Source organism: Anastrepha ludens, chromosome 2, assembly GCF_028408465.1.
Source record: "Anastrepha ludens isolate Willacy chromosome 2, idAnaLude1.1, whole genome shotgun sequence".
Classification (NCBI taxonomy): domain Eukaryota; kingdom Metazoa; phylum Arthropoda; class Insecta; order Diptera; family Tephritidae; genus Anastrepha; species Anastrepha ludens.
Genome location: NC_071498.1, coordinates 11,382,764 through 11,454,852, shown reverse-complemented (window position 1 = coordinate 11,454,852; position 72,089 = coordinate 11,382,764). Strand labels below are relative to the sequence as shown.

Here is a 72,089-nt window from a genome sequence, read left to right as displayed (position 1 = left end):
TAACAAAAATGCATGACAAAAAAGAACTCGGACATTTATTACGGCATATACCTATGAAATGAGACTTCCAGTGATTAGTCCATAGATGTCGCTAGGAGTATTTTTAAACCTTCCCAAATGTCTTGTTTGTTTCGTCAGTCATCTGTCAACAATATTCAGTTCATTGTTTGGTACGTTTCATACAACAATGCATTTTTGTCGCTCTTAAAAATGTCGAATTTCGTGCCTTCAAACTACGATTTGCGGACATCGTGAAACCACTTGTGAAATGCTGCTCTCCCGGTTCAAAAGGAAGTCTTTTTTGCATCGAACCGTTACGGGTTATGAAAAATGGGTGTATTTCTCCAATCTCAAGCGTAAATGATCGTATGGTCCGCCCGGCCACAAGCCAAAAATAACGGCCAAACCAAATCGTGTGTTTTCTGGGATCAGCGTGGTATGATTTGGTACGAGTTATTAAAACCAGGTGAAACAGTTGACGGTGCATGCTTGGCGCCTTCCGATTATCATTTGTTTGCATCGATGGGCCACGCACTTTCCGAGCAGCGCTTCAATTCTCACGAAGAAGCCAAAAAATGGCTCGATGATTGGTTTGCGGCCAAATACGGCCAATTATTTTGGCGCGGCATCCACAAATTGCCTGAGAGAGAGAAAAATGTGTTGCTAGCGATGGCTATTATTTTGAAGATTAAATTTGTAATCATTTTTTGTTATTTTTGTTAATAAACTTTTGATGTCCGACTACTTTTTGACACCAATTTTGCGAATGCTGCATGATAAATTTTTTACAGCAAGGAGGTAATATATTTGTAAATTATTATTACTGTTTTTAAAATCCTATTTGAACATCCAATAGAAAAATATAAAAATTAAAATATTTAACTTGCATTTCTTACAAAAATTTTGATTTTGAAGCTACATTCCATGTATGTTCGAGTTCTTTATTGAACCACTGTATGTGCTAAAAAACCAACCATTGCAGTAAATTTCCACGGTTTGTTATACAAAAATAAAAACTATCTAAAAGTACAGAATATGAGCTTGAATGAGCATGAGATAGCGAATAAAAGCACATTAGAGTAGATAGATAAAAAACGAAATATGCCCGTAATTCTATCCGCAACTAACGAGTATGTCCAAGTCACCTAATACATAGTTGCATTGGGAAAAAGTCTCTTCTCTTGCCAAAAAAACATCTATCGCCTGATTGGTTGTTATGAAGACAGAAAAGTGAGCTTTGTATTGTCTGTCACTGGCGTCTAATGATGTCGATGCTGATGTTAGCTGCTCATTATCTACTTGGTTACACAAATTTATGCACTCTTCCCTACGCGTTGCCAGCCCACTTGCCATACCAACCACGTTCTTTTTATTGAGTTCCTTCCTTCCTATTTGCTCTGTGTTGACTGAGTATTATGTTACTAACTTCCTGAAAGTGAATACTCCAATGGTTCCTTTCATCCCAAGACAACCTTGTGTTGCTTTCTAACTTTCGCAAATCTCCTCCCCATTCCCCACCATTTACTATGTACATAAAACATTTGTGCTCATTTTTCGCGTACTTGTGTAAGCTCTGCAGGAAAAACTTAAAGCAATGTTTACTGTTTTTTCTGTTTAAGAACCAGTACGATTTGCTGATTTGGGTAGTATCTCGCTATTTATGTTGTAAGTAGCGACATTTGACCTCAGAGTTGAACAGAGTCAAAGCCGGAAAGTACTTGCATACTTAAAAAATATTCGTTCTCAGGAAGACGTTGGTTCAAGTAGGGCATGAGGATGATATTTAAATAAGATATATGTCGTAATTGAACTTTTAATAAAATATAAATTATTCAATTTAAAAATAATAATAAAGGGTATTTCAAAAGGCGCACCTTGATGTCGTTTCAACATAAAACATGAAAAAAATTATATTCTTTTATTCAATTATATAATATGTGAAAAGTGACATCATTTAAGTGTCCACGCTAAGTGAGCACGTCTACAGGTAAAATCCGTCAAACGGTCGACCCATAAATATCTAATTGTTGAGAATCTCGAAATATCGATGTTGAATGTTGTTCAGCAACACTTTGCGTTACAGCAGCAATATACTCAACAGAACGTCCACTTTTTGGTCTGCCAGTCCTTTTTATATTCTCTCTAGAACCAGTTTCCTGGAATTTTTCACCAACCTTTGAACTATCGACTCATTCGCACGATTATTTCTACACAAAAAATCACGAATTTCGCGATGTGTTTTTCTTAAAGATTGACCTTTTTCATAATAAGTTTCAATAAGTTGAGTGGGTTGTTCCATCGTGTAAAATGGTACATCTGTCTATTTGACAAATATTAAAGATTACATAAAAAAGCTACCGTGTAGGAATCATTTACTACTGATATCTATACGCAACATTTGAAAGACACTACACTTATAAATTAAAGTGCAACAAAGTTCAAAATGTATAAACTACATAGTCATTGGTCTCTTCCGAGTTTAGATTGGGCTTTCTAAGTGGCACGCCAATACTTTAGCCTATAGATTATTTCAAAAGCAGCAGCAATGCGAGCAAGCACACAGCGCTATTTCTTGCGGATATAACTTTTTGCATTTAACATTGGTTTCAAATGATCGAAAAACGATGCAGTGCATACTAGAGATCACCCAACGACTTTAGGGCCATTTGCGATTTTTATATATTTACATATATTTATTATATTATTTATTATTTATATTATTATTTTATTATTATTTATTATTATCAATTATTTTTTTTTTTAAATATATTTATTTATAATGGACGTAGCGGGGCATGATTAATAATTCATCAGCAATCATCGCGTAAAAATCACCAATTGTAGTATTATGGAAAATGAAAAGAACACAACCATATTATGTTGCGAACCTGCTTGGTACAAGTGGATTTCCTCGCAGGGAGAGTTCATTCGTTTACACTTACACTTGCACGTACAGTTATGAAATCATACTTGAGCTGTTTAGCTCCTTTGATTTTTTGTACTTTTTACTTCTACTGTTTTATTCGCCTAACCTTGGTTTGTTGATCTTTTGTGTGTGTGTATTAAATTAGGTATTTTTATTAGCAAATATTGGATTTATTTTAACTTATTTGGGGACTAATGTGCTAATATTGGACTTTCTACACACTCGCCTGCGTATGTGTTTGTGCTTAAGTGAACGCAAATGGCTATTGTACATTAGCTCTTACCGGAGATTTCGTTAATCAATTGTTATTGCTACTACAAGTACAACTGCAATACTCGTATCTACATAGCGAACTAATCGGCTTCAACACCTATACGTTTGCTCACTTATACATATTGGATAAGTAGTAAATTCTAATACCCACTCATTCGCTTCTAATTATGTTGACATTAATTGAGAGACTCAAGTGTATTAAATACTCTCTGAGGAAAGATTGTCTTACAAAAAACAACAAAGAAATCAAATAGAGAAGAAAATTAAGATAATTTCTAGTTCGCTCGAGTATATTGCAGACTCATTAGAGGGAAATTCATAAAAATACATAAAAAATTTCACCTTGAAAGTTTATTTGGATTTCTTTTTTCTTTTTAGATTTACTTTTGCTGCTTCATAATGGATCATCCTATTAAAGCTACTCGTATATCCTTGTGCTGATATAACCATTTTGTGCACTTAATACGTAACAATTTCGGTCGATTACTAAAAATAAAAAAGTAATTTATTTTGAAACAAAATATAATTTATATGCATATACAGCGTCGTTCAAGTTCGAGTTATTTTTTATCAGTGCTTTTTTTCGACAATTTACTATTTCGATTAAAACGCATTATGAAAATAATGAATCTGTGAAGACTGCACTTTATAAAGTTGAGGATATTTTCAGTCGTTATAATCATCGGCGGAATAAAAAAGCTAATCGAAACAAGGAAGTGCTGATTTCGAACTTTAAATACTAGCGCACATTTTAGTAAAATTAAATTTAGGCTGGCTATTACTTTTTGGAATCAAACGAATTGATAAGCCATGGGAATGGTGACTTGTAACATCAGTTAGACGTGCGGAATTTAAATTTGGCTTTTATCCGATTCCAATAATATTTATGTCGTATCTAAATGAGATGGGGAGCAATAAAAACTTGCTCCAAGTTTGCGTGAATTTTATTGAGTTGTTAAAGAGATATACGCATTCAATAGTGGGCGAGGCCCCGCTGAAATTCCGTCTGGAGGATTTTTCCATATGTAGAAGTCCACGCAAATGGGGAAAGTTACTGATCGCCATTCACTTGGGAGTGGCCGGGACGATTCTTCTATATATGGTTCAAGCAGCTCACAACTTCCGAGATTAGCCCAAGTATCGTCTGGGTAGTTTTCGAACACCCGTTAGGGAGTGAGCCAACGTGAGAAGGCTGCTTCCCCAGAATAGCTGGTTGTGCGCTGGGTTTGGAACCCGCCACTTAAAAAGGACGTTCAGAAACGTTATCGTGCCAATTAAGAAGAAGAAGAAGTTCGTCTGTATTCGAAATATTGAAATCTTTCGGTTAAGACCAAAAAATCGTTTCGGTTTGAATTACTTGTCTGTTCTTATCTCGATAACAATCATCATGACATACCAAATGCAATGCTTACTACGAAGAAGTAATATGATATATAGTAAAAAGCAAAAAAAAAACGCAAGTTGTGAAGCGAAGACTGAATTCTCCATTTTGGTTGTATTCTTGATGATGTGTGTGTGTGTGAACAATGGAAGATGCAGTTTTTATTGATGAGCTTCTTGTGTCTGTGATTGTGTTGGCTTTTTATATCCAGCTTTAATGAGATGATGGATGGATTGGCTTATAATTTACTGGTTGCAAACATCAACAAAAGAAATTTATTTTGATTTTTTTTAGATAGCTGATGATTTGTAGTAAATAAACGCTTGGGAATAAATCATAACTGAAAAGAGAGGATGGAAAGAAAATTTTTAGTTCATCAAGTTTCAAATTTATATCACGCAAGGTATTTGAGATGCAAAAACCATATGTAGCTCAAGCTTTTTAATAAAAAGAGGAAAGAAATAAGTATATGTGCAAAGTTTTTTATACCGATATTTTTCTTGATAGTAACGGTACATTTTTGTTTGGTATGCCAAAATCTGTATTTGCCGTCCAACTTACTTATTCGCTTGCAATATTCTTCTTAAGTCATTATTTTTAGTACCGTTATTACAAATTTGTGTTGCCAGATTTGGTTTTCCTATGAAATAAGTATACATATGTGCAATCAGAGATGAGTATTGATTTGGCAAGCATAGAGAGCAAGTTATCAAAAAATTTTGTGTTATTTGTATTGGTATCGCATTGGTTTGCATTGGTATAAAGAAAAATGTACGTAAAAAAGATTACTTCGTTTGAACAAAGAATAATTGAATTATTGATGGGTTAATCTGTAGAATGCCACGTGAAGACATTCATTCGATGAAGAGCGTGGTCTGATTAAAGCGCTAAGCGAAAGTGTAACTTTCTTAAAAACCAGAAGCATATATGGTCAACTTAAACGAAGCGGCAGGCCAACTAACATCGACAGCAGATGCAAACGAGAAACTCCTCGTCTGGCTGCTCAAAAAGAAATGTCTTGCAAGGAAATCAAACACCATTTAAGTCTTAAGGCCACCGATTGACGAATACATAAAATTTTGATCGAGGACGGAACACTTAAATATTGTTTGCGGGAGCCGGTATCAAGACTATTAGTACGCCACATTAAGGCTCGTTTAGCATTTGCCGGAAAGTATAAATTTTGGACTAACGAATTCCGAAACGTTGTACAGGGTGGGCCATATAGCGTTTGCTTTTTGAACTACCTATTTATTTGAGAATGGTAACACAAATGACTTGTCAAATGTGTTCATAATTTACTTAAAGGTTTGACATTTACGAAATCGGACGCTATATGCTTGAACAAAATTGGGAAATATTGAAAACCTATTTCCAAAGAGGTGAGTCTTCTTCTTCTTTTCTGATTTTCACATCGGTGGCTACGTCAATAAGCAAAATTGTCGGATTTGGGGCTCAGAAAATCCACACGTTACTGTAGAGAAGCAAATGCATCCACAACGAGTCACAGTTTGGTGTGGTTTTTGGTCTGGCGGCATCATCGGGCAATTTTTTTCGAAAATGAGCGAGGAGCCGCGGTTACAGTAAATGGCGAGCGTTACCGTGACATGCTCAACGAGTTGTTTCCAAAAATTGAAGAGGATGACATGGACGACATTTGGTTTCAACAGGACGGTGTAACTTGTCACACTGCTCAAACTTTCGGCTACCGTTTTTGAAAACCGAATAATCAGCCGAAATTCCGATATCAATTGGCCGCCTTGGAGCTGAGATTTAAGCCCGTTGGACTATTTTTTGTGGGGAGCCGTTAAGGACAAACGCTATGCGAACCATCCAGAGACGATTGATGCTTTAAAACACGAAATCGAAGTTGCCATTCATGAAATTGGAGCCCAAACAATCGAAAATGTGCTTAAAAATTGGGTTGATCGAATGGCCTACTGTAAAACCAGTCGTGGAAGTCATTTGAACGATATTATTTTTCATTCATAAAAGACAATGTTCAATCTTCAAAATAAAAAAAAAAGTTTGAAAAAATATTGATTAGTTTTTTTTTATAGCTGATTCAAAAAGCAAATTTTACATGGCCCACCCTGTATTTTCGGACGAAAAAAAGTTCAACTTAGATGGTCCAAATGGTTGCCAGAAATATAGGCGGGATCTTAGGCAACCACGGCAAACGCACCATAAGCGGAACCACAGTGGCGGGTCTTACCGTTTTCCGTTTGGGCCGCTTTCGGAAATGGTGAAAAGTCTCCAATTCGTTGTATTCCGACAAGAACCATACGTCTCGTTTAACTAAGGCCTTCTTATGGCCAAGAAAAATTTCAGTTCTGAATTGGCCAGCACTAAGTCCCGATTGAAACCCAATTGAGGACCTCTGGGGAATATTGTCGGCCCGTATTCACAAAAATGGTCGGCAATTTGAGATCTGAAATGTGCTTTTGTGGAAGAGTGGGATAAGATGGGTGATCCCACTCTTCAAAACTTGCAGACTTTATGCCTAAACGTATAAATTATGTGCTTTCTCAAAATGGAAAACCTACTATGTATTAGAAAATCGAAAGTTATAGAAACTAAAAAAAAGGGTGAAGAAAGGCCAATGCACATATACTTTTTTCATATGACGTTATTTTAATTCCTTTTTTAATTTAATAAGATTAGTCAAGTTGAATTTTTGTTGTATAACGCACACCACAAATAGGAGGAGGAGCTCGGCCAAGCACCTAACAGAAGTGTACGCGCCAATTATTTATTTATTTTTTTAATCTTATTATTACAGTGATAGGACAAGTTTGTGGCGAACAAAAAAACATAGTTTGGGAATGTTTTCAGCAGAGCAATGAATTTATGTGGCTGCTGCACATTTCAAATTTTCAAAACCAAAAAAAAAAAAAAATCCTCGAAAATTGCTTACAACAAAACTATGTAATATAACGAAAATAATTATTCGTATTTACTAAAACAAAAAAATAATAATTGGAACGATAACTTCTGTTACGAGTTTGACCTCCGATTTGTGTTGTGCGTCTTGATGTTGTTCCACAAATGAAAAATAACATTATTATTCATTATAAGTATTGAATACACAGTTAAAATTTCAAGTCAAAAGCTCAAGATTCCTGCGAGTTATGAGTCCGGCCGACTTAAAAAATGTAAATGTAATTTAAAATTTGGCGACCGCCGTAGTCGAATGGGTTGGTGCGTGACTACAACTCGTAGGTTCGAATTTCCGCGAAACACCAAAATAAAGAAAAAGTTGTTTCTAATAGCGGTCGCCTCATAAAAAATATCTGCCGTTCGGTTGATGTTGTTCGGAAAGTAATTTCGTTTTTTCACAGCTAACTTCACACTTAAGTCGCATTATCATTATATGTTTTAACAGCTGATATAGGCTTGTGTGTAAATAAGTTCAATTGATTTTACGTAGTAGTTTTTGGTCGGTGACCTTTTAAATATGTAGAGCAATAAGCAGCATTTTTGTCTTATTTTACTTTTTTACTATAGAAAAGGTAAAAATGCTATTCAAGCCAGAAAGAAATTAACCGATGTGTATGGAGAAGATGTGTTGACAATACGCCAGTGCCAGAACTGGTTTGCAAAATTTCGATCCGGCAATTTTGATGTCAAAGATGCACCACGTTCTGGAAGGCCGGTTGAAGCTGATAAAGACGAGACAAAGGCATTCGTTGATGCAAACCGGCGAAAGACAACACGTGAGATCGGTGAGAGGTTAAATTTATCGATTTCAAGGCCTGGACTTAACCTCGAAGCTCGATATATGGGTTCCTCCAACGTCACGAAAATGATTCATTTCAGAAGCGCATCATTACTGGGAACGAAAAATGGGTTACATATAACAATGGTAAACGCAAGAGATCATGGAGCAGAAAAGATAAACCAGCTCAAAACATTTCAAAAGCAGATATCCATCAAAATAAGGTAATGAAGTGGGATTTTAAGGGAGTCACTTTTCGAGCTTTCACCGTATAGCACAACAATTAATTCAGAAGTCTACCGTCATCAGCTGGACAAACTGAATGAATCACTTCAACAGAAAAGGCCTGAATTAATCTAGAGAAAAGGTGTAGTGTCCCACCAAGATAAGGCGAGACCTTATACAAGTTTGGTTACTTGCCAACAACTTTTACAGTTTGAATAGGATGTACTGCCACAACCACTATATTCTCCAGGCCTGACCCCTTCGGATTATTATTTTTTCCGGTCACTGCAAAATTTTTTCGACAGTAAAACCTTTACCTCACATTAACACGTCAAAAATCACCTGGATCAGTTTTTGTCAGCAAAGACCAAAAATTGTATGAGTGTGGAATCATGCTACTACCAGAAAGATGACAAAAGGTGTTGGATCAGAATGGCCAATATATAATTTAATTAAATATTTATTCATTATACGAAGATCATCTTTTATTTTCACCACAAAAAAACGAAATCACTTTCCGAACACCCCTAAAAACTTAAATTTTTCGGATACTGAGCAGGGTTGCGTCAAAGCACAATATGTTTGGAAGTAATATAGGAATTTATCCCAAGTTAATCCTTTAAGTATTTATTTAAGGGACACCTCTTTTAAGCGAGCACTCGTGATAAGTGGACTCTTTTAAAGTACATACCACAATTCCTTGAGAATTAAAAAATAATTGTTTGTTTTGAGTGAACCATCCTCCCATAACATCTTAACCCTCTTATAACATATACCCTATGATCAAAAAGCAACGGGAATATTTTAGTTAAACGAACGCGCTCGTGGGCACCGGTCCATGTTTTTTTCTTATGTTGGTAGGACTGTAAGGTACACATCTGTCACTTTTTAGAGAAATCGGATCATTGGTGTCTGCCTGGTCGGCTGGAAATGTGGGCAAACAATTCTTGGATTTTGCATGATTACAACGCGCCATCGCACCGGGCCCAAATTGTGCTGGATTATTTGAGCAAACACCAAGTAAATACCATCGTGCAAGCACCGTATCCACCTGATATGGCCCCGTGCGACTTTTTTTTGGTTCCCAAGTTGAAGTTACCACTTCGTGGAAGTAGATTTCAGTCGATAGAGGAGATCAAAGAGAATGCGACGAAAGAGCTGAAGGCCAACCCTGCGTAGGCTTACCAGGGGTGCATGGAGGACTGGGTTAAACGTTGGCATATTTGTGTTGCTTCAAACGGCTCATATTTTGAAGGAAATAAAATAAATTTACCTGAAATTTAACTCGGTTTTGTTTTATTTAAATAATCTCGGTACTTTCTGATCATAGGGTAAAATTATTTACTTGATTCACTTCTCTCATAAGCGGACACCTCCCATAAGTCTCTAAACTTTTCAGTCCTTTAGGTGACCGGTATTATTCAATTTTTTATGAGCTTGGAGGAACTTTCAAGCACACAAATAGATTTTTTTTTTTTTTTTAATTTTACAGTGGCTTATTTCTTTAATAAACTTAACCTATAATATTGTACAGTCAGGTTTAGGAATTTGGAGTTTTATGAAAAACTTTTTGACTTCAATTACAGATTTTTATTGTAAATTTTTTTTGAGTTGGGCAAGAGTTGAATAAGTGTTTTTTTTTTAATTTTTTTATTGTTTTTTTTTTTAATTTTTTTTATTTAAAATACCGTTTTTTGTGGATTATTATTGTATATATTTATGTAGATATTTAATTTATCGCGAATATCATACGATCAAACCTTTTCTATGAATAACAATGCAGTAAGAAAACAATGGTGTAAATTCCTAAATGTTTGCTTTTGTATTTTGTTATATGGGAATAATATGGTAACATTTTCGAATTGTATTTGTCCTTATGCGATGTCAGCTATAAAATTAAATTATAAAAAAAATTCGCAAAGTGTTGTTTTTTGCAATACTAGGTGGCGCAAAATTAATCACCCAATTTTGTATTTGAATAACTTTTTTACAAAAAAAAATAATTATTTTGAGTGATGGAAATCTTTATTTTGACCTTTGCGTGCTCCAGTGCTCGTCTGTTTGTATGTGGCAGCTGCGTAGTTCACGATTAACAAATATGTTTGACGCACGACGCCATTAGCAAAAAGTATAAATCTTCTGATAAGTTGGTTAATTTCGCGCCACCTTTTAATTTTTTTTTTTTTTTGAAAATAAATTAGATAAAATTTATAAACTTTCTTTATATACATAGTTTGTAATCGAAAATGAATGTGGCAACACTGTAAAGAGTATTTCGAGGACTTGTTCTTATTGGTTTTTTCTTCAAATATCGCCACTTTGGAAATTTGTTTAATGTGAGTTTGATTGCGCGGTAAAAAGTTTTTTTATTTTTTCTATTATAAGTAGACAGATATTTTGTAGTAAAAAAATTTAAATTATAAAATTAAAAACTTATATCGTAAATAAAAAAATTATTTGAAATACCTAAATAAGATTTTGTAAATTTGTAAGAATTTCGTCTGAATTTGAATTTGAATTTCGTCTTTTTTTATATAAAGAGTTTGGTGTCGTTTCTTTATGGTCACAAAAGCTTTCTTTATAAAATAGTAGAGTAATAATTAAATGTGCATTAGACCGTATTTCCTTACAAGAAAAAAAAAAAACGATTCGTACGCTCCTGAATTTTAAATATTTTTGCAATTTCTATTGGGGAATTTGAGGCCCATGACCTTTGGAAAAAATCAAAAAACATTTTTTTCGTCTAGGGAAAGGCATCAGTATATCATACTTTAACACCCTCTTGTACAACACTAACTTTCTGGGTCCAAAAAAAACATGCAGCAGAGAAAGCCGCCAAGATGCAGATCTCTTCTCAGTACACTGATGGAAAAGGGAAATAATGAACGGAGCTGAACTGTGAGCAAATGTGCGAAAGGCAAGTCGCTGGTGTAAGCTCCCAGCATCGGCACAACGAACGGCAGCGCTGAGAATGTGTGTCTACCTATCGTACAGTATCGGGGCCAGGTGTTCAAGTAATAAGCTGTTCGATACCGACAGAATTACCAGCCTTTGAGAGGAAAAAGTTATGGGCACTAACAAGGAGAAAGAAGTTAGCAAATCTGCAGTGCGCGAAATAAATGACGGAACAATAATGCAATGGCAAGACCACTGGAGAAACGAAACACGCGGTAGATGACCGGCTAGGCGAATAAAAGACGTCGCTACACGGTACATCCGAACCTTCGAAGTTAGGGAGTCAATTTGTGTACAACCCAAATGCTTTCGAGGCAGGGGTATTGTCAGAAATACCTGTTAAAAATAGGGAAAAGTGAATATCCCACATGCATATACGGGGATGCAGCCGAAAATGATGCTGAACACAGGTTTTTCCAAAGAGTGCGGTGGGAACAAGAACGTCGAAGAATGCAGTCGGTCAGGGGAATGCAGTCGGTCTAGGAAATGCAGTCGGGGTGGAGAATGCAGTCGGTTACATAATCCCTGAAAGTCTAATCGACAAGATGCTAAGCAGCGAGGAAACGAAGGAAATCATCAGTTGCCCCGCGGCGAACAATCTCCGGACGAAAAAGCGCGTCTTGGACGTAGGCACACAAGCATAGGCCTTGCAATGAGGAAGATGGAACGTCACTCTGAAGTAATGCGAAAGCTGTTTCAGGGTAGGTGGCGGTTCCCAACGAAGGGGAGTTTTTTTGTCTCCGCACATTCGTTGCTGTGACGGCAGTTTTGATGATGCATTAGATATTATAAACCTCCTCAACTACAAAAAAAGAGGATATTACTAAAAGTGCGAAAAGGCGCCCCAACATTTGGCAATAAAAAAAGTGCGTGTAGCGTAGTATACACAACAGAAGTGAAACTTTCAAAGCAGGCAAAGAAGGACGGAGAGACTCGAGAGAGAATGAAAGAGAGAGAGAGAGAGAAAGACTATACATCTAAATAAGTTCACAACATTTGCAGAGAATACAAATAGACAAAATTTAGAAGAAACGGAGAAGGGTCGACCGGTGTAGGTAAACGCCGGACACAAACCGTGGCAACAACGCGCACTACTCCAAGTGTTTATTATCCACACAAACGCAGCGATTCCAGGACCGCAGTAACGGAACAAATTACCGCAAGACAATACCAATAAATTCGACGCCGGAATGGATAGCACTTTATAGTACGCACAAGCACTAGCCAGGAAACGGAAATAAGCGCCAAAAAGTAGGCACAAAAAAAAAAACGGCAAAAAAATTGGGACCAAAAAACGCCCCAAACAGTAGGCGCCAAGAAAATATAACGTCAAAAAGTAGACACCAAAAATATATTTCCTACAAGTTTGCACCAACAAACAAGCGCCGAAAAGTAGGCAGTGTTATTTCTCACTAGAAATTAGCAACCACAAGAAAAAACTCAGGAGAAATAGCCTAAAGTGTATCTGAGATATAAATAAGGTATAGCTCTCTCTCTGCCTTTCCTCTACGTTATATCTGTTTTCTCTCTTGCGGAACGAAAATGCCCAAAACGTTGCATGGCCTTGAAATTTTACTCTCCATTCTCGCTCGTCCATCGACGCCTAAGAAGTTTCACTTCAAAAATAATTTAAAAAAGTTCTACTGGAATAAAGAAAGCATTTCCTTAACACATGCTTAATGAGCTTAGGCGCGCTTTAATTTACTGACATAAAGGTGGTACGTTAGGGTGGCAAGAACTGAGATTTGGTAAGTAGGACTAGAATGGGTTACATGAGGCCAATGAAATTTGAAAAAAAAAATCATTGGTATATCACACTTTAAGATCCGATTGTAGTATACATATGTGCCGAAAAATGTAAAAAGGCAACCTCTACGTTTGGTAAAAAAAATAATAAAAATCTAAATTGCCCTTGTAAAAATACTTTAGATTCAGCGGTTTAGTTGAATTTTTTTTCTGCACGTTCTAATGCACATACGTTTGTATGTATGTATGCACGTATCATACTTTTGCAAAATATTATAGGATTTATTAGGAAATGAGAGCATTTAATGACAAAATTGTTTTCCCTAATTCTCAGAGTTTTACATTTCTTGGGTTTCAATATATGTATGGCTACATATTACAAAACAATGACACACTACATATACATAAATACATATTATATAATATTTCTATATTTTCTATTAAAATTCGTTTAAAGTATTCAATTTTTAAAGTAATATTTTATAGGTATTTAATTTTATTAAAGTAATTTTTGTTCAATTGAGTTTTTAAAGGCCGTACCTATATTTATTTAAAGCTTTTTAAGAAGTGGGATTATTTATTTTTTTCCTTGTTGATTCCCCTTTAATATCATCGTTTGGCTCCACGAGTTGACATACATACAAATATCTACTTTTATAAATTCTTTAAAATGCCATTGTAAACACATCCACATATACTTATAAACATTACACCATTAGATCAGAATGCAATAAATTTATACAACTCGTTCCCCTTCCTCTTATTCTATGTACCGTATTTACCAACATTTCCCCACTCAAGCCAAATTGTGCAGTTGAACATGTGTACATGGGTACATACATAGGTGTGTGCGGTGTTTCTTGTAGTGCATGCGCTTATGTGTACGTAGTTTATGAATGCATGTATGCATGTATGTATGTGTATGTGTATTGTATTTTTGTTTGGGATTGAAATATTCTACTTCTACGTTCTTTCCGTGTCTGGCCGATGAGTTGGCACGCTGTTCTTATCCTAATGGAAATAATCATTATCTTCATGATGACCGAAATACGAGTAGCAGCGTTGTAAAGAAATCGCCAATGCTCTTGCTATTGTTGTTATGCTGTTTCAGTGGCAAAAACTAATGCTTGCTTCCTGCAGTTTCCAGCACAATGTTTAAAATGCAATTTTGTGTGTGGTTTTGCTCATTTCGATTTTCTGGCATTGCGTTGTTTCAATGTACGAATTTCTACTTATGCATTTATGGGGTTTTATTCGCATTACATACATATGTATGTATTCTGCCGTATATGTATATATGTATGTATGTACATATGTTCATAGAGTTCTCTCAGTGAAGCGAAAAGTGCTGTGATAATTTTCATTCCGTGGTGCATGGTGTTGTTATAGTAATTGAAGGCGGTTTGTGGTTGTGTTTTTTTCCTCTGTACACCTCTCTCTTTTTCCCCCACACACACTCTCATCCACATATGTACATACATACATATTTTACTTTCGGTTACTCATTCGACGTTTCTTCGTGCTGTCTTATCTTCTCTTTCCGCTTCCGCTACTTATTCTTCTTCCTGTGCTTATTACAAGCACGATGTACCGTTAGTTCGCCCACTTACGCCGTGCAAATAGTTTTTGGTTACGTTGTTGCAACTTCGCTGCCATTGAATGTGTTAGGTGCCTTTCGTGTATTGCATGGCGTGGTGGCGTTCATTTTCAAAAATGGGTGCGAAGTGCATTTAAAATTCACCGTTTCTAAAACGTCGTTTGACATGGACCGCAGCATGTCGCGTTATGCATTAATGTAATATTCGCGTTTCTTGTGACACTTTTCGTAAGCGATGTAGCAGAGTGCGATTGTTATTAGGACAATTATGGTGACGCCCATGCCGATGCTCACCCAAATAATTTCATCGTTAATGCTTTTGTAGGAGTGACCTGTGAATGGAATGAATAAGGAGAAATTACTTACATACTTACAATTATGAGTATACCAAGAACAGATTTCGATGCCAAATATGAATATGATTAATTTGCTCTAAAAATAGTGAAACTTTTTCTGAGATGGTTTGATTTTTTTACTTTTGTTCAGAAACTTTTCTATTACATCCAACGTTGTATGCAGAAATTGAAGAGTAAATTTTAAAGAGTTAAAATTAGTTGAGAAAGTTTGTTAGTTTTAACTTTGCATTGTAAAAAAAATAATTATTTTCGTCATCGATGTATTATAAAAGAGTGTTAAGAGTTTTTTTCTTAAAGCTTAACGAAGCTTCTTCTTGAGCGGTTTCTACTCTACCATTTCTATGATATCATTGACATTTTCGACGATTGAGCTACCACAGTATTGCTCATCTTGGACGTACATACGTGGGGCTGGGGTACAGGGGTGAGGTAAAGGGGGTAGCATATGCTGATGACTTGGTCCTAATGGTCTCAGGACTCTTCCCATCAGTAATGGCTGAAATTTTGGAAGGTGCACTGGCTACACTCAGTAGTTTGGCTGCCAGTTGGGGTCTCAGAGTCAACTCTGACAAAACGGAGTTGATGCTATTCACCAGAAAATCAAGCTTCCACCTTTTAAGCTTCCAAGTCTGAACAACCAGTGTCTTACTCTCTCATCGGAAGTCAAGTATCTTGGTGTAATACTTGACCCCAAGCTCCACTGGAAGCTGCGCATAGAAAATCGAGTTAAGGAGGCCAGTATAGCCTTCTATGCCTGTAAATCTATGTTCGACAAAAAATGGGGTCTCAAGCCACTTGTCGTACTTTGGATGTACAACTTAGTGGTTCTGTCAATCTTGACATAGGGTTGCCTAATTTGGTGGGCAGCTCTTTAGAAGGGCTACAACACCACTAAACTAGAGAGAGTGCAGAGAACTGCATATGTGGGCATCACTGGTGCTTGTAGAACATGTCCCAATGCTGGGCTCAACGTTATTCTGCATTTACTTCCTGGTGATCTGCATGTTGAATCCATTGCTGCTTAGAGCGCTATTAGGTTGAAGGAGATCGGCCTTCTGAGACAACTTACTGTAGCTCATAGTAGCATCTTGAAGCAGATCTCCCTTCCTTCTCTGTTCTTCGCACTGATCTCTCCATCCGCAAACTGGGTTTTGAGGGTTGTGCTATGGCTGTCTTTCCGAGCAGGCGAGATTGGAAAGAGGGGAGAGTCGGCACGGATATAGGTACCTCTGTGGGAGCGGGGATTTACTCTAAATCAGCTCGCATTTCCGTCTCCTTTGAACTGCCGGGAACATGAAGCGTTTTTCCAGCAGAAGTCTTCACGATCCTGCAGGCATGCAAAATGCTTCGGGATCGCTGTTGGGAGGGAGACGTTAATATTTTTTCTAATAGTCAAGCGGCGATCAAGGCCCTGTCGTCGCCGTATTGCAGCTCTCTTCTGGTGTACTCAAAGCTTTGAACATGCAGGAAAAATTTCCCTTATTTATATTCCTGGGCACAGGAATATAGAGGGAATTGAAATTGGCGATGAGCTTGCCAGGAAGAGGTCGACAGAACCGGTTTCAGCTGTCCCCTTCTCAGACATCGGTTCCCCTTGACCGTTTTTAAAGGGAAACTACACAATTTCTTTCTAAAAAAACGCAATTCGTGCGCTATTTCGAAAACACTATGGCCTCAATACGATAGAAACAGAACGCTTAAGGTGATGGGAAGCCCCCGCCATTCAATTTACAAACTCATTGCGGTATTCACTGGTCACTGGGTGATCGGTACTCATGCGGAGAAGCTTGGAATTCCGTACAACCCCTATTGCAGAAGCTGTGGGGACGTTGTTTAATGCACTCTGTGTGTTTCAAATCCGGGCACTATCAAATGATAGTTACGCACTAACTCATTCGACTATGCAGATAGTGGCATAATTTTTTTTTAAGAAAAAACTAAATACACAATTCATTGGTTAATATATTATTTCACTGATCTTCCCTAACTCCAGAAGTAAAATACAAATACATACGAGGGCGGGTCAATAAGTCCGTGAGTTTTTGTATTTCTGACCTCTTTACTGAAAAAGAAATACTACTTCTGTCAACAGGCATCTGCCAGTTGATTCCTGTCAAAATTTGAACGTGCTGCGTCAGTTAGTTTGTGTTTTACAGCTACCTTTATCAGACTACCCAGTAATTCACAGTCGACCACAAACGCAATCGTGTAACAACTTCACAGGAAGATTTGGCGTTGTTTAATCGCATTATGGAGGAATCTTTTCGCCGTTTTGTAACCGTGGTCGAAAAATGGATCCACCACCACACACCAGAGACCAAACAACAGTCGAAACAGTGGGTTTCTAAGGGTGAATCGGCTTAATAAGCACACGAAATTCAGTTTTTTTCATTTTCTCCTCAAATTACGTGCTGTTCAAATTTTGGCAGGAGTCAACTGACAGATGCCTGTTGACAGGAGCAGTATTTCTTTTTCAGTAAAGAGGTCAGAAATACAAAAAGTCACGGACTTATTGACCCGCCCTCGTATACGTATGAGCCTGCAAGTATTTATTCTACCGTTTCAAAGCTTTAATTTTCTTTTTTGTACGCTAACTCTACACCTACTTCGTTTTTTTATACACCGGTAAGTGGGCCGACAATTTATGTTCACTTCGCCAAATAAACAAAAACTCTTTTTTACTAGAACGCAATTTGCTGATTAAATAAAAATAAAAGTAACAAACTAACAGATAATTAATTCTAAAGAAAATTTCTGCCGCGCTAAAGCACAATTTAAGCATGTTTATGTTACAACAAATCTAGACTTCTACCATTTCGTACATTAATAGTAATTTTTCCCACCATAGCAAGAGCTACTTTAAAATACATGCAAACCTCGTGTACAACTTCTACTGAGAGAATTGGGGAGACGGTTTTTGGGTTATGGGGAAGGAAGTGTTATGATATATATTTACATGTAGTAGTAGGGTGTTTATCTAGTGCACATAAGCACTTATAAATACGAGCAACTGTATACAAAAGGTAAGAGCAGCTAACAACTAGTTTAAATGGCTTTTATTGTTGTCGATATATTTTGAGCAAATTTTACTCATTTTGTATGGTATAACTTAAAATAAACTTTACACAAACGGTTTTTATTTTTGTTTGAACTTTCGTTTGCGCACAATAAGTAGATTGTCTCTCTACAGTAGTGGGGAGAGATAATGCTAAACCCAAGAGTTTTCTTCTGTATTTCGTATTAGAAAAGCGAAAGAGCAAAGAGATCAACAGTTAAACTTTCACTGGCTAACTTTTCAGCAACATTGAAAGTTATTGTGTGGTATAATTTTACGCCATAAGACCATTTAAAGCTTTGCGGGTATTTAGCATGGTGCTGATACATACATACATACATATGTGTACTACTCGGGACACACAAACGAAAATTAAATAGATAAAATGTGATTTTTGGGTCCGCTCTGCTGTCATCTACATATGTTGACCAGATAAGAATGATAGGAAAGAAATTTAAATAGAACAACAACTGTGTGAGATCTCATTTTGGCTTTATTTTGAAGGTAGCGAAATGTATCACCCTATGGAAAAACTTATAATGTTTGCAAATAGCGTCATATGTCAACCATATTTGACACTTGTGAGCTAGAAAGTTAACGTATGCAAACATACATTCTGTCAAAAAAATATCGGGAACTGCACGCGTTACACCTATGTATAAATTTATTTTGCTGGAATGTTGTCAATTAGCTTGTCTTTTGTCAACCGCAGGTGTGCTCTGCGATTTTCACTATGGATAAAAATATCGATCAAAGAATTTGTTTTAAATTTTGTATTTTGAACGGGATTTCGTGTGCCGAATCTTTGAATATGCTGCAGAAAGCCTATGGCGAGTGTGCTTTTGGAGAGGGCCGAGAAGAGAGTTTAATTTCTTTAAAAAATTTCATCGGAAGAAGGTGTCAGAAGACATGCTTGACCAAGTGAATTCGGACCCAACGTTTATCCAGCGCATCATTACAGGTGATGAGACGTGGGTATATGAGTTTGACATGCAAGCCAGTTAACAGACGGCTGAATGGCGCTATCCACATGAGCCGATACCAAAAAAACCCCGTCAAAGCCGGTCTAAAGTGAAAGTCATGCTACTCGTTTTCTTTGATTATCATGGTGTTGGTTCCAAATGGTTCTACGGTAAATAAAGAATGTTATTTGGAAGTGCGTAGGAAACGGCCCGATTTGTGCAAAGAAAACTCATGGATCTTGCACCATGATAACGCTTTGTCTCACCATGATAACGCTTTGTCTCACAAAGCTCATTTGACCAAAAACTCGATAAATATCATCAAACAACCACTGGGGATTTATCCCCAGTGACTTTTTCCTTTTCCCAAAACTTAAATTGCCACTTCGCGAACGCCGCTTTGCGTCGATAGAGGCCATTAAGGAGAATTCGCGGAAGGAGCTGAAGAAGATCTTTTCAAACGGAATGCTTTGATGACTGGACTAATCGTTGGCATGTGTACATTGCTTCGAATGGAGCCTATTTTGATGATTAAACAATTATTTTGCGTTTTATTGAACAATTTCCGGTACTTTTTGACAGAATGTATAAACAATGGAGCTCGTAAATGTTAAAATAAAAATTGCCATCACACAAAGCCATTTTTTTAATTGGAAAAAAGTTACTCAAAAACTAAATCGAAAGGGTTTTTGGCTTTTAAAAGATAAGAACAAATGCTAACCCATTCCTATATATTTTTTTTGATAATGAGGTAAAAATAAAACGCCTTGCACTATTTCAAATAAGGCATTTCATGCCAAAAAGAAGCTACTGTCAAGTTTTCCAGTTTTTTAATATTCGAAAAATCTGCTCGTCAAATGGAACCGTTTGAATTATTTGTGTCTTTTGTATTTCAGAGAATGTAAATTATTTTAATATCAAATGCCATACGCTGTTTATCTCGCCGGAAATAACTTCATTTTGGATTATGATTGTTGTGGTTTTAAGAATCAATAATTTTTTTTAACTTTCTCAAAACATTTTGAACGTTTTGAATTGAAGAACATCTGACATAAAAATGCAAAGCAGATCACAGAAACAGGCTTCTACTCGGCTTTCCTTTTATGGCTGAAATCATACCTGTCAAGTAGAATCTCTTTAGTTGAAATTGGGAATACTCAATCCCATACATTTGAGTCAACTTCTGGTGCAAACATAACATACTTGGCCCTTTCTTGTTTATACTTTTCAGTAATGACGCAGGTCGTTGTTCCCAGTATTCTAAATATTTACTCTATGCAGACGATTTGAAACTTTTTCGCAGAATCTCTCTATCGGATACATTGTTACAATAGGAAGTCTTGAATGCTCTGAATGGCTGGGCTCTACAAAACAAACTATGCCTTAATACTAGCAAGTGTTAGCATATGACATTTTCCAAGTCCATGAATCCCCTTGTCTCTCTCTCTCTCTTAGCTTCACAGTCTGTGATGGGCCATTGCTTCATCAACAACCCTCCTCCAATTCAGTCTCTCTCTTGTCTCATTTCTCCAATCACGAACGTTCATTGCTTTTAAGTATGTTTCGACGTCCTCAAGCCATCCTCTTTTCTGAACTTATTACATTTAAAATGTAACTCTTGTCTCAGTCAATGAAATTCGTGATTTTGGTGTTATTTTTGTTGCGCCTTTTACGTTCATTATCTATATTAACTCTATTACCCCGAAGGCATATGCCAACCTAGCTTGTTTTGCGGCGCTCTGCTAGTGATATTTAAGACCCATACACTAGAAAATTTTTGTACAATGCTTTAGTCCGTTCGAAGTTGGAGTATGCTGCTGCTATTTCGTTTTCGCATTTTGCACCGAGCGCGGTTCCGGCTCTGGAGCCTAGGTGGAATCCATCGGGACAAAATGCATCTATGGAATGTATTCATCTGTGTTTCAAGCGGAGTTATATGGTCTTTATGAGTTGAGTTTCTCAACAGCCGCCTAAATGCCCTGTTTTGTCAAAGGTCTTGGTGGCGTCGCGTCAAGGTCCCGCAATGCCCCCTAAACTTCTGCCAGGCTGTTTTTCTGGGGTTTCTAGAGGGCAATGGCATTTGTGCCTCCTCGCCCCACTGAAACTCAATGTACCTGTGGTTCGAGGACGTATCTTCGGCAAGAACTCTCCAGCTCTTGATTGATCACCCAAGTTTTGAGTTTGATAGGGTGAGACCAATAATCTCCTGCCTTCTAGCCGTTACAAACGTAAGCCATTGTTTAGGCAAGAGGAAGCGATAAACTGGAATAGCCGAGACACTGCACTTGCTGCTGCTCCAGATTGTAGGCTGGGCATTAGCATCGCAACATAGAACAAGGCCCAGAATGCGCTGCTCACAGAACCTCACGAGATTGTGGCCTTCCTAGGTGGTGGCCCTTCCAGAGCATCGTGTGGAAAATAATAACTGTCCAGGTCTACTCGGCCAATATTTCCACCAGAAAAAATCACGAATTTTGGGATATGTTGTTCTTAAAGACCGACCATTTTTATAACAAGTTTCAACAGTAGTGTGTTGTTCCATCGTGTAAAATTGTATAATTGTCTACTTCTCAAATGTCAAAGAAGATATAAAAAGGTCTAGGAATTATACTCTACTGACATTTAGGCCTGAAAGACTGTTTATTTTTGTATTGTTTTAAATTATGTGTACTCAAAAAAGTACAATTCTAATATACTTAAAATATGCCATCAAATTTCTTCTTCACATTCACATTTTCAAAGGCATTGAAAGGGCAATAAACTAAGAGGTTTGGCCATACGAAGCGAAATTGTGAAAGTAAGTTCGGCTGCCACGTCACCAGGATTCAACAGCAGAATTCTGCTCTCTCATTTTATACGTCAATGCTGATAGATTTACCAGGTTTGCTCTTTAACTATGGAGAAAAAAAATTTTTAAGGGAACTTTGGCTGCCACACCACTGAGGGATTCAGCAGCCGAATTTTGCACGATTATTTCACATGTATTCACACACTCGTAGAATTAGTCGTTGTTGCGTTGGCAACGAAGTAATATGAGCGCATATCACAAACACCAGTTCATGTTTTCGTAAGCAAACCGATGTAATGATTCTGGATATGTCGGCAAATCGGCTGATTCCTTTAAAACCGCTGAGAGTCGGTTAACGATGTGATGTTGGCTACACCTCGCATTCTGTACATCGTGATTGCGTGGCATGTACGGCGTGTAGCGCCGTCTCCTTTACATGGGCGCTGAACTACAAAGGGTTGTCGTCCGAGAAGACAATTTTTTTGCCCAAATTCGGATCTCCGTATTTCCGTTTGGCAAGCGTTAAGCGATGCTAAATGGCAAAACCTACTGATGTTTTGACAGCCACTAAAATTGGAAAAAACTAACATTGCTATCTGCTCACCCTATATATTTATATACGTATATAGGTATGTAAATACATAAAATTTCATGTTAAAGTACAGGTACAACAATTTCAAGTCCATTTACGAGTCCACTCAGCTTTACTGTTGTACATTGACAATCATTTACAAGCTTCCGCATACTCTTCGTTTTAGCAAATACAAATTTTCTTCGATATTTTCTTCTATAATTGTCGCATTTGTGTAGAATTTCCATTTATTTTATATCCTTCCAATACTTCTTCTTCCAATTGCAAATTTACTTAGGCTGCGAGTGAAATGAGTGAGCCAAAAACAAATTAACAGAAATGCAGCACAGCTAGGCGGATATTTGATTCTCTCTTTAATTGCCACTTTGCTTTGATATAAGAGTGTTGTGGTCAAAGTGATTTATTTTGTATTTTTATTACATCTTTTTGTGTACATAAAAGTGTATTTGTAAGAAGGCACAAACCTCCTCCGCCTGCTACACATCATCACACGAGGTATTGCTGCTGCGACGGTTAATGCACAGTTCTTGACTGTTAGCACGTACACCAACCCATCTCATACTCGTTGCCTGGTTCATGCCATATGCCACAATATGGCGGCACGCTCGCACCCAGTAAGACGCTCAATCAACTATTCGCACCGCTGGCTTTTGCAAAATTTTTGGTTTGAGTTTTAAGTTGAATTTTCTTTTCGACCTCAGGGTTAGTTTTCAATTCGCATGTATACACACACACATACACACTGTGTTTGCTTTATCAGCCTCAGCAAGTTTACTGGCACGGATTTTTTTGTGGGGTATGGCTAGCATCGATCGTCGTAGAAGCCGTTGTCGTTGTAATTGTGAAACGCACGTGAGATATATGGGGAGGAAGCTCAACATCTTTCTTGGCTTGAAATCAATTAAAGGATCAGATGTTGTGTGTACCTTTCTCTCGGAAAATGTGCTGATGGCAGATTGCGTGGAGAGGACAAAACAAAGAGGCAAAATCTGTCACGCAAGTACGCTTCAGAGGTGTATCTTTAATTACGTGTACTCAGGTACATGCGACTGTGCGTTTGTGTACATTTGCATACAAATTTACGGAAAAACATACACTTACGCACAAACGCATATCAGCACCAACATAACGTTGTAGGTGTAGGTAAGTGAAAAAGCTTACGCTGAATTTGCTAGTATTTTTCTCTTGTCTGAAATTACTTCATCGATTACTGCGAGCACAGGCGGGAGTTTCAGCCAACATGACTTTGCACTTTTTATTCCCATTAGCATTGAAAAATACTTTTGTTTTTTTTGTTTTTTATTATGCTGCCTTGCTGCTTTGAGGAAGGGACATTTTCGGTAGTTTCTTTTTCGTACCAGTGCTGTTCGTCAACGAGATATTTTCTATACAGGTTTATTTATTTACTTACTATATATTCATATATACAATTATATGTACGTACTTATACAATGTGGCGTAAAATTAATCACACCTTATCGGAGTATTAATAATTTGTGCAAATGGCGGCGTACGTCAATCATATTTGACACTTACGAACTTGACAGCTGCAGTATACAAACAGACAAGCAATGGACCACTCAAATTATTTTTTTATTTAGTAAAAAAGTTAGTCAAAAATCAATTGGATGATTAGTTTTGCGCCTAAGAAAATTTTAGGTGCGCAACTAAGTTCCCGTTGTGTGTCAATAGATTCCGCCAGCAGAGTGTGCTAGTCGATTCAAACATAACGTCATAAACCAAGCTTAGACATATGGTAAACAAACTGCTTCGACACATTAGTGATTGTTTTTTGGTATCATATACTTTTGGTTTTGTGAAAATGTCTGATTTTGTGCCGAATAATACTAATTTGCGGGAAGTGTTGATTTTCCGCTTTCATTCGAAAAAAAAAAACGGCGGCTGAAGCGCATCGAGAGCTACAAAAAGTTTATGGAGATGCTGCTTTAAGTGAAACAACGTGCCGAGATTGGTTCCGTTGCTTCAAAGGCGGTGATTTTAATGTTGGCGACCGTCCGCGTGAAGGAAGGCCAAAAACCTTCGAAGACGCTGAATTGGAGGCGTTGCTCAATGAGCATCCGTGTCGAACGCAAGAAGAGCTTGCTTCAGTATTAAGAGTTAGCCGCCAATCCATTTCCAAGCGATTGCATGCTTTGGGAATGATTCGGAAACAGGGGACTTGGGTTCTTTATGAGTTAAAACCATGGGATGTTGAACGTCGTATGATGTATTTGGTAGGATCGAGTTTGTGTTATTTATTATGAACTGTTAAAATCCAGCGAAACCACCAGTGGGGATCGGTATCGACTTCAATTGAAGCGATTGAACCGAGCACTGCGCGAGAAGCGGCCGCAATACGCGGAGAGGCATGAAAAAGTGGTTATACAGCATGACAAACGTGGATAGCCTCAAAAGATGAACAGTTTTACCGCGACGGTATACGAGATCTACCAGAAAGATGGGAAAAAGTAGTAGGCAGCGATGGGAAATACTTTCAATGATTCACTTGTAGCCATTTTTTCAGAATGAAGTTCTATTTTCAGCGAGAATTTAGTTGCGCACCCAATATTATACAGGTGGCGCAAAAGTAACCTTGCGATGTTTTTTGGCTGTAATTTAAAAAAAAAAGAAAAACTTTGATTCTTCTTGTGGATTATTTTCATTTGGTCTTTAAATTTTTTTTACATCAAGTCGAGAATATGATGTCATGTAAATGGCCGCCGCCACAGTTGATTTCCATTTGAGACCTTTTTATGGCGTTTTCCATCACTTTGGCCAAAACTTCCGGCGATAGGTCCTCACATTCTTGACGGATATTGTCTGTAAGAGCTGCAAGAGTCTGAAGCTTGTTGACATAAACCCGTGACTTCAAAAAGCCCCACAAAAAGAAGTCTGGAGCGGTCAAATCAGGCGATCTTGCTGGCCAGTGCAAATCGCCAAAACGGGAGATTAGGCACCCGGAAACTGCATCCTTCAGCATATCGGTTGTGGCACGTGCAGTGTGTGCCATTGCACCGTCCTGTTGGAACCACATGTTTTCCAATCCCGATTCATCAAGTTGCGGCAAAAAGAACTCGTTGATCATTGCTCTGTAGCGCTCACCATTCACAGTAACCGTTTGGCCCGCGACGTCTTCGAAGAAAAAAGGTCCGATGACTCCTCCAGCGAAAACAGCACACCATACAGTGACTTTGAGCGGGTGTAATGGCTCTTCGTGGGTTACACGCGGATTTTCAGTGCCCCAGAAGCGTAAATTTTGCTTATTTATGTACCCGCTAAGATGGAAATGGGCCTCATCACTCATGATTATTTTTGGTGAAAAATCATCTTCCTCTTGGTGGTGATTAAGGATGGCTTGAGCGTATGTTAGACGCGATTGGCGGTCAGCAGCTAACAGCTGATGCATCGTCTGGACTTTGTACGGAAACATCTTCAAATCTTGTCCGCTTCCATGACATCCTCGGTTACAGCAGCAATATTCTCTGCAGAACGGCTACTCCGGGGTCTGCCACGCCTGGCAGCATATCGTGTTGTGCCAGTCTCTTCGAGGCGACCGGCTAAACGTAGTAGTGTTTCACCAGTAGGCGTTGGACGGCGAGGAAATCTGCGACGAAATTCACGTTGTGCCAAAGTCACCGACCGATTATTGGTCAAATAAATAGTCAGCAATATTCCGCGTTCTGAAGCAGTGTAGCGTAACATTGTTTATTAACGTGTATTTCGCATGTGTTTACTACGCAAATGTCAAAACAGAACTGACATTAGGGGCCAATCGCAAAATTAATAGCATTTTCTGATAGGAGGATTACTTTAGCGCCACCTGTTATAACCAATAAAATGTGTATAAATAATATGTAAATAAAAGTTATAAAATGACAAAATAAGATATTTTGACCAATTTGAACGCCAAGCATATTTCGGCCAGTACTACGTACCGGAACCAAGCGGAACTTTCTTCACTCATATTTCATCAAGGGAAGAGTGGACGGAGTTTTTTGCGAGGAGCTCCCCATCAGACTCAAATTCAGGTAGCCTCAATCAAGGAAACAGCTCATTGGCTGCTCACATGCGTACTAACAGTCAAGAAAGTAAATATGTATTTACTCCAACATCCAAGTGGCAATAAGCGCTTTCGGTGCATTCAAAACTGGTCAGGGAATGCCCCACTTTCGACTGCGGTCGAATTCTTTGACATAAGCCTCATCTGGTCATTCCTGGTGACAGCAAGATTTTGGAAAACCGTGAGGAGGATGAACTCGCCAGACAAGGGCATGTGAGGAGATTTCCCCGCTGAGGGAGAGAATTGGGATCCCCCTGATTACCTGCGGTCTGCTTCTGGCAAGATGAGCTTCGCGCTAACTCAGCGAGCGTTGGGCAAGTACACAAACTTGTAAGGTCGCGAAATTCTTCTGACCGCGTGTGGATCGGGGGTGCTCGGGCGAGCTTCTGAGGTTGACAAAATATCAGCTCTCGAATCTTGTGGGTTTTCTTACAGGACACTATGTGCGAGGAATGCATGCGGTGAGACTTGGAATTACGTCGAGTCCTTTTTTCGCTGGGTGAATGGATTATGAGGTGGAATCATCTCAGCACCTTCTCCTTAGCTGCCCTGCTTTGGCGGCGTTAAGATCCAGGCGTCTTGGCTCTTACTGCTGATATACCTGGTGTTGACATTAAAAATCTGATGAATTTCATCAGCAGCACAAAACGATTGACGCAAACGCAGCACAGTCATCGTTCACAGTCCACACACTCTAAACCCATCCTCCTAACCATTAAACCAGCACCTCTCCCCGGCTTCTCCTTTGATCCCATCAGTTTTCTCTTTCACCTCATCTCCTTCACAATGGTATCACAAAGGACGAACCCGTTTATCTTCGTCCAAGTGTGCTTCCTTGGGCAACCATTCCAACGTAACCTAACGCACCGGAAGTGTTAAAAATTCCATATATCAGGAATTGTCAAACCAATTACTTTAGACTTCTTATTATATAGTATATAAATTAAAATTAAAAATTTGAATTTTCGAATATTTTTACGAGACTTTTGAATTTTAAACACATACATATGCATACATACATAGTATACATAAGATCTCTCAAGCAAAAATTGCGAAATTAGTACATAAATACCTTGAAAACCATTAAATCCCCTTAAATACTCTGAAACTATTTCACACTCAAATAAAAGCTAAAACTTCCTTTTTTGAAAAGCTAGAAATATTGTTTAGGTTAAGATAAATGGCTACTCATGCGAGAAGCCCAAAATTTGTGCATTGTGATTCCATGTAGAGGAAAAACAGAGGAGAAAGAACCAAGCAGGGGGAAAAAGAAAGAAGGGCTTTGCATCGGAGGATGACGACCAACAGTGGCTTTTTACATTTGTATTAACCGCTGAATAAGCTGAAAATTGTCTAGCTCTTCGGGAAGTTAATTTAAAATCGTCTTATAATTTTGGGTTCCAGGACATAGAGATATTGAGGGAAACTGTAAAGCTGATGAGCAAGCCAGAAAAGGTACTGCTCTCCAACTGCTCAGTGATAAAAGTACCATTGGAATACCCATGGCCACGAGTAAATTAATAATAAAAAAGAGGTTGTCTGTAAAGTCGGTTTACTGACGATAGTTTAACGTGACAACGTCATAAGAAAATATTGATGGAATGGTTGCAATTTTCAAAACAAAATTTAAATTTTATTTGTTTGATAGATATTTTGTATGGATATAGAGGAGGAGGTAAATGGAATTGCAATGGAATAGGTCAAGTTACATTTACACAAACGTGAAAAATGACGAAACATTTATCAAATTCATGCAAGATATCTTCAATTTCGATTGTGCATCAGACGTTAATAAGTCAACAACACTAAGAGGCACCATCATCGATTTGCCTTTTTCAAGACACTTTACACTCGAAACACTCCCTTTCATTTCTTATTTTTCCTATCATCGTTTATTCTCAACAGAGAAATGGTTCATTACCATGCACACAGGAAGAAGGCATATGCAAATACAAGTATGTGAATTTATATACAAATGCGCATATACATACATATACATATATATATATGCTCACTCAAGTAGGATAGAGCCAGATGTCGAACGTTGCCGAACGCGGGGGCCGATTGTGCTCTTTGTCGTTCGTTCCGCGCTCTCGCTTGCAGTTCAAGCACATTAGCTTACATTTGCTTGCGTACGGTATAGATTCGTATATTTGATATGTCCATATGATTTGTAAGCATCTTTAGATATAGATTTGTTCTTTTTGAAAATTGCGCGAAATTGTATTGTATATGTACCTGTATGCATATTTATATACATATATTAGTATAAAACATATCTTATAAGGTATGTGGTAAATATTACCATACATTTTTCCTTCATATATAATAAAAAAATTAATAATAATAACATTAAAACAACAGGTATTATAAGTTTGTTATTGGTTTTATTTTAAATTCTTCAAGTAAATCAAATTAATAATAATCAATAAGAAGGCATATGCAAATACAAATACGTGAATTTATATATGTACATATACGCATATACATACATACATATATACGCTCACTTAAGTAGGAGAGAGCAAGATGTCGAACGTTGCCATTCGTTTGCTTTGTTCGTTCCGCGCTTTCGCTTGCAGTTCATTCAAGGTAACGGCAGTGAGTAAGGTAACGACAAATGAGCAAGGTAACGGCAATGAGCAAGGTAACGACACATTTTTGCGTGCGTGCAGCCGGCTAAATCGAATTATAAGACGTTATCACGTCAAAAACCATATTATCCAAGAGGCCAATAGGCCAATAGGTCATGGAGAAATGAAGAAACGGGTCTAACAGCTAGGCTACTATGGCCGCAAATAAACAAGAAAAGAACAAATTGCTTAGTTTCTCAAGAGAAAATATCTTGATGGTCGTGGCTTGTTTAACCGGCCACTGGCTATTTGGCAGGCATTCCTCGAGACTAGGACGCAGAGATGAGGAAAAGGAAGAAACAGTTGAGCACTTCCTTTGTAATTGTCCAGCCCTAGCTAAAATCAGAGCAGGTTGTCTAGGTAAGTACTTTTTTAGTTCTCTTACACAGCTGTCTGGCATGGGGTTGGGATCAATACTACGTTCCCTAAGAGCCACAAAATGCTTCCACGAAGGAAGGTAAATGAGGTTCCCGTGTAGCACAGTGGTATCACAACGGGCATGTAAGGTCTAAGTAAGTTGGTCGTGCAGATCGACTACCACTATAACCTAACCTAACCTATAAATTTGGTCTGAACAAACTAGAATCGAAAACGTTTTAAAAAAGAAAACAAAAAACAAAAACACACACATGCATGCATGGACTTGTTGAAACTATGCATTTAAGTAAAAACAAAAATTAAACAATAAATCTGTAACCATACACCCACTAGCATTTTAATTCAATTTAATTACTAATTTATATGCATTCGCATGACCGCATACTAACCCATTTATGTGTGAACATAATCGCATGAATGCGCAAGCATGCGGATTAACATTACAACAACACTAAAAGTGTAACTCAATTAGGGGATTCACTTAAACGCAAAAAGCAGAAATTAGGAAACCTGTAAATTTTACGGAGCACTTTTCCGATATACATTTGTTTGGGATCTCGTAGCTACACGAGGGACTTTTCAAGTATATTTTCACAACCAATTGCCACGAAAAGTATTTCTTTCACAAAAATTTTGACAGTTCTGAAAGGCATTTTTGAAGCATTCCAAAGTTTAAGGAAATACCCCAATTCCGTTTAAAGTTCATGTGCCGGAAATAAAACGTTTACAACTCCATTTCAATTGCCTATGGTGAACACAAACAATATTTACACGTACACATACGAGCATTATATTTACATATATGAAGAGAAATGTTAAAGCGGTTATTTTTAGCAAGTGGGCGGTGGAAAATACGTTTATCCGCACATACATACATACGAAAGTATAAGTGCCCATAACCGCAAACATATACACATTTGTATGTATGCATAATACCCCTGCAGGGAGAAGCCGAACTTGACAGAATGAAAAAATTTTAGCTCAGATGCTGGTATTTAATAAAAGGCTCGTCATTGACTGAAATAAAACTGGGGGCCGATTATTGTTCTGCGCCAACATGAAATGAAAAGTTTTTTCCCGTTTTCATTACACTTTCGATTCGCGTTCTGTGAAAAATTTAAAATAAACGTGAAAGTATTTTCATTTGAAATTTTTTTTTCACTGAAAATTGTGTGTGAAAATATGGAGAAGGAGGTCCCTGGCAAGCGTGCAAGTGCGAGTATAGTTGTGTGGCTACAAAACTCTATGCACATGAAAACTTCCTAAAAATTTTGTTCAACAAATTGAAGAATTTGATGAAAATTTGAAATGTTTTTTTAATTTGCACAAAGTTTTAAACTAGCATTTATATGGTTATTGTTGTAGAATGAACTCTACTTTTAAAAGAGTCACTATCAGGTCAATATCAAGTCGATCCTGGATCTTCTTGTGTTTGCGACCTGATTTGTTGTTAAATCAAATTGCCTTTTTTTAATTTTTGAACTCACATTTTATTCTAGCCTTTCGTTCATTGCGTAAATCGAATTAAAACATTTTTCTATCTTTATTTGAGAAACTTTAATAGCTTTTATAATATTTTGAAAAACAGTTTTCAGGTTTTTATCGTTACAAAATCACTATCGAAACCTACTTTTTTCGAATAGTCTCTCCTGTTGTGTTGTAGCTTTCACGTGAGGAAGGTGGTTTGTGGGTGTGCGCGCCTGTTTTTGTTAGTTTATTAAAGGGATGCGAACTAACATATTATATATATATAATTGTCGCATACATCCGTTTCAGGTGTTTGGCCGAGCTCCTCTTCCTATATTTTGTGATGTGCGTCTTGATGTTGTTCCATAAATGGAGTTGGAACAGTTTCAAGCCGACTCCGGACGGTAGATATTTTTTATGAGGAGCTTTTTCGTGGCAGAAATCCACTCGGAGCCTTGCCATTGCCTGCTAAGGGGTGACCGCTGTTAGAAGAAAACTTTTTCTTCATTTTGGCCTTTCACCGAGATTCGAACCTACGTTCTCTCTGAATTCCGAAAGGTAGTCGTGCACCAACCCACTCGGCTACAGCGGCCGTATTATTAAAATAAAATCTTGTATCAATATATAATATTATATCAAGCTTAAATATTTTGGTACAATTGAATTACCTTTCTACAATAGTTTTAAAAAATGTGGAGAAAATATTCAAAACGAATGAAAAAAACAAATGAATATGAATACATTTTATAATTGGAAGTTGTTGGCAAAAGCATCTTCTTGCAAAAGTTGTCTTTTTGTTTTACGACTTAAAATATTTGTAGGTGAACTAATATACAGCTCCCTTCTGGTGAACTCCTGTAAGGAGGAGCTCAAATATCTCGATCGGGCAGGAAACATCTCCCTTATCTGGGTTCCTGGGCACAGGGATATAGAGAGAAATGAAATTGCCGACGAGCTTGCCAGGAAGGGGTCGACAGAACCGGTTTCAGCTGTCCCCCTCTCAGACATCGGTGGCCCTTTGTCCGTTGTTAAAGGGAAACTACACAATTTCTTTCTGAGAAAAGCGCAAGACAGATGGAGGTCTGTCTCATCGTGTGCTATTTCGAAAACACTATGGCCTCAATACGATACAAATAGAACGCTTAAAGTGATGGGAATCCCCCGCCATTCAATTTCCAAACTCATTGCGGTGTTCACTGGTCACTGTGTGATCGGTACTCATGTGGAGAAGCTTGGAATTCCGTACAACCGCTATTGCAGAAGCTGTGGCGATCCTGCAGAGAAAGAGACTGTGAAACACTTTCTCTGCAAATGTCCGTCTCTGGCGGATAGGCGCTTGAAATTCCTTAGCGTGCCCTTTGGGGACGACTTGAAGAAATTCTCCAGCCTAGTTCCCTTTTCTCTCCTCCACTACATCAACAGCACAGGTAATGGTATTAAAACGGCACGTAAGTGCTACTTGAAGTGTGCCTGTGGCACTCTTGCCTTTTTACCTACCTATCTACCTAACATGCACTTCAGGTTCCTCAAAGGCCTATAAGCTACGATGAAATCCTTCGAATAGAGATGCTTCAATAGTGCATTTAGTTGGATACGCAGAAGACATTGTAGCTGTAATAATCGCTCGAAACACTGACGAAGGAAGGAAGGTATATTAAATCGGGTGATGATTCGAGGACCATGGATTAAAGCTGGTCACAGAGAAAACAGAGGTAATCCTTCTAACCAACAGACGTATCCCATTAGAAGTAGATATATCCTATGATCAAAAAGTAGCGGGAATGTGATGTTCACTGTTTTCTTCGATTGCCAAGGCGTAGTGCTCCCTGAGTACTTTCCATCGGGCCAGACAGTCAATAAAGAATATTATTTATCCTTTTTGAAGCATTTGAGAGATAATATACGTCGCAAACGGCCGGAAATGTGGGCAAACAATTCTTGGATTTTGCATGATGTTAACGCGCCATCGCACCGAGCCAAACTGTGCTGGATCTTCACACAGAACGCTATCTGAAACAGCGGTTTAGCGGGCACAAGAGCGCAAACGGAGATGGGAGACAAAAATCTCAGGAATCCCAGTACTACGCTTCTCCGATATTCGAGTTCAAACGCTCTCACTTTTGCAGGTAAGATGGAAGTTGAAACAGGTTAATGGACAGCGAGATTACCTCACAGTTTTTGTCTGGACATGCGTCTTTTCGCAAGTATGTATATGAGGAGATACTGAGTACTATGATGCGGAGCATACCTTCTTTAAATGCGAGAGGTGGACCATAGAGGGAACAGGTCTGCAACGAGTTACTGGTGTATTCACACCTGAAGAAATAATTGAGAAATTGATAAGGGACGAAGAAAAATGGAACACGGTCGCAATTCTCGTGGAGGATATTATCCGGAAAAAGAGGCGTGAAATGAAAACTTATGCTGAAGAGCATTGAGCATAGGCTTCTCAAAACAGGCGAGTAAGTAAGTGTCCTTCTTAGGACGCCGTCTTGGACCTCTACCTCGAAGCAATGCGGAAGCAGTCCCGGGGTGGAGGGAAAAATCCAAGAGAAGAGGAGGGATATTTTTAGTGAAATCACCACACACGTAGTAGCGACGGTTACTATATGGTGCGGAGGCATTTTTAACCCAACCTCACCGCCAAAACAAAAAGTCATCTAAATAAACCCCATCGCTGGTAGAATTTTTCCAACGTGAAGTGAGCATCTCAGCACCATCAACAAATTCATATATTATACATATTAAATTATTTCATTTCCCCATCACGAACTCTTTTCTTCGAATCAGGCATAATATTTATTTCCGACATATTTTCTTTAGATTTTCTCTATCTTGGTAATTGTTTTGAAATTTGAATATCACACTTACGAAAATTTCATGGGTACAGTGGGAACGGAACACTTTTATCATGGCAAAAACGAGAATCGCAAGATAAACGTTAGTGAAAGGACTGATTTTATTTTACTTTATGTTTACCCAAATCGAGAATTGACCCACTGGTAATAAATTATTACTTGGTTTGCAAATTAGTTGATGTTTTTTTTAGATAAGAAAGTTTAAGACTTGTTTACAGATGCAACAATGCATCGAGATGATTGTAGCATACTGGTTCTGCAAGATTCCACGCCTGAGTCGAACTCTACAAAAGACTTAATTAAGATGAATGAAAAGGTAGTACCGAACAACCGTACTATTATAGTGAGTATTATTTTCTATTGCTAAAAACACAGAGTGTGAGAAATGTCTGCTACAAGGGGTCTGTTTCAGCATTCTATCAGTAAAAATCTTAGAAACGTATTGAGCACCAATATAACAATGGAGTACAACAATGAAAAGTATAGTACGGAAAGAAGAGTCCAGGGATCATAAGAATTTCTAAGTGGTTTTGTTGTTTTTGTAATGAACTTTTAAATAATATCAAGATAAATGTAAATATGTACTTTCATTAATGTATTTCGATTAAGAACATATAACAAGGTTTACCAGCGCGATGAACCAGATATGAAATTAAGGGGTGGTCTAGAGCTCAAAAATTTAGGGTATTTTCAGGAATTTTTGTTTACAATAAAAAAAATGAAAAACGATATTTAAAGTTTTTAGGCTTTTTATTTAACTTCTTTTACATACAAAAATGAAAAAAAAACAATTTTTTTTTTAATTTTAATAATTTAAAAAATGGCGCTGAAGTTGACTCTCCCGAAAGATTGCCCCTGAACGGTGTTGCCCATTTTGGCTCTTCTATTTATCTGAAACACAAAAACAAAAAAATTATTAATCTGTATGACTGTTGCTATGCCCCGTACTACAATAAAAAAAAATGTTACAAAATGGCGTGGTTTCGAATTTTGACAAAAATCGGAGTTTTTTTCAGTTTTTTAATCAAAATACGAAATAATGGAAAAAATAATAGTATTCTAGTACCGGCGATAGCAATTGATGTTGTGAATCACATATTAAAATTTCAGACGAATCGATTGAATAGTTTTTTTTTTCTTTTGAAAACACCAGGACGAAAAAAGTAGTTTTGAGATAAACGAGTTTAAAGTTTTGACCATTTAAATGGGACCATTGATGCCGCCGCGTGACGAATCTGATTCTACCTGTTAAAACGGCTGTAGAATCGAAAATACTGGGAATATCCTTCCAAAAATTTGTCAATATATTCATAAAAGCCTATCGAAATTCGATTTTCGAAATATCAAACAAAAAAAATCGATTTTTTGAAAATTCTATACCACCGGGACCCCTTAAGAAAAGCATTTCAATTGAATAAAAAATGGGCTTTCCAACAAAGGGCTATCGCAGAAAAATCTTCGCAACAACCGGACACATAAAAATTGAAATTTAGTGAGCATTAAATTTATTTATTTTCCCAAAGTAAACACCTAACATTTTATTTGATCTGGTGTTTGGAAAGGGAAGTTGGGAATAGGGATTTTCTACAATCAGGATTTATAAGGGTGTATGGATGATTAAATTGAGATCATTCAACCTTTTTCAAGTGGGAAGAATGGAGGTTCATAATTTTACGGATGCCATTCGAGGAGAATGTGTCGAAAGTGATGGAGGGGTTGGAATATGTATTTTTGGCTGCTGCATCAGCTTTTACAGGGATGCCTAAGTGGCTAGGTACCATAGAAGCTTTATTTTGTTAGGATATTTTATTAATTCATCCCTGATTCAGCAAACGATCTGATTAGCATTAAATATATTTTTCAGCGCTAGCCAGACAGACTTATTTGTTGCATACTCTGACGCTTGAAGGATAGCCAATATCTCAGCAGAAAAAATGGAGCTATTCGGAGTTAGCCAACTATTGGATATTAGGCTTCCGTCATTCTCTACCACAGCAAAAGTTGTATTATAGTCAGTACGTGAACCATCGGTGAAAATCGTTACCCAACGTTTTAAGGACTGCGAATGAATTATTTTCATAAAACGATGTATAAAAACTACCGCATTTGTGTTGAGTTTACGGAGAGCATGAAGGTCGACATTTATTGATGAAGGAAGGAGTTTCCAGGGACACTGACTATTACTTTTCGAACAAGATGCCGGTAAAGAAATATCGAGTTTGTTGTAGTAGTGGACCGACTAAATTTGGAAAGACCGATTATGCCGTGAAGCGGTCTTAAATATGTTGAAAAGAAGTTTATTAGTAGTGCTTGAAAATTTCGCTATACGTTTAAGAGTGGTTATTTAACATCTTTCACTGAAAGATGGAAGACCAGCTTCAGCTAAAACACACTTGATAGGAGACGTTGGGTAGGCGTTAAAGCTACGCCTGACCGCTGAATGATAAGGGGTATTGAGAAGGTTTAGATGCTGTTTGGCACAGCAGCCGTAAATGGGTAGACAGAAATCGATTTTAGATAATACGAGGAAACGAGTAATGGTGATAAGTGTCTTTTGATGTATACAAACATGCTTTGACGCCAAATATTTAATAATGTGAAAGGTTTGTTCTTAGTGTTGAACAGTGGGTGTAAAAGTGTACTTATCATCAAAAATTACATCAAGTATTTTAAGATTGGCTCTCTATTGGCGAATTGTTTACGGTAAGGTTTAAACGCTGACAATTATGCTTTCGGCATATATGTAGTAGTAGTAAAAAAATATTTTATATACATTTTTAATATTGAAATTGAATATTTTAAAACTTTGGAATGGAATGAAATGGATTATGTTATTATTTTTTAACTAGTCTCAAACTAGGTATTTCAGAAGCATAAGGCCTTTTCTTTTCGCCATTCCCCGCTCGCTATCTCTATCGAGTAAGATTCGCCGCTAGCGCATTAGGACGCTCTGCCTTACCAACACATGTTATTTATGGCTGCTCTTTACCCGCGTTGCCAACATATGTTCATTTCTCTATCTATTCGTCACTTGCTAAGTCTTGGCGAAAAAAGAGGCCTATATTGGACTAGAATTTGTTTGGCTTGTTTGGACTGGCATTTCAACTGGTATTTGGCTGATGCATAGCTGGGCAACTGACTTTCGTAGTACATCGGCGTGTTAAAAGTACCGCTTGCTAAATGGAAAAAATATAGAACACGAACTGGAAAGTAAACTGGTCTTATTGTAATTCCCAACTAGTATTTTGTCCTACAGGGACAGGACGATGGCTTGCAACAAACGACATTTCTACATATACATATGTACATTTGTATGTTTCCATAAGTTTGCAAATGTGTGTATGTATTTTCATGCTATACAAGAGGTCGACTTTTTGCAATGGCTTTGTGCATATTTTTATATATAAAATTTATTCATATTCGCGAATATGTTCCCAAAAACAAAAAAGCATTAAATTGCGAAAGAGCATAAATACATGCATATATATAAGTATACATACATGTGTGTGTTATGTTCGGCTACTGGTATGAATATACCTACATATTCACCTATGCGCGGCTGCTCAAAAATGGACATTGGCATACTTTCGTAAATGCTTTGGAGCAAAAGTGATTTATACTGCCAAAAATAAATATAAATATGTTTTATGTACATACCTACATACGTATATATGCGTTTTTCTGCGAGAAGTGAAAATAACTCGCGCAATAAATCCCAATTACTAAACTTGAGTTGGAATTAGAAAGGCTTATGAATTATAAAAACGAAATCCATAACTGCTACTCTCTTCCATATAAGCAACTGATGAACTTTACCCGAATAAGCTCCAGCACCAGCTTATGTGCAAATGGTTGCGAAATTGCGAGAGAACTCAACATCCATTACCATTTAAAAAAAAGGTGGACACACAAAAATACGTTCGATTTGCAAAAAGGTTAATGAATAAGATTTCCATTTACAAAATTTTATTTATTTATTTTTTTATTTCAAGAGAAATAAATATGAATAACTGCTACGCTCAAATCTGGTTGCCATGACTGTCAGCTAGAATAGTTAATACCAAATTCTAGTGCATGAAACATATTGATTGTGTTGGATTGGAAAAAAAAGTTGCTACCCTCTGGATAAACGATTAACTCCGATCTTTACTACTCACAAATGATAGAATTCAAGCAAGGAATTTTCCTGAAATGGCCAGAATTGATCTACAAAACGAGTGTCGTATTTCATTGTGCTAAGCCACAGACATCTTCGCTGACGCCACTGAAACTGGCTGCGGAGTTTTGCCGCATCTATCGTTGACCACTTCTCTGGCACCCTCCGTTTATTCTATATTCCCTTCTCTGCAAAACACTCTTAGTAGAGTAAAGTTGAAGCCAATGGCGACCTGCAAAATAGTCGTCAATCGTATTTGCGCTCAGGAAGCTCAGAAGTCTTACTTACCCGAAAATTGATCGAATTCATTTTATTTGATTTTTAACTTTAAATGGGTTTTTTTAGGATGGCAGTTTTAGAATTTGCTGCAAATAAAATTTTATAACACATCATCCAGCCGATCGAGTTGAATCTTTTTGGTGGGTTTTAGTATTTCTTTCTCCAAACAATAAATATTCGATTTTTTAATTGGTTTTTTTTAGTAGTTCTTCATCACAGTTACTAAAATAATTCCGAAGAGAATTTTTTTAATAGCAGATAATTGAATCCTTTAACATTTTTGTATGGTAAAATGGAAGAATTTCTAATATAACAATTGAATTTGGAATGATTAGTTGTTTGATAAAATAAGGCTGGAGTTGAAATGATTTGTACCTATATCCTTGCTTCGCCAACTCAAGCAGCAGGAAGTCTTGGCCCATATTGAAGATTACTTGGCGAGTGGACTTATGGAAGAGTGGTGAATCTTTGCAATTATGAATGCAACCAGAAGCCTACTATTGTAAATAAATAATTTTTTTTCCGTTTTTGAGAGATTTCGAATTCACTGAAGAATTTGAGGTTAAAACCAAAATATTGTATACAAATTCTCATTCTTCTTCTTGATCGGCGTATCGATGCTGGATACTCGCGATTACATACTAAAATGATTTTGGTTGTTGTTGTTGTTGTTGTTGTTGTAGCAGCATAAACATTCCCCATACCTGAACGGGGAGCACTGCTGGAGTGACAGTCCTTGGCCGGATATAAGTCCGGATCATTCCGGTTACGCAGAACTGACTGCCGAGGGAACATTATTTTGGTCTTAGGCACATGGTTGTCAGGTCATCTTATTAAAGGGTTAGGGACAGTTAGAATTTTCAAAAAATTGAGTTTTTTGTTTTTTGCATTTTCTTAAAGTATTGAGTATATAACTATAAGTCGTTAAAAATATTGTGTCAAAATTTTAAGTGAATCCGCCAAAAACTTCTTGAGTTATTCAACAAATAATAAAGGGCGCTCCGGCGCTCCGGAGAAGATAGCAAAACTTTAAATGCTTTTTTCTCAAAACTATGGCGGCCGCCGTAGCCGAATGGGAATTCACAGAGAGAACGTTGGTTCGAATCTCGGTGAAACACCAAATTAGAGAAAACAATTTTCTAATAGCGGTCGCCCCTCGGCAGGCAAAGTCAAACCTCCGAGTGTATTTCTGCCATGAAAAAGCTCCTCATAAAAATATCTGCCGTTCGGAGTCGGCTTGAAACTGTAAGTCCCTCCACTTGCGGAACAACGTCAAGACGCACGCCACAAATAGGAGGAGGAGGTCGGCCAAACACCCAAAAAGGGTGTACGCGCCAATTATATATATATATATATGGTTTTTGAGCTGGTAATCACTGTAACTTAAAAACCGCTTGGTAGGTTTCAATAAAATTTATACAGCTTTTGAAAAATATAAAAAAAAAGTTTCGATTTTTTTAAAACAATTAATTCTTGGTATTTTCTCGAAAATCTGAAAAATATTGCCTGAAGCCGCCATATTGTTAATTAAAAAAAAAAGCTTCAATGCGGCACAAGATTATCTATTAATAAAGCTAATTTCTTTTGTCCGATTGATTTTAGATGAATCTCCAAGGACTTGCGCAAGGGACTTCTGGAGAAACGGGCTCCACACAAACACCGATAACTTTTACAATTATTATTCTCGCTGCTTCACCAATTGTTTAGATACCTGCCCATTCTTTGATGTTGTCGAGCCAAGTCACTTTTTTCTGCCAATTCCTTTTTGTCACTTATTGTAATTTTTCCTTGTATCAGCAGTTGTAAAATGACGTATTTGTTACCTCTTTTTACCCAGAAAGTATCAGAAAGTACTGGGAATGTGTTAATAAAACAAAACAGAGTTAAATTTCAGGCAAATTTATTTTATCTCCTTCAAAATATGACCCGTCCGAAGCCACACACATGTACCAACGTTCAACCCAGTCCCCCATGCAACGCTGGTAGGCCGTCCAAGGGATGGCCTTCAGCTCCTTCGTTGGGAAACAAAAAGAAGTCGCACGGGGCCATATCGGGTGCTTGCACGATGGTATTTACTTGGTGTTTGGTCAGATAATTCAGCAAAATTTGGGGCCGGTGCGATGGCGTTATCATCATGCAAAATACAAGAATTGTTTGCCCACATTTCCGGCCATTTGCGAGGTACAGCATTTCTCAAACGCTTCAAACCGATAAATAATATTCTTTACACTACGTCTTGGCAATCGAAGAAAACGGTTAACCCGGTACTTTTTGATCATAGGGTATATACCCGAATTAAGCGACTTTTCTTCTTTTTAGTCTGTTCCTTGAAGTTGGCACCCCATTGAGGACTATGTCATTTAATAGTCTGTTAGTCTAGCTTACAGTCTTCATGTCGGTGTATGCTTGTAGTTTTACAACGCCCAGGCTTCGCATCCATATAACAGTGCCGCCCATACGTAGCATTTTAAAAGTCGTGTCTTTAATTTAATTGGTAAGCCCCAGCGTGCCAATAATTTACTAATCTTCACGAAATCCATTGTAGCAGTTTCCACGCTCATATTTCATGATTATGGCATCATTGGTCACTCAGCCACACTCCTAGATATTTGAAGTTGCTTACTCTTTCTATTGTCTTATTTCCTTTGGTCAGTCTCACATTTGAATAGTCTCTGCTGCTTTTACCAATAATAAATTTGGTTTTATCAGTATTTATATTTCGGCCGAAGTCTTTGCTGTGCTTTTCCGCTTTTTCTATAATTCCTTTGAAGATTCTGCAAATTATTTGCTACGAGTACAAGCGTTGTATTGTCTGCGTAGCGAATGCTATTTATACGAGGTGAAGTCCAAAAGAAACAAGACTGGCGTCATAAAAATGGTTTTGATGGCGCCATATTTTTAATGAGTTAGTGCGTTGGAAGATACATCCCTAGCTGATTTCCAGTGAAAACTTGGTGATATTCGGTTGGAAGCGAAGTCATTACCTCTAAAGTTTCAGTATGTTTGTGTCATCGGTACAAAAATGAGTTTCGAACAAGGAGCTAACATGAAATTTTGTTTTAAAATCGGTAAAACTTTTACCGAAACATTTGCATTTATGAAAGAAGTTTATGGCGATGATTGTCTATCTCGTTCCAGAGTTCATGAGTGGTTTACACGTTTCCGAGATGGTTGTGAAGACATAAATGACAATGAAATTGTTCGTAAATTTATCAAAAATGAACCGAAATCATCGTAGTAATCCATGAAATCGGAGTTGAATATCTTCAAAACATGGATTTATCGCATTTTAACTCATCATTTGAGCTTACGAAAGGTCTGTTTCGTTTCATTCCGCACAAGTTAACTGAAGACCAAAAAGTGCTCAGATTTCAACATCGAAAGACATTAAAGAGGCGAGAAAAGACGAGAACTTCCTTTACAACATTGTAACTGGTGATGAAACATGGCGTTTCCAACATGAACCTGAAACTAAGCGTCAAAGTGCCGAACGGAAGGCCCTCGCTTTTGGAGAAGTCAAAAATCAAGTCAACGCTCATTTGTTTTTACGATTTTAAGGCAATTGTCCACAAGGAGTTCGTGCCAACGGGCCAAACCATCAATAGTTTGTTGCTCTTGTGGCTGATTTTTTGACTAGAAATCCCATTTCAACCATCAATCACACCCCTTATTCGCCCTGACCTATTCGGAAAATTGCATTTGGCCATGAAAGGAAAACGTTTTGCGTACGTAGACCCCCTCCAAGAGGCTTGTACCGGATTCCGGTCAATGACCTGAAATACTCTTTTGAAAAGCTTTTAGAGCATGCAAAACAGTGTATCGAGGCCAGAGGGTACTATTTTGAAAAAATAAATTTGAAGTTATCAGAACAAAGCACCTGTCGTTTCTATTTTAGCTCAGTCTTGTTGGTTTTGGACTTCACCTTGTATATGTCCCATTAACTTTAATACCTACATATTTCTGCGTAATTTTTCGCTTCTTCAAAGATTTGTTCTGCGTACACGTTCAATAATAATGGGGATAGTACTATATGCGTCCTTGTCTCACTGGCCTGTTGTTGTTTGTCTCTATAGCGGTAATGCCCCCGAATCTAATTTCTGCTGTGTGTAGCAAATATACGCTCTGTATAAATTTTATGTCATATTTATTCATGCCCAATACTTCCATTATTTTAATTAGCTTGTTATGTTGTATTTTATCAAAGGCTGTCTCGTAGTCTATGAGGCCCGTGCCGATATCTTGATTGGCGTCATGTGTTTTTGTGTTTTGTGCGTTTGAAAGCTACCATAAATATTGCCTCTCTACTTAAAAAACAAAAATAAGTAATGCTTTGAAATAAATATTTTCATAATACATAACTAATACAAATATACACACATATATAGCTTATGATAAAGATAACTGATTTAGTTATCATAATTTTTTGTGACCCACGAGAGAAAATAGATTGAAGTAGTTCAAGTCGCTTGGGTGGTTATTGCGTCATTTAAGAAGAAAAGTGAACAATATCGAATTAAATATGAAATACTATGGCTATAATGGGTCATTAAATTAAAGTTTTATGAGTAGTGCGGTCACGAGTTGTTTTTGAATAATTTTTTTGTTTAATTTTCAATTAACGTGATATGCTGCAGTACTTCTGGCTTGAGAAACTAAACTAAATATTTAGTGAACCACGACGTAATTTGCCATAAAACCGCTTAGATATGGCATTGGTTCAGAATGGCGCAATTTCGTCAATTTTGAACTAGTTTGGGACTAGTTACTGAAGTCATAGTTCCTATTTTGTAAAACTATTGATAAATAGTAAATCCTATAAAATTTGCATGCACCTTTGATTTTTTTATTAAATGCATGCTTTTAAAAAACACCCGTTACTATGTAATTTATTTTTGTTCATGAGTCCTTTTACATTGTTATTACTTTTCTCACTATTAGTGGTTTTTCTAGAAGGATATTATTAAATCTGGTTTTTGAACAACTTTTTTACTATTAGGTGCGCAACTAAGTTCCCGCTGTTTGTCAAGAGTTGCCGCCAGCAGTGTGTGCTAGTCGATTCTAACATAACCTAAACGTCATAAACCAAGCTTAGACATATGGTAAACCATACTTTGGTATCATATACTTTTGGTTTTGTGAAAATGTCTGATTTTGTGCCGAATAATTATCATTTGCGGGAAGTGTTGATTTTCCTCTCTCATTCCCAAAAAACGACGGCTGAAGTGCATCGAGAGCTACAAAAAGTTTATGAAGATACTGCTTTAAGTGAAACAACGAGCCGAGATTGGTTCTGTAGCTTCAAAGACGGAGATTTTAATGTTGACGACCGTCTGCGTGAAGGAAGGCCAAAAACTTTCGAAGACGCTGAATTGGAGGCATTGCTCAATGATGATCCGTGTCAAACGCAAGAAGAGATTGCTTCAGTATTAGGAGTTTAGCGGCCATTTCCAAGCGATTGCATGCTTTGAGAATGATTCAGAAACAGAGGACTTGTGTTCCTTATGAGTTAAAACCAAGGGATGTTAAACGTCGTTTTTTCGCCTGTGAACAACTGCTCCAGCGGCAAAAAAGGAAGGGTTTTCTTCATCGCATCGTGACGGGTGATGAAAAATGGATTCATTACAGCAATCCAAAGAAAAGAAAGTCATGGGGACTGCCCGGTCATGCTTCTACGTCGTCGTCTCGGCCGAATATTCACGCTGCGAAAATTATGCTATGTATTTGGTGGGACCAAGTTGGTGCTATTTATTATGAACTGTTAAAACTAAGCGGAACCATCGCTGGGGATCGGTCTCGACTTCAATTGATGCGATTGAGCTGAGCACTGCGCGAAAAGCGGCTGCAATACGCGGAGAGGCATGAAAAAGTGATTGTACAGCATGAATCGGCCTCACGTTGACAAACCCGTTAAAACTTACCTTGAAACACTGAAATGGGAAATCCTACCCCACCCGCCATATATACATAGTCTACAGATATTGCGCCGTCCGATTATTACCTTTCCGATCGATGGCACATGGTCTAGCTGACCAGCAGTTCCATTCATATGAAGACATTTTTTCAGAATAAAGTTGTGTAAATAATCATCATATTGACCTTTAGGCGCGGTATTGCTTGTCCGCGTGTATACTGCAGCTGTCTAGTTCACAAGTATCAAATATGATTGACGTACGTCGCTATTTGCAAAAATTAAAAAAAAATTCCGATATGGTGATTAATTTTGCGTCACCTTGTATAAGACTTGTATGCGTGTGCATGTGAACAGAATGCATGTTAACGGCAGCAGCATTTTTACACTTTTCCATTTGCATGTAAATACAACCAAATATAATATATAGGAGCATACAAATATGTAATACACGCAGAACATTTGCGCTGCATTTTTTTGCGTTTACCTCTCTCTCCTCCCCACCTTTTTGACGCTTTTGTAGCTGCCAGCAAAAGTCCACTTTATATTCAATACACTTTGTCAGCTTCCACTGTTTCCGTCCACTCCACTCATTCTGCTCAGTTCAGCTCGGCTGCATTCGACAAGCCCGTGCTTTCATACTAAGTACTTATGCCTGGTGCCTCAAGTGTCCTTAAGCATTGGCTTCACCTACATGTCAACACTTGGTCACTTTGCTCATTGTTTGCTCTATTAATATTTGCATTTTAAATGTCAAAAAGCAATTCGAGGGAGTTTCCTATTAAATTTTCACCGTTTGGTGATTCCCCTCTTATGTTTGTTAAACGAGTGCATAATAGTGCATAGATGTAGCTCCACACAAACAAACAAGCAAAATTTACGTATTTTACGAAATCATTTGCGAAAAGTTCTCGAACTCAATGAAGCGCTGCAATTGTTTTAAAGTTACAAAGTAATAACAGTGGAAAAGTGGGACTCGTGAAAACTAAATAATTTACATGGTAATGGGTGTTTGTTTTCAGAGGAATTTCATTATACGAGGGACGTTTGAAAAGTCTGGCCGTACTGGTTATATCAAGGTTAGTTTATATTTTAGGTTTAGTTAGTCGCTTCTCTCGGAAGGACACACACCAAGTTTCAGCCAGATCAGTCAATTTATTTGTGTTTAGCATTCGTTTGAATCGAGGAAGTCCAGTGATTTTTAAAAAACTCCTTTTCCACTACAACAACGCACCAGCTCACGCCTCAACAGTTGTGGTCGCAAAATTAATGAAAATAGGGTTCCAACTCGTTTCATATCCTCCCTATTCCCAGACTTGGCTCTCCGTCGGATCTCTCGGGTTACTATTTGTTCTCGAATTTGAAGATATGGCTACCGGGGAAAAGAGGAGGTGATTGGCATAAACAAACTAGAACAGCGTTGGATGAAGTTTCCTTAAGTCTAAAAGGAGACTATGTCGAAAAATATAAAAGTTTTACCCCAAATAATTAAGCAGTTTCTACGTTTGAATCGTCTTTTCAAACGACCCTCGTAGATTTCATGAACAAATTCGCAGATGCATGAAAATTTTACGGAATTTATGTACTATTTATAAATAATTTCGTGTATGGGAAGACCATGTGATTCGTATACTATTCGTATACTTTTTCTGCATATCCGGCTTAAACTCGTAAACTCGACTTTACGTATTCCACAATCCAAGTACAGTAGCCCAAAAAAGTCAAATCACAACATGACAAGATGGCCAATTGACGTGTCTACTATGTTTTTTCGGATAATTCGGTTACAGAAAACTAATCCCAATAAACAAGGCGAAGTAATTTCCCTTCCTTTTGATTGTTTATTCATCGCTCTTATGACACGGCGAATTCGGAAGGCGCAATCTTGTATTCTATCATTCTTGCCTAATAAAGAGCGCTGCAAGCATGTTTCTCCGCCTTACTAGTACCGATTGGTATTGATGTGGGATACCAAAAAGTCGTAAATCAATTACCAGTAGAATTCGCCACTGATTGAAGTCAATTGAAGTCAGCTTCAGTTTGGGAAAAGTATGAACGAGTTATGCCATTGGTATGCAAACTACAACAAAAGGTTCCTTTGCTGATATGAATTTGCAGTTGATGACCTGCCGTTCGACTTGAGCTTCTGCAAATTTGACAATTTTGCTTTTCCCCTAAGCTGTGGGAAGCACTCCGTGAGAGTTTTTTGCTTAGTACTCAGTGATTTTCCTTAAAGACAAGAACTTGAAAAACTCTATTACGGTTGATTTCTTTTTTGGCGCGCAAAGTGAAGAAGTTAAAAAAATTGGGAGATTTTTCCATTTTTGACCTACTCGAATTTAACACTGGATTTACCAGTAACCAATTAAAAATGGTCTGCCAGCGAAATGTTTGTCTGCCCTTCAAGGCAACCTCCAGAATACTTTCCCGATAGTATTTTGCATTTACCTTGACGCCCATCTGCGGTTAAAGCGGCCTAAACCATTACCTGTGGCGGGTGCTGCCTCCTGGTGGCCAATCCATGACTCAAATTCTCGTATGAATGATCGATCAAATAAACTCTATCGTTTTGGGAGTTTAATTTTAAACATTTTCTCTTCAGAAAACACAATGTTCGGAAATTGAGCGTTTTCGGCCAATCAAAGCAACTCTTTTGCCCTCTAAAGTCTGGCTTGTGGCTGCTTTGGTGTGAGATCATTCGCCTTTTGGATCTTGCAAGGCTTGACTTTGAGATCATTTTTCAGTATGCGACGGATGCTACGGTCAGATATCTTCAGTTCTTTAGACGGGTGATATTGCTGGGGTAATGAAGTTTACCGCAAGTCAGGTTATGGTTGGAGAATCGACGCTGGTAATTTTTCTACTCTGTGAGTCTCTATTGGTCGGAGTATTGTCTTAAAACTTTCTTCAGGTCGTTATAATCGTGTGTCTCATATTGAAAAGTAGGTGCTAATGGCCCGACACTCAGTACAAAGTAACTTTTTTCTATATTTAATGCAAAGGTTACGGATTTTGATTATTATTGTTGAGCTGTCACGTATGTTCTTTATTATAAATTAAATATTTAGTACGAGAACGTATAAGAAAATACTGAGAAATATAATGAAAGGAAATTTCACAACTGGTTTGAAAGATATTATCATCGAAATTTATATTCCTACTAAAAACACCCTTTACTTGCATAATGCAATTACTTGTATTCTGAGTACTGCAAAATAACAAATGGAAAGCGTAAACAAGTGAATCGAAAAAAGAAACATATTATAAATATATTCATGACCAGCGAAAATCCGGCTTGCGGTGGAACACAATTGTTTTTTTTATCTTATGTAAAAATAAGAAAAGATTCCTTGTGAAAAACATGACTGTCCTTGTGCTCTGTTTATTGCCAAAATTTAAACGTTAGAATTGGAAATTAATTCATTTTACATTTTTGCCAAAATACTTAGGACACAATCCCCATGTTTAACACGTGACCAATTTCTATATACATACTTAACAAGTGATTCACCAACACCATGGGCTATTCAAGAGAGTCAAATCTTGTCTTTATTACACAGTCGTAAAATATTGAATGTGTCTTTTTTACTTTCATCGATATATGAATACACCTTTTTTCGGTGTTTGGCCGAGCTTCTCCTTCTATTTGTGGCGTGCGTCTTGATGTTGTTGCAGAAATGGAGTGACCTAAAGTTTTAAGCGGACTCCAAACGGCAGATATTTTTTATGAGTAGCTTTTTCTTGGTAGAAATAGAATGGGAGGTTTGACATTGCCTGCCGAGAGGCTACTGCTTTTTTTCTATTATTTTAATGTTTCATGCACGGAGATTCAAACCTACGTTTTCTCAGAATTCCGAATGGTAGTCACGCCCCAACCCATTCGGCTACGGCGACCGAATATAAATAGAAATAAAAGCATATGGCAATGTTGTTACTCGTATTACACGCCACCATAAAATCACACTGATGATAATCAATGATAGATAATCCAACATAATTTGTCATTGACGTCCTTTATATTTAAATTATACACTGAATCATTTCGATAGAATATATTGCTTATATCTTAAACTTTGCTCGCAGCTATTTGTGGCTATGGCACGAACTATTAATGGCAATTTTATAGTGGTGACTAGCCTTAGGTTACAGCTATCGCGGTGTGGTTCAAATATCATGACACTGACAATCCATACAAGCAAAACAAAAAAAACAACTAAAAAGTAAGGCTGAAAGTCATAAAATCTGTAAAAGGCAATTTCAATTAGAGACTTCATGCTTCTCTCTGATTGCCTGCATTGAGTAAATAATAGAATAGTCAATAAATCAAGTTGAGTTACGAAAATAAAAAAGGCAAATATCAAATTATAATTTTATATTTATTTTATTAGATTGATACAAAGTAGATTGATTTATAAAAGTAGTGATGATGAAGGGGTACCGGCTGAATTACTAAAATATGGTGGAATAGAGTTGGCCAAACATCTGCACAACCTAATAATAAAAATATGGGAAAACATCTTACCTACTGAATGGTCGACAAGCCTTATTGCTCCGATACATAAAAAAGGTGATGTGATAAAGTAAACTGTCGAAATTACAGAGGCATATCGCTACTGAAGTCAAGGTACAAGACCTTCACCAATATATTATATGTAAGGCTGAGCCAATATTCTGAAGAAATACTAGATGACTACCAAGTAGCCTTTAGAGCCAACTGGTCGATGATCGCTTCATAGTCATGCAAACCTTTGAAAAACTATATGAATACGACATTGATACTCACTGTCTATCTATAGATTTTCAGCAGGCATTTGATAGCATAGACCGAAGTAAAATAAAATACTTGTTAAAGTCTAAAGGCATACCAACAAAGCTTATTGAACTTGTTATTATGACCCTTACAAATACGACAGCAAAAGTAATGGTGCAAGGAGAATGTACGGAACCGTTCTCTATTGTCTCAGGAGTTAAACCAAGAGATGCCCTCTCAACGCTGATATTTAACTTGGTGCTACATGCAATACAATTGAATTGAATTGAAAGAAATAAATTGAATTGAAATTGAATACTACAAATGGCAAAAACTAGAAATGAGCTGCAGGCTGCGTTCAAAAAGCTGAAGGTACGAATACATCTAGCTGGACTGATAATCAATGCAGAAAAAACTAAATATATGGTCCGATCAAGCTCAAACATTGTATTCAATGATCTGGAGTGTGAGGAATACACATTCCAATGTGTAAATGAGTTCACCTATTTGGGCATTACATCATCAGCCCATCAAGACATGTCGGAGCAATCAATGACAGAAAACGGACAGCCACCAAATCGAAAATTGCTCAGATCAAATTACTGATACGACCCGTGCTTACATATGGCTGTGAACTATGGTCGCTGAAAGCTAACGAGACAAAACAGCAAATGTGCTTTGAAAGAAGAGTGCTCCGAAAGATCTATGGTCCGCTTAGACCGGCAGATGGTACTTATCGCATTAGGCACAATGCCGAACTGGAAGACATAGTTAAGAAAAAACGAACTGGAAGACATAGTTAAGAAAGAAGAAGTCTCAACATCTTAGATGGCTTGGACATGTGGCTAGAATGCCAAGGGAGCGATGAACGAGAAAGGCACTAGATCTTCGCCTAATTGGAGAAAGAAAAAGGGGACGCCCGAGGAAAAGGTGGCTAGAAGACGTGGAAACTGATCTTAGGAAAATGCGCGTGCATTGTTGGAGGGGAGTGGCTGTAAATCGAGATCGATGGCAAGAAGCTGTGAAAGAAGCAACTGTTGCCCAAGGACTGTGACACTAAGAAGAAGAAGAAGGAAGAAGAAGGAAGAAAAAGAAGGAAGAAGAAGGAAGAAGGAAGAAGAAGGAAGAAGAACAAGGGATTTTAGGTCCCTCGCATTTTACACAAAAATAAACGATTTTGAGCATAATGAGTTCTGTAAAACAGCTGGGACGTGACAGATTGCGGTAAGCAGTTATAAGGTTTTTTATCATTTAAAATATTCTGTAATAATATTTATGCATTAGAATATAAAGGTGTTATGGCTTTAAGGGGTCCTAGGGTTATTGATTTAATTTTTTTTTACATTTTAAAAATTTAAAAAAATTGAGCTCAGTGTAATAGGTGTACTAGTCTTGAGGACAAAATACAGCTGTTGAAAAATACTTAAGAATTTTTGTTGGCAACCATATATGCGCATCTTTTATCGAGTAGGGAGTCGCAACGGTACTTTTTGCGCTTGAATATAGATCTGCTCATGTAAAAATTATCCTTCTCAGTAACCAAGGCGAATCTATTAAAGGTGGTGTTGGTAAAGCAGCTGATTAGTTTTTTTTTCTTTCGCCGGGTCCATGTGGCTATCAGCTCAGAATGAAACAAGGCGAATTCATTATTTGTTTTCTAATTTCCCAATACTTTGCTTTGACAATCAAACGTACAGAACGTTGTTGTTGGTCTATTGCCACCACCTTTAATGAATGCGCCTTGCCAGTACCTTAATTTCCGAGAATTCGCTCTCAAAGAGAAAAATATTAAAGAAATACATAAACGAAAAACCAGTAACAATTTGCAAGTTCTACAAGCAGCTGATTAAATTGTTGGCGGGAAAAATTATTTTGTCTGAAATCATTTGTTTCATTTCATCATCGCTGTCACATCAAGAATATTCCATTAGCAATTGTTTCTTCATACTTCCCTTGCTTCTCTGTACACATGTATGTATGTATATATTGCCAAATTCGTTAATAACCAAGAAGTAAGTAAGTATAAAACACAAAAGATACCTTCAATGCTTTCGATTTGTATGATAGTTCGAAAACAGGAGCAACGGTGATTGGAGGCCTTGGTAAAGAAGGACATATTTCTGTATCATTAACCGATTCCTATTTAATATATGACTTCAAATAAACTTTACCTAAAATATATTTACTTACATTCTCTATGTTTATTTAAATTTTAGAGTGTCGAATCAATTCGCAAATTTTATTCGAGTTTACTTTTACTTTGCGATTAGCTGTTTTTCTCAATTTCAAATTCTTACAAGTAAAAATTTATGTAGTAAAACTTTCAACTTTCCCTCAAAATGAAATGTCATTTTGCTCTCTCACTTTCCCCTACTTTGCAAGTTTTTTGGGTACATGAACACCAAAACTTAATAATTTGTAAAAATTGTAACCAATTATTTGCTTTATGCTGTGTTTGCTGTGATCACATTTATCCATTTATCTATTTCTCTTGAAGGGTCGCATCGCTTGTTTGCGTTTTAGTAGGAGCACTGTTGGGTTAGGTTAGGTTAGCCTGGTTGGCAACAAGCCACGCATAGACCTTTTGGTCCCTACCGATACCAGATGGAGCAGTTCTCTCGCGAGAGCGTAAGTACGAATTGAGTCAGTTTTTTGCCTTTAGTTCTACATATGACTTTTGCTGTTTTGCTGACGGGACACCCTCAATAGGAGCACTGTTATTGTTTAGAAAAATATTCTTAAGAATGATTCGGTTTTTGCCCAAAATTTTGTGAATAGCTTTCTAGATTTTTGATACTCTGGTTTTCTGAATATTGTAACTGGTAGGTAAGCAAAAAAAAAATAAAGTATCTGGAGTATATCTGGAGTATTCCTAAACCACTTTACTTTAGTTAAAACCATTTAATAATATCGGAAGGGAAAAATTGCCCCCCAACTCTTCGAAATGCAATCATAGATTTGCAAAAGACCGGATTACCAAACAGTAGTATTTCAACACAATTAAAGGTTTTAAAAACAATAGTGCTTTGAAATAATTTTATGACTATAAAACAGCAGCAAACGTTCAAAAAACAAAAAAAAAACCTTAAATTGCCAACAGAACCCCAGGAAGAGTGCTGCTGACATCCAACTGGGAAAAGACAATAACAAAACGAACACTTGCTTCGATTGGCAGAAGCAGGGTTTCACGGCCGACTGGCACGGAAGAAACCATTGGCCTCGAAGCTTCGGAGTCAGTTTGTTCGAGTGATGAAACGACGTTGAAACGAAAATAAATAGAATTTGTGCAGATGATAGGAAGTAAGTGCGTCGAGCCCATGTTCGTCTCACCAAACATAAACCGGTCATTGTCTTATAGGTAATCATGCTAGAAGGCTGGGAGTTCCATGCTACGATTATTGTAGAAGCTGCTATAATACAGAAGAGGAGGAAAGTATAAGACACCTCCATCGTGAGTGTGAAGTATTAGCTGAAAGAACACTTTACACGCTTGATAGTGCATTCTTAAGGGGTTATATACGTCCAGAATTTTCAAAAAATCGATTTTTTTTACAGATTATTATTCTTTATAGTTTTATGCGTTTTTCTGTGGAAGAGTGGTAAAATACATACCAAGGAGTGCAATTAGACACAAGTTTAACTTACTGGGCACACATAAATCATGCTGCCACAAGAGCTGCCAAAGTAAGCGACATGTTAAGTAAGTTCATGGCAAACCTTGGAGGTCCCACGCAGAACAAGCGAAAACTTTCAATGGACACGACGCACTCGATTCTTTCATACGGATGTGAAATATGGGCAGATTCGCTAGGGTGCAATGCCGGCGGAAAACTCTGCAATCCAATCAGCGGAACCATCCCTATAGATATTCTAGCACAAGAGCGCAAACGGAGATGGGAGGCAAAAAGCTCAAGAATCCCAGTACCACGCTTCTCGCTTCTCCGATATTCGAGTTCACTTTGGTAAGCAAGATGGAACTCTAAACGGTACGGTAGATGAACAGCGAGCCTAATACCCGATATAAAAAAATGGGTAGAAAGAAAGCACGGTGAGGTTAACTATTACCTCACACAGTCTACCAAACTGCATATATAGAGATACTGAGTATGATGATGCGGAGCACACCTTCTTTAAACGCGAGAAGTGGAATACAGAGAGAACAGCTCCGCACCGAGCTAATGAAAATGATGATAGATGAAGAAAAATGGAATGCCGTCGCAAATTTATTGGAGGATATTATCCGAAAAAAGAATCGTGACCCTGGACGCAGGGTGAGTAAGTAAGTATCCTTCCTAGGATGCTGCTTTGGACCTCTACCTCGAAGCAATGCGGAAGCAGTCCCGGGGTGGAGGGAAAAATCTAAGAGAAGAGGAAGGATATTTTTATTGGCATCATCACACACGTAGTATCGACGGTTACAATATGGTGCGAAGGCATTTTCAACCCAACCTCACCGCCAAAAAAAAAAAAAAAATGGTAAAAAATGTAACTGTACGACGAGAGTTTGATGCGCACAGGTAGCTTGCCCTTTGTTTGCGGCAGTGACCTCGAGCGAAATGCACTTCAAAGTTTAAACTTGTTTTTCTCGAAACTAAACCTTTTTCTGACACGGTCTACATGATAATTCATACAGTTTTTAATATTTTTGATGCGGTTTTTTTTAATATTCTAAAGTGTATTCTCTAGGTTTTGTTTTTTTGGTAAATTCTGTATATTAAGTATTACTAATATTTTCGTTTTTTCCTCCTTTTGTGTTATTACTCAATCAATTTCTTCAACAAAGAGATGTTTGCATGAAGTAGCTAATTATGTACATCCATATATACACATGAAAATGCATTATTCCTGTTTTTATGTAAGTCACTCAACTCATTAAACGCCGTCCAATATATTTATGTTTTTTGACCATGAGAATCGTAGACTGATAAAAATTCATACATTTGTAATATCACTCGTTTTTTTTTAGCAAAAAACCTTAGAGTTATTCCATTTGCCATTATGCGGATTATACCCCAGAGAGAGATGCCATTTCAATTTATTAATTCGATTTGTCATTGTTTAAGTACTTGATTTAAAACGCCATTAAATATGGAATGATAAATATTTTGCTTGCATTGACCTCCATTTTAGTGCCGTATATTGTATTTTATCTTCAAATATGAGTGCGAATTCAAAGCGCGAAATCCGCCAAAAATAACTACTACAAATGCATTGCGAGCTTTTGTAATGAAGGTCAGGCGGACAATGTTTCATTTCATGCTCCACATCCTTTCGCCGCTTACTACGAATACATTAAATAGTCTGTCGCGTATCGTTGAAAGCATTAAACGAAAATGAAAAGAGTGATGCTTGTTCAGGGAATAAATACGAGCGAGTACAAGTGAGTCTGAAGAGTAAATTGTCATTGTGTTGTATTTATGTGGGTTAGTGCAAAAGTCAAACGGAAAGGGTGTTGGATGAAAGCGTAAAATATTGACACTTTTCCACTACATTGAATTCGGTCACTGAGCAATTGCGTTCATGTTTCTGTGATATGCATACGAGTGTGCGAATGTATGAGTAGTTCGTGCGTGTATGTTGGCCATTTGTAATAAACGCAAAGCGTTCAGATTTCCCCACTGTTATTTACACCCCATGTTTCAGTCTTGTCGTACAAAAGTCATTAGTTTAACTTCTTTCTGCGTGTGTATGTGTCTGACGCATATGCTTGTTGGCAAACCTTTGTCGATTGTTGTTGTTATTGCTGCTGTAGCTTATCGTTGACACTGCTGCTACAATGCGTTGGAATCCTGCAGCGTGTCAAAATGTGTATATACACACACCCATATACATACATGCATAGTCGTGCTGCGCTGAACGATTGTGCCAGTTTATTTAAGTGGGGTAAATTACAGCCAGCGGCAGGTGGAGAGAGGGTGCATGAATGAATTCTTATTTTCTAATATTAATGTACTGGCCATGTTTAGAGTATTGTACTACACGCCGAGAGCGTGGTGCGCTGGTGAGTGGTTGGCTTGCTTGTAAGAGGCCATGAATAAAATTTATGAACTTACCACTGTAGTAACTGTTGTCGGAATAACCGTATTTGCCGGCTGTGCGCCCACCCACAGGCATTTTTGGTGTGTGAAATTTTGCCCACCGAAAATAAAGCAAAACGGAGTGGCGCTGTGTTGCGAACCAAGAGACCAAACGAATTTTCACTTTTGTTGGCCGTCGGGCTAACTGTTATATCTTAGGTACTGTGAGCTGTTGAATGGAGATGGCTGCTGGCTCTGCACGTTGGATTTCTTGTAAATAATCACCAAGAAATATGTGTGAAAACCACGTCTGTGTAGTTGCTGCGTTTGGCTGTTACAGTTGCGGCAAGATGGTTTACTTGTATCGTTTGAACAATCTTAACGAAATGGTTCTGTCTGTAGCTGTTATTGTTGTTGTTAGCTTTGTTTCTGACGTTGTGATTGACGAGTCCGACGACAACGACTGTGACGACGCTGACACGATGAGGTTGCGTCTTCCCGCAGCTGCTGCTGCTACTGTTGATGGAAACTTTGGTTGGGGCTTAGCTTTCAAGCTGATGGGATATCCGCAAATGTCGTCCCTCTCCTCCTTTTTGCTGCCGTTGGTCTTTTCAGTTTTCTCACTTATTGTTAGCTATTGGAATGGTATTGATGCTGCTATCAAGCACCGAACGGACATGGATGATGAATTGACAATTGCTTTGCACAAGTTTTTGCTGCTTCTTTTGGAAGTTTGTCTGTCCAAAAGAGAAAATTTAGCAGATAATATAATTATTGTATATAAATGTATATGAATATGTAACAAACACACATATTTGCTGCTATATATGTATACATGTGTGCGTTAGTATTGTATGAAAGCAAAGCAAAGAAGTATTATATTATATTTCTCTTCTATTTATAGACATAATTACAATAACAAACAAGTCCTAATGGAATTTCTGTTTAATATCAAACGGCATGACAGAGGGGGTTATATACACTTGTGCTCAAAATAATATGAGCGCGTCCAATTTTTATAAAAGCGTAGTGAAACAAACAAAAAAAAATTTCGAACCTAGAAAAAATAGCGGAAATTTACAAATTAAAAAAAAATAGCCATCGAAATTTTTAACTTTTTAATCAGAATATTGTTAAAATTTATGGTTCACAGTTTTATAGTCCATTCAATTTTATTATTATTTTTTCTTTTTTGACCATAAAATGAACTAGTTTTATTCACCCACGTCTGGGTCCATCATGCTTATAGTCAGCTGCATGTATAGGCTCGTCTTCTTATGTCTCTGTCTGTGAGGCTGCGCCTTGTTGTACTGCGTCGAGGTCTAACTTTTTCCTCCATAATATGCCTTCAACCTTTCTTTTGACCACATTTCAGTTATCCTCGCGTTTAAGCATCTTACCGGTGCCACTGGTCGGCGTGTTGTCGCCAATTTGCTCCCTTAGAGCATCTCTTTTCATAAGTCATCAGTCGTAACTGAAGCGCGTGTGTTCGGCGACATCGCTCGGTGCTTCGCAGTATATGCTCCTGAGGTCGCTTACCTTACCCATGAGGTGGAATCATCTCAGCATCTGCTCCCCAGCTGCTAAGCTCTCGCGGAACTAAGATTTAAGCATCTTGGTTCTTACTTCTTTCCTGCGCCTGCTGACTTAGCAGGTCTTGATATCAAAAGTCTGATGAACTTCATCAGCAGCATAAAACGGCTAACACAGCCGAAATTAGTAACCGTTCACAGTACACAAATACTCGACCTTTCGTCCTATCGTTTTTCCTTCATCTTTTTTTTCCCCCTTACAATGGTATCACAAAGGATGAACAAGACTTCTTTCGTCCAAATGGGACCACTTTTTGGACAACCATTACAACCTAACCTAACCTACCCATACGGTATAGGTATTTTCGGAAGTGTCCGTGGGCGGAGAGGAACTGAATCATGAAATAGCCCACTTCTCCGAATTTCGGTTGAACCCATTAGTCTATTACCGGAATCAGCTTCGCCTTCCATCTGCCACTCGATTCAGTGTCCGATCGGCTTTGCCACCGATGCATTGTTTGGCATCTCTGTTCTGCGGTACTCGTATTGGTGGTTTTTTCCTGTAATCCCACGCATCCACTCGTTTCTGAGCCATGAAGCCGATAGGTATCTCCTCTCGTAGAACAAACATAGCTGTGTTTGAGACAGTGCGGTAGACTGAATCAACTTTGAGTGCCGCTGTTCATTGTATTGCGCGTGTTTTTGCTGTGTAGCGCATCTTCCCGTATTTTGCTGTCGTACAGGAGTACGACATTAGTTTGCTTAGCATTCCCGTGCACTTCGCTTCTTTAGTAGCTAAAATTGGGTTCTTAACAGCACTTGGTTCAGGTTCCTTCTGACGTCCTCGGTATCTGGCGCTGATATCATAAGAGATATGTATCTTCTGGAATTCCTATGCTTAGGATCTCGTCGTAGCTCAGATTCCAAGTATTCGAGAATATATCCTTGGGCTACGCCAGACGTTACCGCTTTAATTTTCTACTCACCTGGTGTGTTCCACAGAAGTTCACGCTCGCTCAGGTGGCTCTGGATGCGTTTTTGGGGGCTTATAAGGTTTTTAAGTTAAAGTTTTGTTTCACATGAAAAATAAACAAAAATATTTGGCATGAAAAATATCGCAAATAAAGAAAAGAAGTGACGCTAAAGTGACTTAATTATGTGAGCGCAAGTGTGCCTCAAAGTACCTCAGAAAGTTCCACTAAGCCTGCTTACCAAATAAATCCCGCGACTTCGCCCACAACGCTTTTTTTCATTTAGCGTAACGCAACCGAAGTCAAGAAATTTTTTTCTAAATAAATTTTCTCTTAAATCCTGAAACAACATGGGGAAGGAGGTTTGCACTTCTGCGGGGCTATATAAAATTTTTTGTTTTGCTAAATCGCTGCAGTAAAGCATTTAAAATTTTACCTTAAAGTTTATAAATAATCAGTATATTAACTAAAATGCAAGTCGCTTATAAAATGAAATTTAAAAATATCTCTACAATAGCACCACCTACCGGGTTCAACTATAGCTAAGAACCATTCTGGTGAGCTCATAATAATAAGTAAAAAAATCATAAAAAAATGTATTTTTTATAAAATTAAATATTTCTATTAAATACGAGATAGATGTGGAAGTTAAATTTAAATAGAAAGCTACGCTAAGTTCGAATCAAAAAGAAAAAATAAATATAAGCAAATTAGCTCGAGTTGTTTTTCAGTTTAAAAAACCTGTCACAATAAAGGCGTTTTTGACACTTCAGTGAAATCTGGATATGTGTATGAAAACCTAATATAAATATTTTCCAAGTTTAACTTTATATATTAAAAAAAATATATATATATATTAAAAAAACTTGAAAATCATGTTGCATTCTTTGGTTAAATTTCTTTGCTATGGCGATTTTAAATCTGCAATATTCTGCCTAAGTGTTTTTAGAAAAATGAAAAAAAGTTAAAATATATATAGGCGAGAAATAAGTTGCTAAGGTGCATATAGTGAACAGTATATATCAGGACCGTCCATAAGTTCGTGCGTTTTTTAAATTAATAAAAAAGATGTTTAAAGTATTTTTTAATCAATAATATATTTTCCTTCATTATTTACAATGCCTTCCCAACGTTTAGGCAAATTTTTAATTCCCTGCTCAAAAAATTGTTTGTCCTGGAGCCAAAATACGCTTCGATATCCCTTTTTATAGCCTCTTTTGAGGAGTAGTTCTTGTTACTCATATGGGATTGAAGTCCACGGAAAAGGTATGTTGGATTCGGTATTAGCTCGAGCTCGTTCAGCTTGCCTAATGTTTGGTTTGCGGTATGAGGTCTTGCGTTGTCGTGGTGAAACAAAACTTTGCGTCTATTCACTAAAGACGGTCGATTTTTTTAAGTGCCTCATTCAGGTTTGATAGCTAGGGGGAATAATAATCAGCAGTTATCGTCTGGTTTGGTTCCAGAAGTTCATAATAAACAATACCGGCCATATCCCACCAAAAAGACAAGAGAATGTTCTTGGGGTGAAGGCCATCTCTAGGGGTCGGTTCTGGTGTTTCATTTTTATCTAACCAATGGCGTTTGCGAACGGGATTATTGTAAAGGACCCATTTTTCATCACCGGTAACGATACAGTTAAAAAAAAAATCATTTTAAAGCCGTTGCAGCAGCTGAGGACACACACTCACTCTATGCGGAACCCATTTTCCCAGCTTTGAAACCTTTCCCAACTGAACCAGGTGCCTGTGAACTGTTCCATGCGATGAATTTAACCTCTGAGCTATCATATCGACTGTAAAATTTGGCTCAGCTTCCACGAGTTCGACCACGAGGCGTCGAAGTTAAAGACTTCAGAACGACCAGCGCGCGGGGCATCATCCCGTCGCAGTTACCACTTCGGAATTTTGAAAACCGTTTTTGCGCAGTCCTTACACTCACGGTATCCTCTCCGTGAACTGTGTTTATTTCTGCAGCAGCAGTTGTTGCATTTTTACAACTTTTATAAAAAAATACAAAATATGCCTCTTATACGCGTTCGAATATTCCATTTTTTTTGTAACAACACGTGCTTCTATCCGCGATTAGAATCACTTGTTGAATGCACAATATATCAAAGAAAATATAAATAGTTCCGTTATATTCTGCGAACAAGTTTTTGTACGTACGAAAGTAAAATTATGTGTAAAATACGCACGAACTTATGGACTGACCTGATAGTATAGGACATTTGAATCCATTAGCTCCCTTTCTTACAAAGTCCGGTTAAAATGTTTTAGAAAATCATTTGCCAAAAAGTTTCACTAGGGGTCTCCTCAGCATGCAAAATGATTTCGAGGTTTTTCTATATAGATTTAAGTCTTTCTTACAGAGTTGGACTTCTTGCTCCACCAAAAGTGTCGTTAACCAGTGTAATTTTTCCATCACCAAAGGGACACTGAATGGGATTTCCGCAAACTTTTATAATTTACTTTAGCTTTCTTCGGACAGCTTGTTTGTTCACTAATTAACCATTCTGTTTATGTAATATATTAGTCAAGGAGGATGTGTGTACACGCACTTGTAGCTATATGTGCCTAGCTAACAGTGTTGCTGATTGGGGCTTTTTCTACCAAAATTAGTAAGATATTTTTCTAGGTTGGAAGGTAGGCTAGAACTTGAAAAACAACTTTAGTAGGTTTTAGAGGAATCCAGAATATTTTTGGAATATGACAACACATTTGTGTTTTTAATTCATAAATTTTTGATTACCCTTTTGTTTTGTTTTGTTTAAATAAAGCCCCTCCGCCCAATCGACATGAGGAACGCAGTTCGCATGACGTACGCACGGATAATTTTTATTTTCGGACTGGAAGTTTGTTAAGCGTCGAGGTGTAAAACTGTTCACCGACAGAAACAATTCATTAGTCGAATAAAAAAATAGAGTAAAACCATTCTCAATCATTTAATATCGTTTCCTTCATGGCAAAAAGCGAGTCAGATATATCAAAAGTGTTGGAATGGGAGCTGAGATTTTAATATAAGGATCATTAAGTTGGTTTATCAAATTCGTTATTTGTTTTACATGGTTTCAAACAAATAGGCCTATAGTGTCTTGAAATTCCTCAGCGAAGTTAAACAGAACAAATTAACTAAAAGTGGACCTTGCTTTAATCATTAATGATGAGGTTTGTATGGAGACAGACCACGCGGCGAGGCCTATCGATAATTTCTTCAGGCAGAAAGTAAACCCTTTGGGGACTTAGCCGCTCGACAGGCGGGCGTCGCTGAGGACGAGAGGTATTAGAGTGCGCAGTAAAGAAAATAAATACGTTGAACGTTATAAAAACTAAGGCTTTATTTAACACAAGCAAAATTTTTCATAAAATCAAAAAATAATTATAAACAAACTAAAGCTATTACTGCTAATGTTGAAATGCCTGAGTAGAGTCTTTATTGCACGGATTTCACTTCCATTTGACGAAGTAATACCGTCATCTTCCGTTTTATCAGATTCTAAGTAATATTCGTCAGAACTGTCACTATCGTGCGTAGGATGAAATATAAAATATATAGGTAAAAAGCCTGCTGGTTCCTCTGGTAGTGACACTGAGAGACTGAATCGAAGAACTGAAACTCGTTGTGACTCTACCGTCGTCTGACATTGTAAGTTTACATTATAAGGAAGATAAGACTTCATCGCTAATGGCCTCCAATGTCTTTGAAAGAAAGCGTGACTCTTTTACTATACCTATGCGTATGCTCAGAACGACAGACGTCGCTAGCCTTACAGCTACGAACTAATTTGGGCGGCTAAATGCTGACACGCGTCCGGAACGGTAAAACGGCTTGGGCACTCGTCCCCAAAAAAATGCTTTGAATGGATTTCAGCGTATTTACGTAAATTTGTTAATGGAGTTCCTGACTATTGGACCATATTTTAGTAACGGTTTAATTTAAGTTTTGAATAGCGCTTTAGTAGCATATGGATCACTGACTTCTTTTGGCTACCGTTTTATAAAGGAGCAGCTCTGTATGGAAAGTTGCGTTGTCTTGTTGGAACCAATGCCGTCATTGTTCAGTTCATTAATTTTCGGAAACAAAAATTTAGTAAGCAAGGCTCGTCACCACTCGCAATTCACCGTAGCGGCAGCTGCTTCCTCATTTCTAAAGAAATGAAAACCAATGATGATGCCGCCAGTGCTCTATGAACTGCGCGAGCAGATTCATTTTTTTCTAAGTAAATTTCCACAATTTGGAAGCGTTGAACAATTAATGGCGTTGAGCGATTCATGATGACTTGCCAAACCTTACTGAACAGAAATGTCAACACAGTTTGCCACTCTCAGCTGTTAAATCATAGTTATCGGTATCGACATCGAAAGTTTTCATGCAGCTAAAAAAACACCCGATATATTGGGTCTTTAATATACAAGGTGAAGTCCAAAATAAAAAAGACTGGCGTCATAAAAATGATACATCCAAAAAAAGTTACATCCCTAGCCGTCTTCCAGTGAAAGCTTGGTGACATTCGGTTTAGTGGACGTGAAGTTATTGCGTCTAAAGTGGCAGTATGTTTGTACCGTCAGTACAAAAATGAGTTTCGAGCAAAGAGCTAATATCAAATTTTGTTTTAAAATCGGTAAAGCGTTTACCGAAACATTTTAATTAATGAAAAAAGTTTATGGCTACGATTGTCTATCTCGTGGCAGAGTTAATGAGTGATTTACACGTTTCAGAGATGGTTGTAAAGACATAAATGACAATGAACATACAGATCGCCCAGAATCAGTAATCACCGAAAATTCCATCGAAATTGTTCGTAAATTTAACAAAAATAAACCGGAATCATCTTTGAAATTCATGGGGTTGGAGTTCAATATCTCCAAAACATCGATTTATCGCTCTTTAACTGGTTATTTGGTCTTACAAAAGGTCTGTGCACGAAATACCTCAATAGAGAGTCGAGAAAAGACAAAAACTTCCTTTACAACATTGTAACTGGTGATGAAATGTGGTGATTCCAACATGAACCTAAAACTAAGCGTCAAAGTGCCGAATGAAAGTCCCCAGACGAGCCACCACTCAAAACATCGCGTTCGGAGGAGTCAAAAACCAAGTTGATGCTCGTTTGTTTTTACGATTCCAAAGGAATCGTTCACAAGTAGTTCGTGCCAATAGGTCAAACCGTCAATGCAATTCTTTACCTTGATGTTTTGAAGCGTTTGTTGTATCGCACTCGTCGAATTCGTCCTGAATACCGCGAAGGAGGAAGCTGGTGCTTATTGCACGATAATGCACCATCTCATCGTTCCACTCTTGTGACTGATTTTTTGACTACAAATCCCATTTTAACCATCAATCACTCACCGTATTCGCCTGATATGGCTCCCTATGACTTCTACCTATTCGGAAAAAATGCATTTGGCCATGAAAGGAAAATGTTTTGCGTATGTAGGGGCCATGCAAAAGGCTTGTACCGACATTCTGAAGGACTCTCCGGACTCCGGTCAATGACCTGAAACACTCTTTCGAAAAGCTTTTAGATCGCGCAAACAGTGTATCGAGGCAAGAGAGGATTTTTTTGAATAAATAAACTCCAATTTATCAGATCGAAGCTTCTGTCGTTGCTATTTGAGTTCAGTCTTGTTTATTTTGGACTTCACCTAATTTTAATTTTATTTGCCTAAATTTTACCAAGTCGAGTTTTTAATGTATTTTTTTGTACAACCTCCACACAAAAAAAATGTAATGCACTTCTATGGAAACTAACGGTAAATCAAAAAATGAAAACATTTAAAAAAAAATAACCCTGTTCTAGTTCAATTTGCATCCAATTTTTTCGTTATCCTGTAAAGTAACAACAATTTGAGTTAGTAGCTTTCTATATACATATTTACATATTTTGAGAAGTTATTTCAATTAAACTTCAAAAATTAGTTCTCCTCAAATTTTTTATTGAAAGAATATTAGCTTAAAGTTAGAGCGCTGTGATTTTTTTAAATTGTTGGTATATTTTGATCTTCTTTGGTTGGAAGATATACTTATATTTTTGAGTGGCAACACTGATGGTTTCCTACTTTTTACATCCAGACTCGGTATTTGTATTGATATGGGTTTAGGCGTCAGGCTGTGTGGCTTGTTTGTTCATGGTCTAATTAAGATGACAATTAGGTATGCATTCCAGTTACGTCCTTATTAATGCGTTATGTGCCCTGCTTGTGCTTTATTATACAAAATATTTCATCCTTGATTGTGATCATTAATTTCGCCTTTTTGAGACTTTTTCTTGTCGTCACAGTTTTAATATTCCACAAGGATTTTATGTTATTTGCTTTCATGCTTCTTCTACATGTAAAGAAAACCGCAATTATGTACAATATAATGTTCGTATGTACATATGTATGAGATCTTAATGCATGTATCCAACTGGACCTACGGTTATTTTTATTTGTGTTTCTGCACTTAAGCTCTTCTACTTTTACTTCGTTAATGTGACGCATAAAATTACAAATGACCATCCTCAGATGATTGTTTGCCTATTCATTTTTCTTCCTAAAGTGTTTTTTTACACATTCGACTTTATGGGGCTCGTAAAGGGGAAGTAGTTGGGTGTCAAATCTGTATGAGCTTAATGCGCGTTGTTACGCTTAACTGCACCTTGAAATTTAAGTGGTAAAGCTTTTAGATGCGAATGGTCTTAGCTTTAATGTAAATACATTTCATACACATTTACTTGGAATCCTCAGGAAGTTATAAAAACTCTTATGAAATATTACTTTCCGCGCTTTTGGATATTCCATTTGATAGATAATTTGCCGTTAGCTATTTGTTCTTTGAATAAAAGCTCAGAGGTTTGCACTACTTGCTGTAGAAATAAAAAGTTTTGGCCGTATTCACTCCATGGCAGGCATTGCCCAAGGATACTTATATGAGATAGTCTTCTCACAACTGCCAAAATGTGATAAGAGGAAAAAGATGGGAATAAGGTTGACGTAGCCCACGAGCTCAATGTTTTTCTTTTAAACTTTTCATTTATATTATAGCCACCTTCGCCATCTCTATGCTCTGCTCACTCTATAACGCAATTAAGAGTGCGTGGAGTATTCACAAAAAAAAAAAAAAAATTATGAAAATAAAAAATAAAAAAATTAATAAGTAGATAGAGTATTGCTTTTTAATTAATATTAGATATATAATATATAATATATCCTGCGCGATCCCGCGACCAAAAAAGAACTCACTAGAGCCTTACTCTGCTCACTAACCACAACAACACTGACTAAGAAGCTAAAAATGCCACATTCAGGCAAAATAAAGACCGCCAATAGCAAACCATGGATCTCTGACACCACTTGGGGCATCATTCAGCGCAAAAATTAACTTAAAAGGCAACTTATCAGCGATGGCTCCCTTTGGCCAGCCTACAGAGAGGTGGCGAAGCAAGTAAAGAAATCGGCCAGAAACGATAAGAGAAAGTTTGTTGCGTCTTACTAGCGATGGCGAAGCGGAAGCAGGAGTAAACAACATGAGACAGCTGTACCGCATAGTTGGCCGCCTAACCAACCAGCAGAATAACATCAAACTGCCGATCAGAGATCTGAATGATGCTTTGCTGACTTCCAATGATGACCAGATCCGCAGATGGAAGGAACACTTTGAAGCAACTAGGAACACTGCTCTTAGCAGTATACTTAGCTTTGAAGCGGGCAGCACAACAAACAGCATTAAGGGGGAAGTCTACTGTGACAAGGGAAAAAACAGGCTTATTTTCCGGATTTTATTTCTAACAAAATATTGCTCGTACATAAAATCTATTTAAACTCTTATCTTTATTATATATTGAAGTTTTTGAAAAAAAAATTTTAAGTCAAAATATTCAAAATGGCCGCTGTGGCACTTCTGCAAGCGCAGGTCCGCTTTTCTTAGGTGCCTAAACGGTGTACATGAAATCTTACGTTTCGGTGATCTAAATCAAAAAAACAAAATATTGTTATCATATACATAGTATTGACTCTCGTCTGACGTAGGATTATGTCGATAAAAAATTTTGGCGTTGAAAAAAAAATTCTTGAAATTTTTTTCTTTTTTTTTGCCTAAAATTGATGTTACTATTGTTTATAACAATTTAACAAATAACGATATCAAAAAAATCCTATGTCAGACGAGAGACACTATTACAGAGAATATATAATTAAATTTTTAAGCTGATTCATTTATCAGAACTCGAGATATCGTGTACACCGTATACAAAAACTTAGTTTCGAGAAAAATGCGTTTCAAGTTTCAGTATAGCAGGTACGCGCTTTGGAGCGCTTCGGGAAAAGGTCGAAATTTCAACGAAGAAAAATTTAGCCAGCTGTAACACATATTGTACCATATTTAAGAGGGTTCAAAGTATTTTTTAAGCTAATAAAAAAAAAATCGATTTTTTGAAAAATTCACAGTAGACTTCCCCCTTAAAAAAATAACAACATCCCGCCCAAGCCTAGCGGAGATTAAGGATGCAATTAAGAAGCTGAAGCTCAAAAAAGCTGCGGACGAAGATGGCATACAACCTGAACTAATGATTGCCGACTCGCAAATATGAGCGGAAATTCTTTATCCCCGCATCACCACCGTCTGGAGCAATGAAAAGCTGCCTTCGTCCTGGACAAAAGGCATCATCGTGAAACTGTCCAAGAAAGGCGACCTCCCTGACTGCGACAACTGACGTGGCCTACTTAACACCATCTACAAAATTGTAGTCGTGATACAAAGCAGGCTCAAAGATATCGAACGCTTCGTTAAAGACGAGCAAGCTGGTTTTCGCCATCACCGAAGCTGTGTGGACTTCGGATTCTAGTCGAACAATCAGTTGAGTGGCCTCCCTGCTCTACATGCTGTTCGTAGACTTTAAGAAGGCGTTCGACACTATCAAATAAGACGCAATATGGCTGGTACTGAGTAAAAAAAGAGTTCCCTCCAATATAATTCGCCTCATCAAAGGCCTCTACGAGAACTCCGAACTGGTAGTGCTTCACAAAGGAGATATCAACGATCCATTCACTACCAACGCAGGCGTAAGGCAAAGTTGTCCCCTGTCGCCAACTTACCCTGCACAAAAAAGCAACGTATGGAGTTTCACCAGACATCTTGAGGACCTGGACTTCGCTGGTGACATCTGCCTCCTCTCTCATAAACTCTCTGACAGGCAAGCGAAGGCCCACCAACTAGTCGCGCTGGCACGCATTGTCGGAGTGGAGGTCAACATCGCCAAGACTAAGGCTATTAGAGTTAAACACAATAACGCAAAGCAGATATTGGTTGACGGATGCCCGGTGGAATTCGTCGAAAGCTTCTGCTACCTCGGCTGCATCAATATGTATATATAAGTATACATAGTTTAATCATATAATAAACTTCTGTGACGTATTAATTACTTGACTTTGGCTGGAAAAGAGCGCGGTAGAAAGATATTTTGCACTAAAAGGGTCAATAAGTTGCCCCTCATTGTCACTGAATGCAGATACTTTGAGTCTGTTTTTTAAGGTTAAAATTGTTGGCCGATTTCAGGAAAGTTACTTTAACAAAGTAACAGAAAGTATTTTTTATTTAAATGATACTCTTACGATAAAATACAAAATATATAGATATTGAAAGGCATTCGCACAAATTTATCTCTTTCATTTAGTTCAATCACTCATACATTCGCTTTCGTTGTAATCTTTTAGTTTTATTCAGCTTCAGTTCAAACAAATTATTTTAGTTGTTCAGAATAAGCAAATAATTTACGCCTTCTTAGAATTCATTGCATTCATTAGCGTGTTGACTTTTCAAAATTATTACACTTAGATTTGATGAATTAATTTGGATGCGGATAAATGTGGAAGGAGAGTTTTAAATCGCTACGCTATCGAAATTTTTTTGTGTGCAATGGTTTGCAGTCAATCAAAAGGTTAACGCAAAAGTTTGAGTTTAGGAAACTTTTCAGCTCTCAAGAGATTTATTTTTCATTAATATGCATAAATAATAGCACAAAAAAAAGCATTTAAACTTGATGGGCTTAGGCCGAATTTGATAGAAGATGTGGATCTTTAAACTTTACTAAACACAAATAGAGGCACTCAACCTTTGAGTCCTCTTTCAAAGTCAGATAATTTAGTATAATTAATATTTGTTGGTCAGAAAAATTCATGGATATCCGAATTAGAAAAAAGAAGTTGACTTATATGACTTATTTATAAGAAAATGGTTTACGTATTTTACGCACTATAATCGGCGCTATAACAATTCATAATAATAAAACCGGCCAAGTATACGACTATAGCAACCGCTGAGTGAGTTCTTCCATTCAATTTGACGATTCATATTCGAGTTGCAGTAGCATCTACGCCTTTCGGATTATTAGCTAATAAGCAAAGCACAAACAAACTTGACTGTGGCGGCGTGAACACTTGTTTAAATGTAGAAAAATGTGGATTGCATAAATTAAGAGTACATAGTTGTTTGTAGAAGGAGCTGAGTTGTTGGCTTAGTGGAGAATTTGATAGCGTTTGAAAATTTAATATTTTCTTACACGCAGAAAGCCATGGGTTGTCTTCAACGTAATGTTAATGGCTCATTTATGCTTATCGCTTTTGTTGTTCGTCTTAAAGGAATCACATAACGCGATAAATATAAATTGCTCTTCACTTTTGTTTCAACTAATGTCTACACTAAAAGTTAACGATGAAAAATATGTGCTGACTCCACGATTGAGAGCTTGTCAAGGGTTGCCAAGAATAATTCAGTTGAAGGTTTCATAGATGGAAGTTGGAGAAACGAGCAAAACTTTGAATTGCGCGTTTTATATGAAAATTTTACACTTCCACAAATTATATATCTATCGGATTTTTTTTGCTGTATGAGAACAATCTGTATTGATAACTATGGTTTGACAGCTGAGTTGACATTTCTGTTCAGTAAGGTCTGGCAAGTCATCATGAATCGTTTCATGATATGGTTCACAAATAAAGATGGAATATTCTAGCTTCGATAGCGGCGGCGGTAGGCTAGCGTAAGTGCACTAGCCTATGCACACATCCCAGCGGTTGTGGGTTCGAATCCCCCGTAAAGAATGGTCCTCGCACTTTTTCAAATTTATCTACTTTCATTGTTTCTAAAAAAAAACCAAAATTCATTCCTCAAACCCAAAAACTTATCCTTTCCATACTTACTCTCGCACAATAGTCAGCGCATTAATTGCATTGTAGCTGCTAAAACAAGCAAAACAAAGAAAAACACATAGTTACACATTGCATCAGTGGCGCCAGCAAGAGGAGGCGGGCAACCGCGGTAATAGGGCAGACACACCACATTTAGCGAAGTCCTCAACCATCTGTGCGTTCCTTTTGGCACAAAAATTTTAAACACATACGGCGCTAAAAGCAGAAAGAAGGCGTTGTTCTTAAGCAACGACAGGTGGGCATTCACACTATTTGGGACTGGTAGCGGCAGGCTAATCACCTACCCTGTCAAAAATCAAATAGATTAACGAAACCAACGCAAGACGAGGCCCTATGTTCTTGAGAGGAGAGAACAAGGAAAATAAATTCAGTTTCGATACCACAAGAAAGGTTTATAACAGCTTTAGAGTGTATGACTCAACAAAGCCCGAACTAAAATTTGAAATTAACTGGAAATTTATTTTAGAAAAAAAAAGTGCAACACAGAGCACCAAATGTCGTATGCAATTTGAGTCAGTTTAATATTTACGCGGAAGTGAATTACAGGACCTGTCTGAGTGTATTGAAATTAAAATTTGAAATTTCAAAGGTTGAGCCAAGAAGCACCGAGAGATTTGGTAACTCCTAAAACACTCAGGCTATGTAGGTGAAATGGTTGAAGCGCCAGTCTGGCACTGCAGTCACTCCTCAAGTAGCACTAAAACGCCGTTTTGCTATCATTATGAGACCTCCAACAGGCAGATATCTACAGCCAGCCAGATCTGTTGATATAATGGAGAAGATTGATGGGACTTAGGTTGGCGTACTACCCCAGGCTGCCGAAGAATGGAGCACCCAATGACCTTAATTATCTAGCAATCAAATCTGGACATTTACAGAGAAAGTGCTCTACAGTCTCCTTCTCTCAAAGGTCCCCACAACATCTGCAATGAGGGTTAAATGGTAACATTAGCTTTTTCGCGTGTGTGTCGATCGTCCAATGACTGGTAAACACAGCTACGAGTTTAAAAATTGAATGGCGAGGAGTCCAAAGAACTTTCTGAGTTCTTCGTAAATTTTAACTGGGGCCAGAGGGTTTTCGAAATAGCACATGAGGAAATAGAGCTCCGTCCTTTTTGCGCTTTTCTGAGAAATAATTTGTGCAGTTCCCCTTTAACAACTGTCAGGGGGGTGCCGGTGACCGGGCAGGAGGTCTCTGAGGTCAATTCAGTCCCCTTCCTGGCAAGCTCATCAGCAATTTCATTTCCCTTTACTTTGCTATGTCCTGGAACCAAGATCAGATAAATGTTACCTGCACACCCAAGAGATTTGATCTCCTCCTTACAGGAGTTTACTAGTTTCGTTCTGGACTATGGCGTTGTCAGAGCCTTGATCGCGGCTTGACTATCGGAAAAGATGTTAATATCTCTCTCGGTCCCGCGCTCCCTAAGCATTTTGCATGCCTGCAGGATCGCAAAGACGTCTGCTTGAAAAACACTAGCAGTATTCGGCAGTTTAAAGGAGATAGATAATTTGGCTGATTTAGAGACCCCCTGTTCCGACTCACGATTCCATCTTTGAACCGTCAGTAGAGACAGAGGCTAAAAAGCCCATTGATTTTAAAGCACTGGAAAGTGAAAGGGTAAATAGTCAAGGAGGAAAAGAGAGAAGTAACAGAAAGAAGAAAAAAAAATGTCTGTCTGAGGGTAAATCGCGCTCTAGGGCCATTTTTTGCTTTTCTTGGCCATATGAGCTAGAATATTTAGATACTCGCTTTATGCATTTTCAAAGGCAATCAAATAATGTGGATGGCTGTTTAATGCACTCGAACTGCATATGTGATACAAACCTCACACGAAAGCAGCCTGTGAAGCTCAGAATACTCTCAGTATGTTGCATGTCACTTTGGGGACTTTTGTACTCTGCCATTGAATATTCTCGCAATAAAATATCAATTGTGCTATATTGGAAATCCGCCGAGTCTAATTTATTTTGCTTAAATATATGATGAAAAAATAAATGAATAAATAAACGGAATGGAAATGGCTGTCGCAGCCGGCAAACAAAAGGCACGAACAATTGACAACCAAAGTAGAAATTTGTGTAGCTTTTCGCTCATGCGATATTTTTTACTTGAGCACTATTTTTGCGCATTTCAATGTGAAAAGTTCATTTCTACAAAATAAAAGCGCACTCTTAGCAGTGGAGTTGAAAGCAGAAGGAAAATTAAATGCGTTGTTCGAAAAACAATGCGCTTTACAGCGAAAATGACTTTTTTTTATTAAAGAGAAATGTGACTAAAGCATACAAAAATACATAAGCAAAAATATATAAAAAAACTACTAAAGCATACAAAAATACAAAAACATGCATGTTAATACGCGATTTCACAGAATATGAAGAGAGTAGGTCAAAGGATTTTTTCACCATTTTATTTTTTAACCTTTCGGGAGCAACTTGGGCATGCATCAACTGTTCAAATGATATTTAAGTGAAGTGTTTGAAAAATGTAAATGATAGAGAAAATCATTCCTGAAATAGAGCTTTAATAATGCTTTCGCGACATGACATCGACGGTGAAACTCGCTTCAATAATAAGAGGAAAATTCCAGCTGGCGTTGTTAAATTGCACTCCACATCTTTTATGAATATTTTTATATAATGGAATTATTTTGTGCTTATGTTGTATATTTCACTTTAAACACTATGTGTTTTGTATGGAAGAAAATGCACAACACCACCAAACCCAAAAAAAAATTATTAAAAACCAACGCGATTTTTAAGGGACTTTCAACTTTCATTTTATTGTACTAAAGTTGAGTGGCTTATAAAATTGAGTACTCCAAAGTTGAATAAAAATTCTGTTAAAAAAATATTAAATATTGTTGGAAATTTTATGAAATCTTTTAATGTTGCGTAAAGTTTGGAACCCTGGTTCGCATGGCTTCTATTAAAAAATAAACTAAATTTTTATTGAAAATTACAATAACAAAATTGAAAAAAGGCCAAAATGTATAATCACAAGGGGAGCTTGGCATTTTTTCGACCTAATTATTAAATTATAATTTTTTTATACTATTAAAAAATGGGGCCTGAAGCCACAGGTCGGGCTTTGAATGTACAATGCAGTGGTTTTGCCAACTTTAACGTATGGTTTGGTGGGAAGCTCTTCGGAAGGGCTATAATATCACTAAACTGGGGCGGGTGCAAAGGACTGCATGCATTGGCAGCACCGGATCATATAAAACTTGCCCCAGTGCTGCCCTGAATGTCCTTTTCCACATACTTCCTATCGACTTTTACGTTATTTCCTTCGCAGCTCAAAGTGCAATCAGGTTAAAGGA

The 72,089-nt window shown here is 37.5% G+C and overlaps 1 protein-coding gene across 1 annotated transcript; it reads right to left on the bottom strand.

Moving 5' to 3' along the window:
- Positions 1-14,516: 14,516 nt before the first annotated feature.
- On the bottom strand, positions 14,517-55,809 carry LOC128856423 (uncharacterized). Its single transcript, XM_054091726.1, has 2 exons — positions 55,117-55,809; positions 14,517-15,153 (listed from the first exon to the last, which is right to left on the bottom strand). The coding sequence occupies exons 1-2, from the start codon at positions 55,175-55,177 to the stop codon at positions 15,008-15,010; spliced, it is 207 nt and encodes a 68-aa protein (XP_053947701.1). The 5' UTR covers positions 55,178-55,809; the 3' UTR covers positions 14,517-15,007.
- Between the last annotated feature and the right edge of the window lie 16,280 nt (positions 55,810-72,089).

Excerpts from the sequence above, each read along its gene's own strand:
- LOC128856423 (XM_054091726.1), bottom strand. The coding sequence starts at position 55,177 with ATGCCTGTGGGTGGGCGCACAGCCGGCAAATACGGTTATTCCGACAAC. Across the intron at positions 15,154-55,116 it reads CGACAACAGTTACTACAGTG|GTCACTCCTACAAAAGCATT; the intron begins GTAAGTTCATAA and ends TTCCATTCACAG.